The sequence below is a fragment of the Anguilla anguilla genome, chromosome 13, assembly GCF_013347855.1.
Source record: "Anguilla anguilla isolate fAngAng1 chromosome 13, fAngAng1.pri, whole genome shotgun sequence".
NCBI lineage: Eukaryota > Metazoa > Chordata > Actinopteri > Anguilliformes > Anguillidae > Anguilla > Anguilla anguilla.
Window position 1 is genome coordinate 32,431,672 of NC_049213.1, and position 56,470 is coordinate 32,488,141.

At 46.6% G+C, this 56,470-nt stretch overlaps 2 protein-coding genes across 5 annotated transcripts; both read right to left on the minus strand.

The window, feature by feature from the left end:
• Positions 1-775: 775 nt before the first annotated feature.
• On the minus strand, positions 776-17,489 carry LOC118210538 (protein FAM131C-like). Of its 4 annotated transcripts, XM_035386803.1 has the most exons (8): positions 17,335-17,488; positions 8,384-8,511; positions 8,215-8,282; positions 7,357-7,412; positions 6,665-6,755; positions 4,156-4,380; positions 3,853-3,951; positions 776-2,783 (listed from the first exon to the last, which is right to left on the minus strand). In XM_035386803.1, exons 3-8 carry the CDS (start codon positions 8,243-8,245, stop codon positions 2,527-2,529), a joined length of 759 nt encoding a protein of 252 aa, XP_035242694.1. In that variant the 5' UTR covers positions 8,246-8,282; positions 8,384-8,511; positions 17,335-17,488; the 3' UTR covers positions 776-2,526. The 4 variants fall into 4 exon arrangements, with proteins under 4 accessions (XP_035242694.1, XP_035242695.1, XP_035242693.1 ...); XM_035386804.1 differs by lacking the exon at positions 8,384-8,511 and having other exon boundaries at positions 17,335-17,489; XM_035386802.1 differs by lacking the exon at positions 8,384-8,511 and having other exon boundaries at positions 8,215-8,340.
• Positions 17,490-23,037: 5,548 nt separating this feature from the next.
• LOC118210531 (ephrin type-A receptor 2-like) lies at positions 23,038-52,708 on the minus strand. The gene is made up of 17 exons (XM_035386788.1): positions 52,505-52,708; positions 49,706-49,773; positions 45,705-46,353; positions 34,263-34,418; positions 33,810-34,145; positions 33,568-33,695; positions 33,116-33,293; positions 32,225-32,321; positions 31,169-31,224; positions 30,954-31,079; positions 30,061-30,246; positions 29,810-29,871; positions 29,003-29,212; positions 28,547-28,696; positions 27,659-27,852; positions 26,651-26,806; positions 23,038-24,851 (listed from the first exon to the last, which is right to left on the minus strand). The coding sequence occupies exons 1-17, from the start codon at positions 52,581-52,583 to the stop codon at positions 24,743-24,745; spliced, it is 2,940 nt and encodes a 979-aa protein (XP_035242679.1). The 5' UTR covers positions 52,584-52,708; the 3' UTR covers positions 23,038-24,742.
• Between the last annotated feature and the right edge of the window lie 3,762 nt (positions 52,709-56,470).

Genomic DNA, 56,470 nt, shown 5'->3' on the forward strand with positions numbered 1-56,470 from the left:
ATTCCTAATTGCTTTCATAACATTATTACCAACATTCTGACGTACAGAATGGAGAACAGGACTGCATGCAATTGATATTGTATTCTTTCCTAATTAGCTGTGTCTCCCCTGTCTCTCTCCCTCTCCCTGGCTCTCTCTCTCTCTCTCACCCTCCCTCTCCCTCTCCTTCCCTCTCTTTCTCTCCCTCCTCCTCCCTTTCCCTCTCTCTTACCCCCTCTCTCTCTCTCTCTCTTTCACAATCAGCAGGGTGTGAATAAAGGCTATTTTCAGGCAGGAAACAGACATGTAATTGTGCGGGCTTGATATCTTCGTCGCACGGCAGTCCGCTTCCCAACAGGCTAAGTTATTATGGAGCCCTGAGTGGAAACCTACGGCCTCCATTCCTACCTCACCAGGAGATGAAACTGCTTCATTACTTCAAGCGGTAATCGATAAGCAGTAATCAGTAAAGCAGACCTGTTTCCTGTTTCCCAATGTCACGTCTTTTCCCGTTCCTAATTTGTAGGTTTATTAAGTACACACATGAAGAGATGGGAATAGCTGTGAATCTGATTCGTACAGCATTATGGTACTTATGACAGCCATGTGCAATTGCAAAGCTATATCTCAGGTTATGTGGGTGTGGTTAGTGACAATCTGTAAAAGTGGAATTATGTCCACTGTTTTCTGGGTGAATGTATGCATATGTATCCATATGTGTGTGTGTGTGTGTGTGTGTGGTCAGTATTTTGATATCAAATGCAAACTGGTTCTATGAATGACACAACACCATAAATATTTTTGTTCTTATGAACTGAACCACTTGTAAACATTTATATGCTACAGTTAACTGAATATAGAAACATTAAACAAACGTAGAAGAATATCAGATTAACAATAATATACAAATACTTGACTTTGAGTCTCTGTGTCTCACAAGCTTTGTTCAAAATTATATTCAGCTTGACAATTTATGCAATCATATAATTTCTGCATCCAAAAAACAGCACGCTACAAAATTCTGTTTTCATGTTATACAGTGTTCTCCTGTCCTCACTGTAGAATATTCTGACAAACACACATCCTAGTTGCTAGTAATTATCAGTCAGTAATTCTGTCTGTTGAAGGCTCTGGGTTGAAAATGGCACCCATTTTCTGTTTTTGACGGTCATCAATCAAACATTTTCATGTCTCATATTTTGTATGATGTTGATTAATAGCTGCCGTTTCACTGAAAACATCTAAAACATAAATACAATATTTGTCATAAACCCACACAATGTGTTATATGGCATCAAACTCCTATCAGCCAAGATGAGATATTTATGCAATATTTTGTCTGTTCTTGATTTATTATTCATTCATAAATTATTTCCTTTCATTTTCACTTTTTCATAATAAGGGCAAGGCTATATTAAAAGGTTTCGGCATTCTACTTTCATGGGCAATGTAATTCTTTTAGCTGCCTTATTATACCATATTCAAATAGGTTACCACATTCATGCAAGTTAATTAGGGAATTACGTCCAACCAGATCAGCCTTGGAATAGGTTGAAAAAAAAGTTATTATTTCTGGTATCAAATACAAAAAAATGATGCAAATATCGTGCTGTAGAAATGGACTGTGATCCGCATAGATGTATTCAAACCCATCCAAACATCTAAAATGAGTAAGTAAAACTATATACATATATCCAACTTTGTACAAATTTCCAGTGGCCAGTGTTCTTCCAATGCAAGCTTTGTCTGCTGAGATGGCCATAGCTGGTCGGTCCTTTATGGTTGCCACTAGAATTGCTTCAGATGATGAAGTTTCATTTACGGGTCAGCAACAGGACTGAATCATTAAATGCCTGAATCTATCCCATGTTTTCAAACTACAAGCGTGATTTTGATGTCCCTCTTTAGTGGAAATTAGCAAAAATGATAGGCAACACCGAGTAAGAATTAGTTCACAGTCACAGGACACAAGAGGACGGTGCATGGATTGTGCTTGAGATCCACTCTTTATGCTGGTCCATCTGTTTGATTTTTCAATGTCTATAAATTATTGTCCCAATAAGAAAATAACCAATGTTCAGTGGTAGCTGATGACGTCACACCTACTTTAGTTCACACCTTAGGGCAACAAACAACACAAAGGCCTTATTCAGACTGACCCCCACGTACAGCAATTGGACAAAGAGACCAGCAGTCAGTCACTGAAGCGACATCGAGAGGAAGCGGACGTTCCGTCAGCACAACCCGAATCTTTTGTCCAGTGTTTCTCAATCGATTCCTATTGAAGTTAGCAGAGTGCCTTACATCATCCATCGTAGCTGTTCAAGTGGGTCGAAATGTGAATCAGTTCTCCAAGCTGAGTCACTAGATCAATATGGGAGGGAAAGAGAGACGACGGCTTTCCAGTGGAACAGCTTTCCCAACCTGACCCCTTCTTATGAAAAATATGGTTCTTGGCGGCCATTTGCACTCTTGTGAGCTAATGCCTATAATGGGTACAAGAAGAGGAAGAAAAACAACGAAGTTAAAAAAAGAGAGTTTTTAAATCTAATTGTAAAAAACTTCATCTTCAGAGAGGGAGCCACTGTCTGTTTGCCGAATGGCGTCGGGGGGGAAGGTCCTCCTCTCCTGCAGGGGGTGCTGTGCGTCTGGCTGCCAGGGGGAACTGGCCGAGCAAGATGGCGTTGTGGGTGGCAAGGGAAGGGGGCTTGAGTCCTGGCTAACATCCTGGCTGATGCTATAGAGGCGCTGAGGCGCGCCTACATCGTCCAGCAGGATTCGAGAGAAAAAGAGGCCATCAGGGTCTGAGAGAGAAGAAGAAGAAAAGAAAACAGCCCAGAAAATAAACCGTCGAAAAATAACGGCAAAATGATGACAAACAAACAAAAAAGAGGACATGGCAGAGAAGAAGGGATGAGACAGAGAGGAAGAAGGGGTCTGGTTACAAAATATAAGCTCTAACCACCTCAAGCATTCCCAGTCACAAGTCCTTTATCCCTAGGGCTTCTTTGCTGTGATAGAAAGTACAGGACAGTGACACACCATGCACACGTAAGTCCTATCAACTATGTGACGGTGAGGGCATTGCATCTGTCCAGGCAGTTCACCTTTTGATTAATTCTCATTTCCCTGGTGACTCCCCTGGGGAATCCGTATGAGCTGCTGTCACATTGCATTGTCCGGGGCAGGCATTACGAGGAGATTCATGCTCATGCAGACATATATGGGCACAGAGTGAGCGGCAGGCATTATTAATGGATTGCAGCAGTCTGGACTGAGCGGGAAGCACCTTAATGTCCATGGCTGGACCCTGTCTTTCCCATCTCTCTCTCTCAAATTAATAGCTGTTTGACCTATTTTTTCAATTTTTACATAGAAAAGTACATTATTGCATTGCTCGATGGATCAGTGTGTATTTAGCAGAAAGTAGTTTGACTCAATATTTTAATATATTTGTAATATGTCAATATATTCAAGCGTGGAAGGAATACTGAAACAGTCTGATGAATAGAGTTCAGCTGCATATGGTATCAATGGGAAGTAGACGATGGATTAATATCAGGAGGTCATTGGTTCTTTATGGGGATCAGTAACAGGAGGGGTTTGGTCAAGTGTTGGGGTTAGTATCAGGGGTTGAGTCAGTGTTGGGTTTAGTATCAGGGGTTGAGTCAGAGTTGGGTTTAGTATCAGGGGGTTGAGTCAGAGTTGGGTTTAGTATCAGGGGGTTGAGTCAGTGTTGGGGTTAGTATTAGGGGGTCAAGTCAGTGTTGGGGTTAGTATCAGGGAGTTGAGTGAGTGCTGGTGTTAGTATCAGGGAGTTGAGTCAGTGTTGGTGTTAGTATCAGAGGGTTGAGTCAGCGTTGAGGTTAGTACCTTGCAGAGGGGCGTAGGTTCCATTGGGCTCATTGTGTTGTTGCTGGGGTGACCAGGCGCACATGGAGGCCTCAGCAAGGGCGAACTGTTCCGCTACTCCTGAGAAATAGAGAGAGAGAGAGAGAGAGAGAGAGAGAGAGAGAGAGAGAGAGAGAGAGAGAGTCAGTGCCTCTGGGGAAGTTGCAGAATGGCACAATAAATGTCAATACATGCACATGCACATTTAGAGTACAATCAGTTCAATTAGCAGTTTGGCTAACTAAAGCGTCTTTCCGTGCCTAAGCGGCACCGCTAAAGGCTGACCTGCCGCAAAGCGAGCCGCTTTGATCTCCTCAGCCAGGTGAGAGTAGAGCTGCTCATCCTCCGCAAGCTCCGCCCCAGCCCCGCCCCAGCCACGCCCCTCCCTCCGCCAGTCACCCCCGGCTCCGCCCCCAGCGCTCCACCCCTTCCACTCGATGAGGTGTGCGACGCGACCCTGCGCCATGGCGGTGGGCTTGGTGATGTGCTCCTTTATGGTGGCCACCAGACCTGCGACGGAGAGAGGGAGGGAGGCACAGTAAGAAAGGAAGGAAGAAAGGAGTTAGGCAAAAGAAAGGGTAGGAGTAATGGAGGAATAATGGCAGCAACAACAACAAAAAAATCAGAGGGACAGAAACATTGCTTGGTTGTAAATGTGAAGGAGCTAGCCACAGACGCAGGCTGTCTTGAGCATTGCATGGCAAGCATGGTTCAAGCCTGGTCTTTGCCATTTTCCAGTTATTGGATTGGGAATCCGGTGGCTTTGTGCTGTTGGAGACGGGGTAGCCAGAGACCTCCATGGTCTTTATGTCTGCATAAACGTCTGAAAACAGTGCGGCGGCTACCAGCTGTCATCAGTGTGAGCTATCGCTCGCTCCCAACAGCTGCTCATTCTCCTCTGGTGCTCTGCGAGCGGCATTGTGGGAAAATAGCCAATGGGTCGCAGGTGAGAGGATCGGCAGAGTGCATACACTGCAGCTTGTTTTAGAAAAAAAGCAACAACAAAAAAAATAATAATACTTCAATCAAACCACCATTACAGTTAGCCATGATTTCAATACCACTGACTGGCCACTGGGAGGCAGCCAACAGAATTCTAATATAAATTCTTCTTCCCCAGCCTCCATTTCCCCAAGAAATTCACCCACATTTGCTCCACTTATGTACTGAGATAGAACTCTTTTTGACTGACTATGTAATTACACTGCCAGGATTAAAAGAGCTTTCATTGGCACTGACTGAAAAAGTGATAATGGCTTCAGAAACAACTTTCTGAACAGAGACACAGAGCTGGAGTGTGTGTGTGTGTGTGTGTGTGTGTGTGTGTGTGTATGCGTGTGTATGCGTGTGTGTGCTTGTGTGGTGTCTGTGTGTATGCGTATGTGTGTGTGTGTGTCATTTTTCTACATTTGAAAAACTGAAAGAAAAACTGCTTGAAAAAAATGTATTCAATTTCTATTTAGAAACATCTATTCAATACTTAACATCCCTACTCAGAAAATAGCTATCTAATTTTGTACGGAACAACATGTACGGAAAATAAAAACCTGTCTTTTGAACCATCTGCAGAATAAAGGGGAAAAGAAAAGCACAGCCAGTCCAAAGCTGTAATATAACCGATCCCCCTCCCACGCAGTCCCAATCTGAGGACCACCCAAGGACCTAGATCTCATTTCAACTTTGGGGCGGGGGGGGGGGGGCAACAAACAAATGTTCTTTAAAAAATTTGGGGGGGGGGTGGATGTGGGGGCAGGCATTAACGGTTAACAGTACCACCCAATCAAAAATGATTACATTGGGGGAGTTGTAGGTGGGGGAGACATTTCCCCCATCACCCCCTGGGATCTATGTCCACAGGACCTCTACGGGACTATAGCCCACAAACACCCCACTTCTCAATTACAGTTTTAAAGTAGTTCTGTGAAGATGTCTTTGAATGTTCCTATTTGTCCATATTGGTTTCTTAGTCCAAGTTCATAGTTCTTTTTTTAATTTACTTTTTACTTTTGGGCCGAAAGTCATATTCATATTTCATTATTAGTGAGTGGGTAACATTCATTTGACCCATTGGTGATGCTCTGGCTTAGAGAAATGCAATTCCAGTGGGTACACTGTGGGATTCAGATTTAAATTGCAACAGAGAGAGCAGGGGCGAGAACTCGGTAGAGCATGGAGAATTGCGGAGTGACAGAATTATAATAGAAAGAACTAATATTATGCAGGCGTGGTCTTCAGTCCAAATTAATGGGGGAATGGAAAAACATGGGATGCAGAGAGGTGAGAGGGAGGAGAGGGAGGCACAGAGAGAGCAGGAGCGAGAGAGAGAGTCTATCAGAACGAGAATGCCTGATTACATCAGCAACCACTGCTAAAAAAAAACAACCACTTTCTTTTATTACTGATTTCCGATGAAAACTAAACTAAGGATATCAATGTCAGGCATTCCGTGTGGGTGCGTGTGTGTTTGTGTGCACATGAGCTTGCATGTTTTTGTATGCATGCGTAACGCTATTGATTATGCATAGAGGTATTTTTGGCTAAGATGTGCCTTTATTGTCAATGGTCCAGGAAAAATGAAAACGAAAGTTGCACAATCAATCTAGTTACCAATAACGGATAGCTAGGCCGCCATATACTCTCCTGCTTCCGGGGGCCCCTCGCCCCCCCCCACCTCACCCCCCAAAAAAACTGAATTCCCCCCACACAACTGAAATACGTCCCATAGAGGGCCACCAGCCATTACACATGTGTGAATACATGAGCACATGTACATATATGGGCATGGAAGTCTCACCTATGAGGGAGGAAGTAGCCAGCTCGCCGATGCCATAGCCGCTGTCCCGCCTTTTTCCCGAAAACGTCGTGCCTGATGACTGGTAGCCACCCTGGACACACAGACAGATATGTAGGGACAGCAGAACAGACACACATGTCTGAAGGATGAATGAATTCGCGCACACACACACACACACACATACATACACACATGTACACACACACAACTGCACAAACACAGACACACACACACACACGCACGCACACATGCACGCACACACAAATGCACAAACCCCTGCACACACATACAGACGCACACACTCAAACAACAGTTCTCAACTGCCTACCACCTGTTAAAAATCTGAATTAGCACACTATAGAAGCTGTGAGAAATAAAATGGAAAAGTGATAATTAATGAATGTTTGAGATTAATGACTCATTCCTGCCTCTATTTATACAACATCTTGCACGTACATTGCTGTTCACATAAATGTATGAATTGAAAACATTGTGCATGCAATACTTCCATATGATATTTTACACTAGCATACTGTACATATCCTACAAGCTGAGAAACTGGAGAACATCAACGACGCTCAAATGTAACTATATTTTCCGACTGCCCTTACACATCTGAGCTCCCCAAGCTTTCTTCCCTCCTGTCCTTTCCCTCCCTCAGACACCTCCCTCTTTCCACGCAGGCCACAAACCTCGGCAGAGGACTGCAGTACTGGCGCTGACAGGTTGGGGGTGCTCTGGAGATATTCTGGGAAACAGGCAAGCAACAATTTTGCGGGGGTTACTTTGGACACCTGTGGCTCGTTTAGCATTCCAGCAAAAATTTTACGCAAAACGCACAATGACAGAAAAAAGATTTTAAAAGTAAAATCTATATATTCCATGGCTGAAAACATTTACACATTAAACAGTACCAGTGTGAGTACAATGGTAAGTGTGGACATGTGCTATTCTTAGTACCTCTATCAATGTGAGGTTATAATTGATCAAAGAAGGCAGTTCTATTTTTAAAGCACAGCCCTCGTGCTATAATTGCTTTTCCGGTCTATTTTCACGCTGCACTCTGACATTTAATTTTACTTACATTACCTCCAAATGAGCATGCAAATTGGTGCTTCTTGTCAGCTTGAAGACAGACACTCCAGAGAAAATGAACCTGACTGAAACCACGTTGCGTGCCATTCAAAATAACGGAACACGTATTTTTTTAATGATTAGCAATACCTCAGGAGAGGCAGTTTTCTTGCTTGCTCAGCGACAATACAGCTTGCAGCATTAGGAAAAAATAACTGACACATACGATCAGGTGTTCAATAATGATAAATGCTCTCCATCAGCCTGATTGTGTCATATTACATTTACCTGTATTATGCTATATTATGTCTGTTAGCTTGCATAAATAAAATCTTGGAAATGAATACACAATGAACATCTTTTATTGTACTGTAGTGAACCTTCATAATAGCCTCTCAACTCCTAAAACAAGGACTAAGACTAGATGGGCTGGTGACATCACATACAGACAGACAGACAGACAGACAGACACTGACCTTTATGACCTTTGCAGAGGCAGGTTCCCATGGTGAAGAGGCGGTGCCTGGGCAGGGTGGCAGCAGGGCTGGGACGGAGGGAGGGGGGGGGGGGGCGGTGGAAGTTATCTGTTGGTCGTCACCATGCTGTTGGAAAGTGGGAATGAGAGAGCGCGAAAGAGGGACTCACAAAGAGGGACTGGCGGAGAGAGAGAAAGAGAGAGAGAGAGTGGAGACAGGGAGGGCTGGTTCACGCGTGTGGCAGTCCCTTCTGTGCGCTCACTGGCTTTGTTTGCCGAATCTGGGGCTGCCGCTGAACTACGAGACAGAAAGAGAGAGAGACAGAGAGAGAGGGAGGAGGAGGGGAGGGGGAGAAAGAGGGAAGAAGAGAGAGGGAGGGGGACGACTTGGCATGTTGGAGAGACAGAAAGTACCAGGCAGACTGGTGTCTCCATCTCCCACCTCCTAGCACCTCTCCTCGTCTCCTCCTCTTCCCCGTGGGGACCCAAACCCTTCGAGTGCCAGAAGGCTTTTAAATCCTTTCATTAGAACCATTCCAAATAGACTTGATGTCAGCAAGCACACAAAGGTTTATGCATACTGCATACCTACTGAATTGTGCGGGTATGCACACACACACACACACACACACGCGCACAAACACATACACAGATATATGCACATACTCACACACACACACATACACACACACACACACACACACTTACATATACAGATAAATTTTAAAAAACAGACACAGAAACATGCACACACACACACACGTATGCGCACACACACACCCAAACACACACACACACAAACGCACATACACATAAGTATTTAAATACATTAAAATTCAGAGAAACTGAACATCATCACAATTAATGAATCTGAATTCCTTGCAAAATGTGTTTGCACAGCTTCACACGTTTCCTCATTTCTCACCTCTGTTCTACTGTATGCACATTGAGACCCAGCAACAGCACCTCAGTGCCCCTCATAGCCTGTAAATGCAATGCAAGCATAAGGTGCTCTGCTTATCTATAGCATGCAATGCTCATTGTAAATCCTCAAAGGCCCACAGATTTACAGAAACAATGAGCATGCCCTATACCGCCTTGAACTGGAACAAAGCACATGCACCAGGGTACATCTTATCAGAATAAGATGGCCAGGGTGGCCATTCAAAAGTACAAGTTAACTGCTAAAACATCGGTTGAACATGGTCTTTACATTCCCTTTACATCCATGTTAGCCTGGATCTCACTTGGAACATTTTCAACAAAAAAAGTATTTATTTTCTGTTTGCTGGTATACATGTGCCACCAAGAGATTTTCTGCTTCTGTCTAGTGTGTGTGCGTGCATGTGTATGTGTTGCTCATTCCGTTGTTAATTGATTATAAAAGTTAAAGGAAATAATTTATCGCGTATTTTTCGTATTACGCACAGGTGCATATTCACCCTTGATGGCATTTCTCTCTTAACGTGTACAAACAGAATTGAATAATAATAGAACAGATTCTGGATAGATTCGTTTATGTATTCGCTAAGAGTATCCACATCGCAACAGGGATGCAAACAGAACAAGCGCACAGGCACGACACTCCATTGACGTCATCTACGAACAATCGGGGATTCCTGTTTCCATGTCAACAGCATGTTCCTCTCCCTCACTTTTCCCTGCACCTCCGTTAAGGACACTGGAAAGTGTGACTGGAAATAAAAAGAGTAGTTGGGGTTTCCCCACATATTTTATCTCAAATTTAACCCAAATTATTGAAAATGATGAAGGGCATAATTGGCCTAATTCCAGTTTCTGTGCGCAAACGTTATTTTGTCTCGTAAAATTGCAGAATAAATTCAGCCGATGTAGCGATATGAAATGCAACAGGCTCTGTTAAATAAAGCTATCTCACTCAATGAATTTTTATAAAAGGTATTTGGGGACAGAGATTTCATAACCAGCTCTGGAAGAAGGGATCGTGCGCTTAGAAAAGCGAGCCAGTTATGAACCTAAATCCGGACAGCATACGAATGGAAGAAGCCTGACACCTTGTGGCTCTTAGATGAAATGACAGGCTTCTGTATTTGTGGAGGCAGACTTGCATGAGATACTGTACACTGAAGCACTGTAGTATTGCTATGTAACAAGGACAGGAATGTTTAGTGTGTGTGTGTGTGTGTGTGTGTGTTTTAAGGTAGTTTTGTCTTTTCAATTGCTTATAGGCTACTAATGGCACAAATTAGACCTGTTGTAAAGTAGAGCTTGTCTTTTTCTTAACTGCTACTTACAAATGAAATAAAATAAGATCCAAATTTTAGGCAATTATTCTTTCTCCTTCTCTTCTAAAAAATACAGTAATTCTGAAAAATACCTTGAAAGCTTTTGAAGCCCTTTGCGTCAGAAACCCCCCCCCCCCCCCCCCCCCAAAGAGCAAATTCGCGACACTTGAACAGACGAGAAATATAAAGACTTTGTGTACAACAAACGTAAGAATACATCTAGAACCAACTTTGTAAACCTCAACTAGAGGTTCAGATGATGGTTATTAAGTGGAGCAAAGTCTCGCTCCTTTGTGAGTCATGTGGGGATAGTCTTAATGTTTCATTAACTGGCCCAGATGTGCTTTGATGGTCACAGCTTATGTGAGAAAAGTGGAAAAAAGAGAGAAACTCATTTAATCTGTAGAACCTTCCACTTGCTTCTCATGACCTACTGATGAAGCTCACTGGGGAAAGATGTCCTTTGCAAACCATGTGCAGAATTAAACTATTTGAAAATATATCAACCGTACAGTGAAAAGCAGAACATTCCTTTATTTTTGTTCAAATGCTAACACTTTTATTTAAAATATTCCCATTTGAATTTTGTCGTATGTTTTCTCACTATATGGTGTGCTGGATGTCTGCAAAGAAATAAGAAAAAAACAATAATAATGAGCAAGGTTTGGCACCAGATAGAAAGAGGCGGACAGAAATAGTTTGCTTATTAAAAATGGATGACGGGTGTTGAATATTTATGAGCGCGCGGACGTACGGATTCTTCTCAGTTCAGCCTGACTGGCTCTTCCTCTCCGGTTCAGCGGGGAGGCCCCGGCGTTATGACACGGTCGTTTGTCGGTCCGCGTGGTTCCTCTCCGGCCTGCTCACACGCACGGGTCGATGAGACCGCCCCCCGGAGGACGGTTACGGTTCTCCTGCTCACTGGCCGAGCGTGCGGCCGAGCCTAACGGCGAAACGCTGAGAAACACAGCCCCAAATCACAGGGCGGCAGTGTAGCATAATGGGTAAGGAGCTGGTCTTGTAACCTAAAGGTCGCTGGTTTAAGTCCCAGGTAGGACACTGCCGTTGTACCCTTGAGCAAGGTACTTAACCTGCATTGCTTCAGTATATATCCAGCTGTACGAATGGATGCAGTGTAAATGCTAAGTAAAAAGTTGTGTAAGTCGCTCTGGATAAGAGTGTCTGCTAAATGCCTGTAATGTAATGTAATGTAATGTAATGTAAATCAAGGATACACACAAGTCATATTTTCAGGATTTAACCAAATATTAAATTTAGCACCAAGGACTTGGTTGAAAACCGAACAAAATAACAGTGCTATTCATTTTGTAAATGCAAATGGAGAAGGGGGGATCTAAAATTATGCATATGGCTTCTTGTTCACTGAAATCCTCCTGAAATGTTGCCGCACGCTGACTTTTAAAAAATGCTTTTCCCCCAATGGCAGAATGCACTGCATCAGGCAACAGGCAAAACAGCCTACGGGGCTCACACACAAGCTTGTGGGAAACACAAACCCCACACCAGCGCAGGATGCGTCACCCAAAGGATCAGCCGAAAGACGCCCAAGACATTCACCTGAAACTGAGTCCCTCTCAAAGCTGGAGCATTCGGCCCAAAAAACCGAAACCAACCCGCCCCCCCCCCCGCGTACACGGCCTCCTGAGAAAAAGGTAACGTGTCACCACCGCTAATGAAGGGTTTCGATTCGCCGGGCGCATTCCAGCAGAGAGAGAGAGCGGCGAGGCCCACGCGGGCCTGCAGTTGCTGCTCCTGCTGCTCCTGCTGCCAGAGTTTCCCTGACCCCGTTGACACGGCGACGGAGGAAGGAATCCGCCTTCAAAAAAAAAAAGAAAAAAGAGGGGGCCGAAAGGCTCCGGGCTGATTTAGCGCCCCTGTCCTGACACCTGTCATTAGCGGAGGAAGCCGCGCATTCCGCTCGGCCTCGAACCGGCGGCCGGGCCCCCCCCCGCGTCCCTCCACCGCACCCCAGGCCCGGCCTCGGCCTCCCAGGGCCCCACACTCAGCGCTGAACCCCGAGTGACCCCTCTCTCTCCGGCACCGTACGCGTCTGCGGGAATCCCCGCTCCGCCCCGAACCCCCCCCCTGCCCCCCCCCCCCCTCCAGGCCCCCATGAGCACCGCGCTCCCCCCTCCCCCCCCCCCCAGCGGCACGCCTCTATTAAGGCACGCTCGCCCTGGGGGTGCGTGCAGGTCTGAAATAAACCTGGAGACACTCGTCTGTTACTCTAGCTTCCCTTGTGCTCTCAGCGGGGGGGGGTTTGGGGTCCGAGGACAGGACACAGCACAGCAGCTGAGCTTCACAGTGGGCCGAACCGGTTCACCAGCTCACAGCCCAAATTGGACCCAGGCCAGGCTCGTCCTGAGAGTTAAACACCTTGTGCAGCACCTTGTGGATGGACTCAGGTCAGGTATTATTTAACAGAGTGAGAGGCACTTAATTCACACAAAACCCTGATGAAAAGGGATGGAGTCAGTCACAGACCCACTGAAAATCTTCACAGGAGCAAGCTGCAATCACCCATGAGTCTTACAGGCCAGAACACTGTGCATTTTCACCAATGCGTGCAAGAACAATGTGCAAATGTAATTAAAAAGGAACAGAAAGAAAGAAAGACGCTCTACAAGGCAGAGAGAGAGGAATATGGCAGCATTATATTACCATTATAGATGATTTTTTTCCAGAGCTCTCACAGTGACTTCCTCTCGGGGAATCGTGCAGGCTGTTCGTGCGACCTCGATAAAGCCAGGGCCCCCGAATCGAGGCTCGTATTTGGGGCCTGGCCTTCTGGGGACCGCGGCCTTCCGGGACCCGGACCCGGAAGGCCGAGACGCGGACGAGGGCGCGAGGGCTCAACCGGTCTCGACGCGAGCCGCTATTTACATTCCAACCGCGGCCATAAAAAGACTGCAGACGGCACTCGCGCTCTCCAAAAACCGCCTGGCGGGTCTGAGTCACTTAAGCGAGACTAAACGCGGCGCGGGAGGGCGGGAGGAGACCCCCTCCCTCCGGGGCACTGCCCGTCGGGCGCAGTACAGAAGACTAAATGTCTGTTGAAAGTGTAGCGAGACTGAGGCCGTGTCGCGGCACGCACGCGTCCGTTGTTAAGTGCCATTGCCACAGAGGCGAAACAATGGGCTTAAAAACTCTGAAATAATACCTGTTATTCGACTGCTACTTGAAGAGCTGAGCCGAACAGCATAAGGCACATTCAGTGTTCCTGCTTCCAGTGACACCCAATGCAAATCTCCTCTCAGCTGACATTTCAGGAAATGTGAAAACAAACTTAATATTAAACAATACATACTATAAAAAAAATAAGACGATACTCACAAAATTATTAGTTTTATAAATTTGTAGAAGCAAGCTGAAGGGAATGGTTAAATAGAATCCAGTGCTTGAAGGTTTTTATGTTTATTTTTTACTATGCTGAATATTCACAATTGCTCTGTTACAAAATTCCAGCTGCCTGAAGCATCCCATAATTACCTGTAAAATCCCACTGAGCTCTCCTGACTGCATATTACTGTTATGGGCTTTCCAGCTCCGGATTCTTTTGTTTGCATGATTTAGCCACAGTCATATATTACCCTCCATTGCACCAGGTCATGGAGTTTCCAGTCTGAGTCCACTATCCAAGCTCATGACTGCTCATTCTCTTCCCTTCATTTGTGTGGCAGGCCTTAGGTGAACTTTAACAAAAACAATTCAGTATAAAACCAAGATTTACTCATAATTTGAAATGTTAATGTTATGTGATAATATTTTTTTTCATTTTGATCTCTCCTTGTCAGTCTCTCTGGCCACACACCACTCCTGTTAGAAATGAGTTCCTGATCACACACAATTCCTTTCTACACATTATGCGTTAAAAAACACCACACCTGTCGAAATTCCATTTATTTGCCAAAGATTCAGCACCTCTCCATAGAACAGAATCAAAGCATTCAAATTCCTGGCCTGCACCAGTGGATTTGGAGAACCAAAAAAAAAGAAGAGCCACCAGGAGAGATGATTCAGCCTCTTGCCAACGTTGGTTCTACGGAAACCATTTCAAATTCAAGAAGTCGGGACAGCCCAACCCTGGCCAGACGACCAACTGAAAAACTGACGAGCAGGTTGCACGATAAAGGCTGTAATTCCAGCCACCGCGGATCTCTGTGAGTAGGACTGAAAGCCTGAGTCAGGCTGCAGGAATGTAAAGGAGGGGTTTTTTTTTTTTTTTTTTTTTTTTGTAGGAGTAAGGTGTAGCCGGGTAGGAAACCCAGGGTCATAATTATGGTCTGTTCTTTCATTCTTCCCTGCAGAGAGTTCCGCCACACAGTTTACACAACACCGGGCCCTGCGCGACTGATCCCCTGCGCTCCACCCAGGCGCATGCACCAGGCCCATTATCTCCCGGCGGCAGGGATCAGACTCCAGCGCTACGCCGCTGTCGCCGCGCCTGCTTCCTGTTTATCGCTGTTTGCGGTCCAGGCCAGGTGGACGGACATCGGCCTGCCCCCCCCCCCATCCCCCCCGTCGTTTTGTCTCCCTCCGTCCGTCTCTGGCATTAAGCCACTGTAGGAAGGCAGGGTGGAAGTGGAGATTAAAGTACTAAATGTCTCTCTTTCTTTCTTTCTCTCTCTCTCTCTCTCTCTGTCTCCCTCTCATTCTCTCTCTCGCTCTCTCACTCCCTCTGTTTATATCTTTCTTGCCTCCTCCTCCCACTCTCTCATTGTCAGGACAGGTTTTATTACTCCACTGAAAGGAGACTGTTGGCAGGAATCTACAGTTTGTCTTCTCTTGACCGCCACCATCTCTATACAGTTTACATATTTCTATACCCATAAATAATGCTACCAATAACAATAGCGCTATTAAACTCAGGCTATAGCCCGGGAGGGAAATACAAGGCATGAAACTATGCGGGCTGTTAATGTGTCAGACATTTAAGTTCCTGAATGAGCAGGACATAAAGTTTACAGATGATGTGTGAAAGAGCATACTTGTCAGAATGAGGTCTTGTTCACGTTGCCCTGACATAGCAAAACCATGGGCCAAATAGCTGGGTTACTTCACTGATGAGCTTTATTCCCAAAATGCAGGTGTTGAATTTCCAGTAAATATTTTTTAAGGAGACGTTAAGAGGAAGCCATGTTTGATTACTTAAAGAAGAGCACTAACAAGCTGCTTTTTAAAAATTTTAACAATTTAATTTAATGTATTGTAGCTTTTTTTTTCAATATTTAAGCCTTCAATCAAAATTTAGTCAGCAAAAAGTACATTTAGTTTTGGAATGTGAGAGATGACACAAAACAACTGCCAGAGGGATTCACAGTGTGTAATTTTAGAGTGTAATCACTTTCAGTAATTTATCCCCTGAAAGTTCATACATCTGAGAGCTAGAAGCTCATTGTGCATCTTGGGTTGACAAGGAAGTGCTGATAATTCCGATTACCGCAAACATCAAAGTCAATGTTGTAATCACCCCTCCCCCCGCTCATTACTTCCCTGGAAACATATCAAAGCAATGCTTCACAAATGCTTCACACCACACACCGCCCTTTACACAGGCACGCAAATAACCGCACAGACACACTGGCTGGGAAAGAGACTACCGCGTAAATCAGATCACCCGTTTCTCTGACAGCCCTGCGAGAGTGAGTGTGTGTCAGGTGTGTGTGTGTGTGTGTCACGATTCTCGCGTTCCCTCCAGGGGTTCCCCGACCTGAAACGAGGTGTGAGGGCCCGGAGCAGGAGAGGGTTCGGGAAGCGGGGGGGAACTGGCGAAGGGCATTAAATCTATAAATACGCTCTTTGAAGAAAATTACACGGACGAGGAGGAGAAAACCCGCACGGAGGTGGAGAAACTGTGCCGAGGAAGTGACTAGGGGAGGACTGAAACGACCTGGCACTGTGGTCCGGAAACATGCGAGCAAGAGGTTGCAGGTTCAAGTTCTGGGCGAGGCACTGCTGTTGTACCCTTGAGCAATGCACTTAAGTCTTAATACCCACCCGTGTAAATCAGAAACGTGTTAAGAGTAAGCCATGTAACCTTCCCTGTACAAGGGTGCCTGTCAATCAAATAAACTATTTGTCTGTCAGCCTAAATCCTAAGAAAAACACATTCATTATATTTGAATGCTTAAATAAAATAATGATCGTCATTGTGACAGCCACAAAGGAAAAAGAAAAAAAATCAAATACAGATTTCAATGGCAGCAGAGATATTTTCTTGGAAAGAGCAAAGTTCAAGAGGAAGTCCAACAAAGAGTTTGTTGTCCCCCCTCACAGGCTGCCCAGAGGTTCAGAGGCACTGTTGACTTAGGCTGGACACTGTGAGCTCTCTTTGCCAGCACTTTGCCAGAGTCAACTCACTGGAAAAATGAGGACAGGAAGTGGTTATTTGCAAACATTGTTATTGCAACCCTTTAAAGTCTGTTCAGCTCATATGTTTTAGGGACTTGCTGGAGTCCTGGAGACGATAATAATAATAATAATAATAATAATACATGTGAAACTATTCTTCTGCCTGCAAGGGTAGAAATACAGGGAAACTGGACTCTTATTAAGCCACGCCTCCTTCATAATGGATTTTTTCTACATCTAGGCCAGTGACGTGGCCTAAGGGACTCCTTGCTCAAACTAACCAAGTAGCATTTATAGAAAACTAGTAGTCAGCTTGCAACAAATATAGCAATGCAGGAAAATAAAAGGAAATACAATGCAATAAGAAAACTTGATTGGTGAAGTAGCCTCCCCTGTAGCGCTGATGAGAGACAGCTAACGTTTGGTAGCATCACAGCTGCGGTGCTCTACTACCATTCACCAAGGTAGTTAGCTGTCCAACTCACCACAAGTTCTCAAATCACGTCTCAATTCGCATCACCTGTTCCCGGTCACTTGAGCCCACAGCAGGCTGAAAATCATCGTAAAACTGTAATTCTTCGTCATTCAAATCATTATGTTCGATCTGGTTTGTCCCCAGTAATTTCTCTAGTTTGAATGTTGTCTCTCGTGTCAGGGATTCCCTTACGTTACGTTACTTCCGGGATTTTTACCGCAATCACGGTTGTAACATGGGCGTGGCTAATGAAATAACGAGATCGAGTCGCGCTGCAATTATATCATTTTTAATACATCAAATCCAATTCCGACATAATTTCCTCACACATCGTTCGTTGGGGTGCTAAGTAAAAGTTACACTTTAAAATGTGCCTCAGGCCAACTAGAAACCCTCTTGTTTTGTAACAGGTGTTGGATCCACTGAACTGTTCTTATGTTGTTCATTGGTTGGATCAAAACAAACGGTAGAGGGTACATCCCACATTGTCTCTTGACTATTAATGATCGTGATATTTGAAAATTAAGCCTGGTCTATGGTATGGTATGGTATTGTAGAATTTCCCAGCAATGCCAAGAGAATATCATAATTTTTGTAGCTAGATTAAGATATCGTTAACAAACAGTTTTACATGCATTTTACATGTTCTTAGATCACCAGCGATATTTCAGTCAAATCAAAAATGTTGCAGATTCTCTCATTTACACAGCGGTTCAGTGGAAAATTTAGCTTGATTAAATGGTTCGCTGACTGTCTAAACTTTTTTGCAAGTTCAGTAATCCTACCAACTTTTCAAGCAAAACATAATTGTGGTCAAATGTATATAATCTACCAAAGCACCACCAGAGAATGTCCCTGGTGGAAATTCCAGCTACCAGCCTAAGATCGCATCTTCAGCTCCAGCTGGATACCATCTGGAATTTGGTGGTGGTCTGTTGTCTGTAGCAAGCTGGCCTACTAGCTGGACATGGCCTTGCTAGGATACTTGCTATCTCAACCATGATGTTGCCAACCTGACCAGATTATACGCAGCTGGACCAATTGGCTGGAGCCAAGCTGGAAATTCCACCAGGGGTTTACTGGCTGCAGTTAGAATCCCCCTAAATGAGATTGTGATTAATCAGAAATAGTAACTGACAGTTGGTTTATTACCAAAGCACATTCTCTAAACTGGCGGGGTTATACCACATCGTATAAATAAGATTGTCTGGATATTATGTGGGTCGTTACCTCACCTTCCAAAATACACGCAGAAAATAAAAAAATCAGCAAACTGCTACTGCACATTTGATGCTGTCAAATATGTAATGTTTTCTTATGTTTATTTCGCTCTTTAAATACTATTTCAGTGTTTTTATAGTCTGGTGGGAGCAGTGTATGATCTACTGTTTACTTTAATTCTATTTTAACAGGTGAACCCCATGACTCAGCTCCCTCCTCCATGCCCCCCCCCCCCTCAAAAAAAACTCTTTCAGTCCAAGAGCAGCAACCGTATGTTTGTGTTGCAGTCTGTCTTTCAGATGAGAAGTTCTGTCGAGGTCCTGTCTAATTTATGTCATGAAAATGAAAGAGGGAAGTGTTCCCAGGTGTTCGGGGCAATTCATATCCCTGAAATTGACTGTGTAATCACCATTTTGTTTAATTGGTTGACTAGTTCTGGCACCACAAGATGGAGTATGGCAAGTCCTCTGGTGCAAAATGGTTGCCGTGCGACATGTAGGTGGATAGCTGGCGAAGCTTGGTGGTGACTGAAGCAGGAAACTGCAGGGCATCATTCATTTGTGACTTTTTCTTTGTAGGTAAAATTATTTTAATAGGTGGTTTTCAGTATTTATATGCAATAAGAATTGACCACACAGATTCCATAGAGCAACCAGATGGCCAGCTCATTCCTTCTTTTCTTCTTTCCTCCCTTCCTTCTTGTCTTCTTGCTGAAAACAGGAGGTTGTATTTGGTAAAATAAGTTTCCTCCTTTACAATTTATGAATATATCATGAAGAGGCAAAAAAAAAAACGAAATATCCATGGGCACATATTTTCCTACGCCAATTAAGTTCATGAATATTAATAAAGCACATCAAATTAGAGCATTTCAGCTTCAGGGGTAGAGTAACATAACTTGCAATGTCACAACAGAGCAGTTCATGTGGTTCATTCACACAGCTTGCAGTGACAGTCAAAGAACCACAGTTCTGAATGTTCCAGTCGAAGAACTTTAGACAGCACACCAGATGATCAAGGAACTCTCCGTCTGAATTTCGCAAAGTTCTCTGGACTTGTAGGGATGTCACAAAGAATTCCGCTATATTTCAGAACTTCTCAGAGAACGCTTATTTACATTTAACATTTGTTTCGCTTGTCAGGCATAATTGAAGCAGAGGAGTTCAACTTGGAAATGATGTTTCTCATTACAGTAGATCTAGGTATAATTTAATTTCAAGCCCTTGCACATGAAGCTCGCTGTATGTTTCGTATAATTTATTCCTCTCATTTCTTGAATTTTATTTAGTTTATTTTTCTGAAGGAAACAACAAAAGAAACATTTTTACAAACAGCAATAATCATTACCCTCAGGTTACCTATAAATTTTAAAAAATTTGAAAGTGCACTTTCAAAAAACAGTATTTATGCTAAGATTACTTCAGAATGACTATACTTGACTCTGTTTATGTTTCTCTTTTCCTTCCACAGAGAAAATGAAATCAAGCTGTAACTGTGCTGTAATCCATGGGACATATCCTACAACCATTCCATTTTTTAAAGATCTTTCTTCAGCATGTTTTTATTTCATTGAAGATAATCATTTTCAGTCATACTACCTATAAAGATTTTGTACAATTGAGGCATAGACACACACAAAGACGCACGTAAGCAAGCACACGCACAAACAGCACGGGAGCTTTGGTCTTTCAATTAGTCTATGAGAACGGGAGGAATATATATGTGTGCGTGTGTGCGTGTGTGTGTGTGTGAGAGAGAGAGAGAGAAAGAGAGAGAGAGAGAAGGAAAGAGAGAGAGAGAGAGAGAGAGAGAGAGAGAGCAATATTGGGTGTTTGGTCAGGAACCCACCTCTAAAATTAACAGGAATGTGAATTCCAACGGTCGCTGGCTTTCATGCTACGTATAAAAATAGAAAAACAAGAAAGACAAGAGGAGGAAGAAAGGGAATAGAGAATGAGGAAGAGGTAGAAAAGAGTAAGGGGAACAGAGCTGGAGATCTGGGAAGGGCAGCCACAGGCCCCGCACAGAAGAATCCACAGCCCCACGCAGAACGCACAACCACGTGGAAAACTGCACCACTGCAGCCTTCAACTGAGCTGGCCGTCTCTCACGCACACACACACACACACACACACACACACACACACGCACGCACGCACCCTACACACACGAGTCCACTGCCCCATGCGGAAAGCACAACCATGTGTAAAACTGCATCACTGCAGCCTTTTCCTGAGCTGACCGTCTCACACACACACACACGCACACACGCACACACACGCACGCACGCACACTACACACGCGAGTCCACTGCCCCATGCGGAAAGCACAACCATGTGTAAAACTGCATCACTGCAGCCTTTTCCTGAGCTGACCGTCTCTCACACACACCCACACACACACACACACACACACACACATACACACACACGCATTACACACACACACACACGCACGCACACACACGCATTACACACACACGCACACACACACACTACACATTACACACACACACACACGCACACATTACACAGACAGACACACATGTACATGCAGAAACAGGACAATGCACATGTTAACAAATGCAAACACAAATATATATCAACATATGTAAAGCTGGACACATAGTATGCACCTGGACATGTTCAGGAACACACACATACAGAAGCACTGTCATATCCACAGCCAAGCACACAAGAACAAACACAGCTGCACTTTGTAAATGTGCACTACATACAGACACTCCTGAATTCTTAGTTTATACCATTTTTCAAAGATAAATACCATTACATCTCATTTACATTACAGCCACACAGCAGATGTTCTTATCCAGAGCGACGTACAGATGTGGAGATCATTGTAACTCAAAAATGCATAAATGCATAATGAAATACCATAAAATATACACATATATACAGTATATATATGTCTATATATATCTATGTTACACAATATTGCACACTTCATAACCATATTTAGTTTAAAAATAGATGGTTACAATTTATCTAACGTTTTGTTAAGCTTACATATTTGCTTAAACATGACTCAATTATCTCCTGTTTTGTTTTCCATTCCAAATAAACCCATAAAAATTCTTCAGTCATCTTTATAAAAATAAAAACTGACATTATCTGTGCATATATAGACTTACATCCATAAACACAGAGGCAGAATACTATACAGAGGTTTGCAAAAACATACAAGCTAAAAGATAAATGACCCCAGAGCGCTACATGAAATGTCATTTGCTGAAATGAATGCGACCAGATTCATACCCAGCTAAACACCCACCTGTGGATGCCTGCAGTCAACCAAAAACAGCGGGGGCAGCCCGCTGAAGCTCACAGGACCTGCTGCTCCCTCACTTAATTTGCCATTTACAAGAAACGTCCATTTGGTCTACTTCTACTTTAGCATCCCGTCCTCCCCCCACCCACACCCCCCACCATTAGGCCCCGCTAGAAAGAAAATTCTTTTTTTTTTTTTAAAGTGCATTTAACAGTACGAAAACTAAAAAGCTTTGAAGGGCTACTGCTCTAGCAGCAGTACGAACACTTGTGTTTTTCCACACACACAGACCCACGGCTATTTCGAGAAATTTCATTTCCTGCCGATGAAACGGCTTTTAACCAAAGTTAAAAGAGCTGACATACATTAAAAAGCAGAAAGGCAGCCAAAGAATCGTGACTCCAAACTTTGTTATCAAGAAACAGAACTTAGATGCTTTCAATTTTTTTAAATGAGGTTCCACGTTATGCTTTTTGAATTACCATAACTTTATTTTAATCTATTCATTAAATCAATATTTACATTTCCTTTTAGTGTGTTTTTTTTCTCTTCTTTGAACTGATAATGATATACTTATGACAATGGTATCTGCATTATTCAACTTCAATTCTGAATATAAACAATAAAACCACAAGTGTGGTTCCATTCTTCGTTAAGTTCCATTTATCTGAGATTAGAAGGTGTATACCCAAGACAGAGTCCCAAACATGTGCCTATTGTAGCACCAACAGGTAAATAAAGTAATTTCTTACTCCTGCAGTTTGAATGGGTTGATTAACAACGTTACGGTGTGATATGAAATTTCTTTAGGCTCATGCTCCCTGTTTAATTATCAAGGTAAGCAATTGTAACATTCTGTTCAATAAAATGTTTTTAATTTTTACAAATGTTACATTTTTTCTTCCAAATGATCCCAAATGTGTTGGATGGGGTTGAGGTCAGGGCTCAGTGCAGGCCAGTCAAGTTCATCCACACCGTTCTCAATTGTAATGCTGAAACAGAAAAGGGTCTTCCCCAAACTGCAGGGGAAGCACAGACTCATGGAGAATGTGATTGTATGCTGTAATACTAATATTTGCCTTCACTGGATCCAAGGGGCCTAGCCCAAAACCCCAGACCAAGGGGTGTCCAGATACTTTTGGTCATATAGTGTACATTTATAAAATACGTGTTCAAAGGGGCAAAAATCCAAAGACAATGAGTACAAAGTTTAGACAAAAGATTTTATTGGAACAGAAAAATAAATTTCATTACAAAACAAGTCCCAACTTAAGTGTTTTTTAAACAATAAATAAAAAAAGAAATAAATATTAAATAAAGTTAACACAAAAAAATGGGCTACTCTCTTTCAGTTTGGAATATTGATTTAAATCTTGTATATATGGAAGGAGCAACCACACCATCCTGTCAAGAAAGATAATGTGTTATTACATCATATTACAACTGCAAAATTTTCAGAGGGGAAGCCACCGATGATTTTTTAAAGTGAATTTCTCATACAAAGTAACAAATGTAACTGCCCTTCAGTAAAAATCACAAAAATGTCCTCTGGCAGAGGACATTCGGACTGATACTGGGGAACAATGGGAAGTAATGAGAAACACCAAAAATCGAGATTCGCTTCTTCAAGTCCTAAAAGCTTCCAGCCATTCGCCGCGAGACAAATTTTGGGCGAACACCGGTAATTTTCAGATGGAAGGACGTAGTTTCTCAGCTCCAGGTAAGTCGCCAGATGTCTTGAACGTCAGGGCAAATAAATTATGTTTTCTGAGAGGACGTGAGCCAACAGGGTAAGTGCTTACAGAGCTTCAAGAAACCTGCAGTCTGGCTCTGATCGCATTGCATTACTTTAGACGTGGAGACCATGTAAACGTTTGCCCTCCCAAGTTTTCTAAATTAAAATATCAGAAAACTGCTTTTTTTTCCCCCTGCTCCCACAAACACAGCGGGATACAGAGGAGTGAAAGAATTCATGATCACCCCGTCAGGAAGCAGCACAGCAGGGAGCCAATGAGGACAGCCCACACCAGGGGTCTGAAGCCCACAGAAGCTCCGTTGAAGCTGAAGGTGCTCAGCTGTACACAAACACACAAACGCGGTTCGTGTTCAACACGGGCGGTCTCGTGCAGCTGAGCACCTTCGACAGCTAAGGAAGAAGGAAGAGTTTACATTTTATGATTGTAGGTAAACGTCTGTGCTGGGTTTCTTTTTTTAAGTCTCAGGTTAACAGTCCATCAGGGCTAAAAAAAAAAAAACAAAAAAAAAACAAAAACAACTGAATCTCCTCGCAACTAGCCTTACTGCCTGGTGAGTCATTGTTTAAATGATCTGCAGAATTACGAACAAACAGCTCTCGGCATAAATCAGCAAATCCCTTCAAGGCTGCAGCTTCCCAGTCTAAAAAAATAAATAAATACACAAACATGGCAAGCTCCCCAAGGCATCTGAAATCACTCCACATTCAAACTTCATCTTCCTGGGCTGCCAGAATAATAACCTATGTAGCATTTACAATCTACTCATCTTTCGCAAATCATGCTTAAAAATAAAAAGAAAACCGCGCAAGGAGAAAAGAACTGTACAACAGCTACAAAAAGGTATGTATAGCAAATATAGTCAGTTAATATTTTTAAAAAGTCTGATATATAAAAGCTTATTTTGTCCTTTTTGAGGCATTTTAATCTCCCTTTGCCATTTTATAAGTACAGTGAGTCGGGCTGAGGTCGCTAGTCGGAGTCCATAGTAGCGGGCTTCGCGGGGCCTCTTCAGTCAGTTTTCACAGGGGCGATGTTTTCGTTTCCAGTTAAGAGAACTGGACCCCGTAGCTCCGTTCCTCCCCTGCCCGGCCGGTCCACGGCCCCAGTTCAGTGCAAGAGCTGCAGCTCCGGAGAGTGCCGTCGGATTTCGGCTCACACTGCGAAGACGCTGAGCGTGCTGGTCTGGTCCTTCAGGCCCAGAATGCTGTAGGCTATTCTCTTCAGGTGTCCCGGCAACCGAACCCCGATGTTCCGAATGTCCCTGCGAGACACAGAGGGGGAGCAGAGATTTTGAGTCGCTGCCGCCGTTCGTCGAGCTCGTTACAATACACAAAACGGCAGTCAGATGTCGGACGCCACATGCGCAGTTAAAACAGACGATTTCAATTAAGGCCTTAATTGCCTAATGAGCGTTCTCCAGCCTAACCATGAATCTCAGCTGTCTGGCAAGCAAGCTCACGTTTGGGAGAACCCTAAATATTTTCTGTGTTTTTTAGGAGCGCTCCCACGCGGCCACGGACGCGGGACAGGAATTATAAAAAGGGCCCTAAAAATGACAAACGTCCCAAAGACGTTTCATGGCATTTTGGGCCATTTCTCTTGTTTGTTTCCTTATGTCTTCTACAACCCCCGGTCCTCCGGGCTTGATTTATGGGCAGTGCCATATAAAAACATTTAAATGGAAGCGAATGGGCTTTTTGCCAGAGGCAGCCGTGATCCTGCGGACCCTTTCACCTCTCCCATTTCACTTCCTCTTCAGCCTCCAGCACACGGGCCCAAAATCTCTGCACCGGGACAGGCCCGCATTGTGTCCCCTCGCCAGCCATCATTCACTCCTGTCCCATCATTCCCTGCCCAAAATCTGCTCTGCCTCTCCTAACACTTTTTAATATTGCCCCCCTCTACCCCCTTCCCCCTCCCCCCCTTTGACGTCCTGATAGCAGCAACATTGGAGAACAGGGCCCAGGGCAAGGAGGGAGGGCAGAGGGGAAGAGATGGTGGGATGGGGGGGGGGGGGGGGGGGCGACAAAAGGACAGAAGTCAGGGTGGGAAAGAGTGAAGACAGGAAGGAGGAAGGAAGAGAGACACGTGGGAAGCAGGAGGGAAAGAGTGGAGGAGGACAAATGAGGTGAGAGAGAGAGGACGCAGGAGGGAGGTGGAGAAAGACAAAAGACCTTCCTACACATTGCCCTTTAAAAGTTCATTGTATCTATTCATAATGCTGCGCTCAAATACAACTCTTCAGCTTGTCTGGCCTCCATTTTGTCTGAGCAGCAATGAGGTGGTTTGAAAAAACAATTAGTTTTTTTTTTTTTTAAATCACATCACCGAGGCAATGTTACCCTCCTCGGGGGAATCTAATCCTTGTCCAGTGAAATTAGACAGGGAAGAAAAGCGTTTTAACGCCACCCAATTCATTTAACATGAACTGGTGTGCTAACAGCATTTGACACATTTACACTCACACACACACTCACACACACACACACGCACACACACTCACAGACACACACTCACAGACACACACACGCACACACACTCACAGACACACACTCACAGAGACACACACTCAATCTAATAGGAGCAAACAGCATGAATTCGCCGACCCAGTGAAAATCTAATCGGAAAACTAATGTAAAACAAATTATTCTATTTTCTCCGTTTTCCTAAAGAAATGCAGTTGAGCCATTTAAAACAGCGCACCTGTTCTGCCTGAGTATGTGATGCAAAACAAAGTAGATACACACAAGCCTCATAAATCTGGGCCTGGTCCAGTTCACTAATCATTTTCTCCCTTAACAGCTTTATTTAGGAGGAAACAATAAAAAATATTCACTAGAACTAACTTCAGCTCTTTGAAGAGGCCAGGTGTTTCCAGTCATATTTCATGACTCGTGTGTATACTAAACAGGATGTGAGCAGGGGTGGGTTTTTAAGTCACTTTTTTGTGGCCTCTGGTTCTAGCTGGGGCCATTCCTGAGGAATGCGGTACGAGGTCAGGCGGCTCTGGCAGCGACGCCTCTGAGGAAGAGCGCGGGGGGCGTTCCTGGCTGTACTCACTCGTTCTTCATCTGCAGAACCTGCTCCATGGAGGTGACGCCCGCCCGGGCGAAGTTCTCGCTGTACTGGCTCATCTTGATGGACTCCAGCCATTCCGACACCGACCTGAAGGGGGAGCCGTCAGAGCCGCTGGTGCTGGGCAGGCGGATGGACACGCTGAGGAGCAGGAGAGCGAAATCACAGTCAGCCCCGTCACTGAATTCTCTCCTGACTTTGTGTACATAAAAACCAGTCATCTGCTCTCTCTCTCCCTCGATATATGCACACTCATGCACGCAAACACACACAAATGCACAAAAGCACACTCATACATGCAGGCAAGCGCTCACACGCGAGCACACACACACACACACACCCACCCACAGCTGGTCGAAAAAACACTGCAGTGCTCCTGGGGCACTGGCCACAGCCTTGGCTGGCATCACACGGAATCACATTTTCACAGAAATAAATGGTTCTCAGGGCTCTGGAAACACAAATAAACTTGGCACGCTGGCTTGGCCATTTTTTATTTTTGCTCTGTCCTCTGGCGTAGTTACTAATGGCAGGAAAGTCATATTTCCAGTAATCCTGTCAGAGCAAACGCAGGACCCAAAGAACCAGAGAGTGACAGCTCACACGTAAACACACGTTCACCCTTTCCACCTCCAGGTTAACCCTTTCATAGCCAAGTCAGCGGAGACTGCCGGGCACTGAAAGAGCAAGCGTGCCCCTTATCCTGGCTCTGGAAACTTCTGCTGTTCACTCCAGAGGACGACCAACCCTCAGCGGCCAGAGGACTATTTGAAATTTGGACTGACTGAGACCCACCAAGTGACCCGTTAGCAAGAGCGTAATAGGCTCAGGTGTGGAAATATCAAACGGCGCCTTGGAGCGCTACCACAGAGCACCGCCCTGTGTACACACATCTACGCCCGCGCCTTCGTTTCCGCTCCTCGCCCCCCTGCCCCATCCACCCCCCCCCACCTTCCCCCCCCACCCGAGAGGCCTCGCGGGAGCGTCCCTTACCGGGGGTCGAAGTCGGCGATGGTCTTGAGCGACTCGGGGCTCCGCAGCAGCTTGTCCAGCAGGCTGACGATGTCGGCGAAGCGCGGCCGCTTGGACCGGTCCTGGAGCCAGCACTGCAGCATCAGCTGGTACACCGTCGACGGGCAGTCCATGGGCGCCGGCAGCCGGAAGGCCTCGTTGATGGCCTTCATCACCTGGGAGGGAGACGAGGGAGGGAGCGTCACGCCTCGCGTCACGTGGCCAAGCTCTAGTCCCACCTCTTCCCACTTTCTCGCTACGTCGGCGCTACCGTGGCGACGGCTGATCAAAAGGACCCCGGCGGACAGGAGTGGGGGCATGTTGCGCGCCTGGTACTACTTTTTTGCTGAGTCGCACCTGCCCGCGTGATAACAGGCTTTGTGTCTCACGGGCCGGGGGTGGGGGGGGGTCGGCGGGGGGCAGGCAGTCTGGCTGCGAGCGAGCTGGTAATGGCGCCAGGCCCGTTAATGTGTTTACATAACATGTGGACACAGCCAGTGACCGCTGGACACAAAAGGCCCCAGCCCAGCAGCTGGGAGACTGGGAGCAGAGGAATGCTGGGCGCCAGCGGACCTGTTTGCCCGCCGCCTTCACTTCATTTTATTTTTTATTTCACCTTCATTTCATCAGGCAAGCCATTAAGAACAAATTCTTATTTGCAATGGCGGCCTGGCAAGCGACAGAAGCCACTTAAGGGAAGGGGGTTCACTCTGGTGGCCCTTCACACGCTCAGAGAGGTGACGGGAAGTGGGTCTAATTTCGGGCCTTTTCGGCACCCCGCGAGGCTAAGCTAAGTGCACAGCCCAGACGTACTGGCCTCTGCGCAGGCAGCCCAAACTGGGCCGTGTGGTTTCGGGACCCGGGCCTCACCTCGTGGTTGCTCATGTCCCAGTAGGGCCTCTCGCCGAAGGCCATGACCTCCCACATGACGATGCCGAAGCTCCAGACGTCGCTGGCCGAGGTGAACTTCCTGTACGCGATGGCCTCCGGAGCCGTCCAGCGGATGGGGATCTTTCCTCCCTGGGGGGGGGGGGGGGGGGGGACACAAAAATTTCAGATAAACAGACATGGACGCTTTGAAAAGGCTGCCAGGAAGAGCAACCTTCTGGCAAAAGGCATTTTGTCCCGATTTTACAAACAAATTTAAGGCCTCTGTTCTTGTCTCACAACCTCTTTAGCTTCAGTGGCTTTCAAATCGACACGTTATGATCATTTCAAGAAATAAAAAAACAACTACTTCATTCATTTTTTCCACAAGTTATATGACAACTGAACCCCAAAAACCTATGACCTATGACAGTTCCCCTTGCCCTACGGCAGACTCACGCTGGTGGTGTAGGTTCCCTCGGGGTCGTCCTCCAGCACGCGGGACAGCCCGAAATCGGACACCTTGCACTCCATGTTGCTGTTGACCAGGATGTTGCGGGCGGCCAGGTCGCGGTGCACGTAGCTCATGTCGGAGAGGTACTTCATGCCCGCAGCGATGCCACGCAGCATGCCCACCAGCTGGTACGAGGTCAACTCCCCGTCGTGATCCTACGCAGAGGGACACACACGAGATCACGTCGGTGAATCAAAACGCACTGGTGTCCGATACCGTCCGAGAGATCCACAGTGTTTTAGAGAGTGCTGGGGTTCTACGCCAGAGCCATTCAACTAACAGTGACTGATTAGTGAACAACAATCTGCCATTAAAGGGTCCGCTTGAGTGACTAAGACAACTATGAGTGAGGATGAGGAGCCCATAGACCTCTAGTCTGAACTAGAGGTGGGCAGCAGTGTAGTATAATTGGGTAAGGAACTGGTCTTGTAACCTAAAGGTCGCAGGTTCGATTCCCGGGTAGGACACTGCCGGTGTACCCTTGAGCAAGGTACTTAACCTGCATTGCTTCAGTACATATCCAGCTGTATAAATGGATGCAATGTGAAAGCTATGTAAAAGTTGTGTAAGTCGCTCTGGATAAGAGGGTCTGCTAAATGCCTGTAATGTAGTGTAACAACTGATCCAATGCGTACAGGCTTCCCCTTCTCATGGCTTTTCCCCATTATCAGATTCCTCACTCATCCCCGCCATCTTATGCACCACATTCACAGCCGTTTCCTGTATCAGGGGCACGCGGGCATGGTACCTACCTTCAGGTAGTTGTCCAGAGCCCCGTTTTCCATGTACTCCGTGATGATCATGGCGTGCTTGACTGAAAGGGGAAAGAAAGACGTAGTTTAGCCCACCAATCACCAGCAGGCGCCTGAGCAACTGACCAGAAATCAACCAATGAACAGATGACAAGCTGAATGCGAGAGGATAGACGGGAGAGGATTGACGGTCGCCGGTGCACGGGGGGGTGTGGGGCGGGCGGAACGGACGTCAAAAAGGGGGCGCTTACACTTGGTGACGACGCCCTCCAGGCGGATGATGTTCTGGTGGGAGAACTGTCCCATGATGCTCGCCTCGCTCAGGAAGTCCTGCCGCTGCTTCTCCGTGTAGCCCGGCTTCAGCGTCTTAACGGCCACCGCCACCTCCTTGCGCCCCGGGGCCTTCAGCACCCCGCGGTAGACCTCCCCAAACTCGCCTGCAGGGCGGCGACACCAAGGACATGCAAGGTCAAGCAAGCGTTCATGAAATCAACTTGTTTAAAAAATGTAGTCACAAGTAGTTATGGATGGATCTGCTATTAGGGGTTAATAATTAGAGAGACTTTGGGATGTGAAAAACACTAGTCTTGGTCTTTGTTTTTTTTTTGTTGTTTTTTTTCGGAGGGTGCATGGGAATTATTAGCCAAACCGTCTGGTCTGAAAGATGTTTATATGTAAATTAAATCTCCCCTCCTGAAAAGCTCCATCGTTTTCCTAAAAATAACAAATATTGGTAACTGAAACAAAGACAAACAGTGAATGTCTGTCTGAAACACAAATAACCCGCATAGCAGAGCATGACCAGACAGGACAGCATGGAATTATAGGTATATAAATCCCAGTTTTGACTAGCAGCGTTTGATCCTTGAATTTTTTTACTCTAAAAAAATGTACTACCATGCTAATACAAGTTTAAATGGGTTTTGGAAAGAATCTAATCAGCTTGACCAGAACAGCGCTTTGGAATATTGCCCTGAGCTAAGCATGTCAGATAATACTGTACTTCAAGACTTGAAGGCAACAAGTAAAAAAAAAAATTTTTTTAAAAGAGGGAACAAATATTTCTCCCCTCCAATCAGAATTGGACGGGTGTAACAGAGTCAGAAGTTAAACACTCTACTCCTTAAACGCCCCTAAAACTCACCAGCTCCGATGACCTTTTGCTTGACCACATGACTCGGGTGAATCTCGCTGGCAAACTTGAGGACGGCCGTGTTGGGGTCCTCGTACGTGTGGGGGTCAACGTAGGTCTTCAGGGGCTTCAGTTGCTCTGGAGGTGCGAGGGAGGGCAGGGAGAATCATTAACGGCTGCTCAGAGAGAAGGCGAGACGCATCGTCACGGACCGAACGCCGGCTCACCTGAGCTGGAGAAGTAGGTGTCCTCCGGACCCTGACGGGCGTGAGGGTTCCTCCTCCTGTCAGGGCGAAGAAAAAAAAAATGGTTTTATTCATAAGTCATTCATTCTCCACTCTGCGTTCACAAGCGCCATTTTACAGTACGATTATCACAATCCTATTCATGTGTTTAAAACAAAAAAGAAGAGTATTCTGAGTAGCCTCGGAACACTTAAACCTTTCCTTGTGTGACTATAATTGGAAATCGGGTTTAAGCGATATATAGAAACTGAAAGCTTTTATTGTCCCCCCCCCCTCCTCTGAAGAGTCAGAGAGCTGGGCGAGCTCGCTGGGTTCTGGGGCGGGCTGATAAAAAGGGGTGGCCGCGCCCCCCCCCCCCCCCCCCCCCCAGCCGTGACCACGGCGGCACTATCGCGGACAGACGGCGATAACGGAGGGCAGGGTCACCTTTGCAGCAACTCGAGGGGGTGGGGGGAGTGGGGGGGGGGGGGGAACGAGCTGCCGCCTTTCATCTACAAACAATGCGTCCTACTGATTCATTTCCCCTTAGCCGCGCCGCTTGCTAAAGTATAGTTATTGGGCAATGACAGGTTGCATTAAAACACCCACTCTTCTTCCTGAGGCTGAGGAAATGTGTACCGATAAAGGGGGAAAAAATGGGGCGGGGGGGGGGGCATTTAAGACAGGACAATGGAAAGAAATAAGGAAAGAAAAAGAGAAAAGGGGGGAAAGAGAGGAGGGGGTCAGCAAAGGGAAGAGGGGATGCATAAATTAGACGTGAGAGAGAGAGAGAGGGTAAGAGAGGTAGAGAAAAAAATGAAAAAAAAGCTCCCATCGCAGTCAAGAATTTTCAACATTACTATACAGTATGGTGTGTAATGGATACTGTATATTAACAGAGGAAAATTTGTTACCTAGTGTCATTGTCCGTGTATGTAGTATCTGGTTTGCATTTCCAATATATTTACGTGGAATACTGCTTAATTTAAATTCCAATCACTGAGTGCAGGAGAAAGACGCAAAGGACAGAAAAGGAGAGGAGACAAAGTGGCAACTGACCGTCTGTGAAGCAGCAGGATCACCACGACAACCAGCAGCATGACTCCTCCCCCCCCCACGGCCCCCATGATGATGGGCGTTGACGTTTGGGCCTCCACTGTAACACATGAGCAACAGAGTCAGGCGTCTCCGACACAGCGGTGCACGCACACGCACACGCACACGCACACGCACACGCACACGCACACGCACACGCACACGCACACGCACACGCACACACACACACACACACACGCGCACACGCACATGCACGCACACGCACACACGCACACGCACACGCACACACGCACACGCACACGCACACACACGCACACACGCACGCACACGCACCAAAGTGCACGCTATAGGAATTTCAAGTACAGTCTTCAAAAATATAAAGTCCAATACACAAGTTTATATAGTTTTCAGAGACAAAGAACTGCTCTTCCAGCCTATGAGATTCATTTAACTACCATATGTCAAGATTCCATTTAGCCAATCATAAGCTAGGATCAGGGAGTCCATACCAAGACTGATCATGCAGGCCTAGAGGTCCCCTAAAGCACTTGATATATACCACAGCTGGAGTCTATCTCCTCTAGCTTCCATTCCAGCAGGAACATGGCATGGGGTGACACAGCGGACACTTAGATATATAGACTTCTAAAAGTACACTTTCAGAAGTACTTTTATCAAGTTACAGTACCCATAAGATCTATACGATATTTTATATAATTGCTTATGTAATTGCTTTAGAAACATTTTCTGTAAGTCAACTTTTTAACCATAACCCATCAGCATGCACACGCTGCGCAGCACCAGGCCAGCACCAGGTCAGAACCAGGCCAGAACTGGGCTGGCACCGGGCCATTACCGGGCCGGCAGCGGGCCACCCTCCTCCTCCTCACTCACTCTCGGGCAGGGTCTGGAACTCGCGCTCCATGCTGCTGCTCCCCGGGTTCCCCTCCGGACTCAGCGCCTGCACCCGGAACACGTAGGTGGTGCCCGGCGCCAGGTCGTCGATCTGGACCGAGCTCTTCTCCAGAACCAGCACTGTGTACGTGGTCACGTCCTTCTCACCGTCGTTCTCCTGCAGGGGTAGCGTGGGGGGGGGGGGGATTACTGACCATGGTGCCCTCCTGATACACACAACTGGCCAAAACTAAGCCCTACATACGTCTTTAACAGATATCTGAACATATTTATTTATTTATAAGTTCATCCTTTATTTTATACAGGTGAGCCTTCTGAGATTCTAAATTTGTTTTTCAAGATGACCTGAAGACCCGGCTGTAAGTTAGTTTTCATGAATGCGTTCCTTTCAAAGCGTTTGAACTCGGCCTCTCTCTCGCCCTCTCGCTCACCTTCTTGCGGTACATGAGCTCGTAGCGAGGGCCGTTCTGGGGCTGGGCTCGGCGGGACACGGCCCAGGACAGCGACAGGCTGGTGGCGCTCCGCTCGTCCAGCCGCATCGACATCACCTTGGGCGGATCTGACGGGGGGGGGCAGAATGTCAAAAACACGAACTCACAACCTCCCCCACCCACACGAGGCCCGTTTTGAAAGTGAGGCCGAACCCCGGACAGAGGCGGGAGGGGGGGCTGACCTGTGTAGCGCAGGGCGGTGGTGAGGGCGGAGGTGGCCCGCTGGCTGCTGTAGTGGGACACGCCGCTGCGCGCCTCCACGGTGAAGGTGTAGTTGAGGTGCGGCTCCAGCCCGCCGACGGTCACCCAGGCCTCCCGCAGGCCGGCGGGGCGGGGCTCGAAGCGCACGCCCTCGCCGCAGGGCAGGCAGGCGCCGCCGTCGCAGCGCTCGCACGTCACGCCGTACTCCAGGTCGCTCCGCCCCCCCGTCTCCGCCGGCGGGCTCCACGACAGCTCCAGCTTCCCCGCCGCGTTCAGCGCCGTCGTGGCGACCAGGTCCAGAGGGGCAGAGGGCGGAGCTGGAAGGAAGGGATCGGGTTTATTACGCACAGACGTGAAATGAAGACCTGACCAATCCCCTGCATTCGTGCCGGCATAAATCTGAACCTTCGCAGATTTCGGGAAATGGGCCTCACCGGAACAGCTCGTGGTGACGGGGTCGGTGGAGGCGCGGTAGAACCCCTCCTGGCAGAGGCAGGACAGGCTGCCGGAGGGCGACTCCTCGGTGTTTTTGGGGCACGGCTCACACCGCTTGCCGGCCTCGGACTCCTTGAAGTACCCGGGACGACACGCTGAAAGGAAGGAGCATTACCCATAAGGCACTGCGTCGGGATCACACTGGACACACACATATGCAGGGTAGCAAAGGATCACAAGACTATGACACGGCACTGAATCTGGAATGGACGCAAAAATGAAGGATAATAAATGATCATAAGACTGTCATAAGCCACTGGATCAGGAATTCACTGGGCACACACAAATGCAGTGTAATAAAGGATCATAGGACCATAAAGAACCATCAGCGCACAACACAAAAAGCACCCAGCCCAGCTAGAATTACTCACAGCATCATTTTCGATGTATAATTACATCTCCAAAACGTCTTTTTTTTTTTTTTTTTTTACATCCTGCTGGTGTCTCCCAATAAAACACTAACACATGCGAGAGGATATTTCTGCATGCACCATTATTTGTGGTGTCAACCCCCTTCTTCCACACATGACTGAGCGTGCGCAAAGTGTTATTATGGTAATCTGGCCCCTTTAAACTCAGAAGCCACACACACACACGCACGCAGGGTGGGCGGGCGAGCGTGCTCCTCCTCTCTCTCCTTTTACACAAGCACTCTTCACACAAGACCAGCCATCCAACATTCCAGAACAGTGGTGACTACCATGAGTAAAGGCTAAATGGATCTCCAAAAGCCATTACTTTATACTAAAAGCCATTAGTTCATAACTTCTCATTTCAAATAGTTGATACTCATCGACCCCACCCCTACACCCCCCCCCCCACCCCAACCATTATCAGTCTGTTAAAACGATGTATAATTTTTTTGGAAAGCAAGTCTTGGGTTAGCTTTCGTTACCATTCATATGATTATCCATACCATGTCATTACCATAACACAGTGACTAAACTTCTCTTTTAAGTTGAACTGTCCACTTTTTTCCAGGAAAACACACCTCAAATATGTCATCTGTAAACAGATTTTGATCATGGAGGCATAGACGAAACCAGACATGAAAACATAATCCTAGAATAGGCTTTCTGAAGCTTATATCCCTGGCTAGTTTGGCAATAATTAGCCATGGTCCTCTTTCCAGCAAGGGTTTGTGGGAAAGGTCTGGGTACCAAGAGTGGTTTGTTGGGGAGGGACACTGAAGGGGTAGGGGGTATTTTGTTTCGCGTGAAACCTCTTCACCCTTGTCAAAAAGGGATTAGGAGTTTGGTAAACAATACTCCACAATGGCGATGAAAGAAAAGAAGAAAAGAGAAGACGTCCCCTCTTCAGCTCCCAAAAGCCTTCCCCCAGCATGCGACCGCGTGGCCCAGGAGCTCTCCTCTCTCCTGCCGCGGCGTCTCTCCTTCTGTTCTCCTCTCTCCGCATGACCCCTCGCTCTTTCGCTCTCTCTCTCTTTCTCTCTCTCTCTCTCTCTCGCTCGCACGATCTCCTCTTTTTCCCGCTCTCTCGCTCTCTCCCATAGCTCACCCCGGGACCCCTCGCTCTCCGGCTCAAACTCGCCCGCCTCCGGTGTTCCGAGTCCATTCCCCATTCAAATGCTTATACCCCCCCCCCCCGCCCCCCCACCCCCTGCCCCCTCCAACAGGGCCCAAAGAATGGATCACCCTGAGCCTGAGCTTCACAATGCGGCCCAATTAGCATAGCGGCACGGCCCACTCCACTGTATTTTTCCTTTTTTCGGAGGGGGGTGGGGGGGGGGGGGGTGAGGGGGGGGGATAGGGGAGGAGGAGTGAGGTTGGGGAATGTATACCTGAGATCTGTAGGCATAAAAACTCAGCGTTCTGTAACCTGAAGAGATAAGCAGCCCTTTTTCTTTGGGCAATGTTACAACATACTTTGAGTTCCAGGCAGCCATATTTTTTTGTTTGTTTCCATGGCGAAGCAGCTGCAGGTGTGGCTGCGGACCAGATGACAAACTCTGCCCACATATCTCTGAGCAGTAGGCCAGCTGTAGATTACCACAGGACAATCCTAATTATTACTCAGCAATTTGTTCGGTTAATTTATTAATAAGCCTTTCAGCTGTGCTTTCTGTTAACGATTATCGAGTTTAAACTCGTCTCTTTTTTACTGGAACAGGTGAAATGAGGGGAAATGTGAGGGAGGTAAAGACTAGAGAAACGAGATAGAGAGCAATGAAGGAGAATGAGGAACAGAGAATCACAGGTCGTGATTTTGACCTGAGCTCTTCTGAGCAGCCACATTCAGTTTCATATTTAGCTGCGTCTCATGAATAAACAACATTACTCCATATTTCCAAATATTTTTTTTCTTTTTTTTAGGGAACCCCCTACATTACACATTTAGGCACAGGAATGCACCCAGCACTGCAAACCCATTTTCATTTTCATTCCCTCTCTCTCTCTCCACCAGCTGTTCCCTTGAACATTTACAGCAACTAATTAACAGTCGGTATGACAGGAAAGAAGGGAGCGAGAGATTGAGAGGGAGAGAGAGATCCCTGCTGGGAGGCAGAAAAGAGGAGAGAGAATTGCCCCATTCATATGGGGGCGAAGGGGGGGGGGGGTGGACGAGGGTGGCACACAGCTGCTGTACTGTACCCCTACCCCTAATCCTGCTACCCCACTATCCACCCCCCCCCCACCACCCACACCCCGCCCCCACCCCCCTCAAACCAGCCCCATTCCCGTCCCCGCTCCGCACCACCTGTGAGTGTGCGGGCTCTTCGGAGAGCGGACAGCAGTGCTGGGAATGCCTCTGCATTCAGGGCCCGGGAGGAGAGACACTTGGCGCTCGCAGCAGAGATGTCACTCTGAATGGCCACTCAGGCACTCGAGCGAGCGAGCGAGAATATGCCCCCGCCCCGCCCCCCTCGCCCCCCTCACCCCCCTCATCCCCCCCCCCAGGGCTCGGCGGGGCCCCGAAGATCAACAGCACTGCCGCCTCGGCCCTTCAGCCCCCAGCGCACGGGTACCCCCAACGCCACCGTCTCTTTGTTTATTTAACTGCCGCTTTTAATCATCGTGAACGTTTGAGTTTTAGGGGGTTTTTTTTTTTTTTTTTTTTACATCTGCAAATATAGAATGTTTGACCAAAAAAAAAATACATTCGTGTCCTCTTTACTGTGTAATGCAGCAGTTTTTGAAAGCCTGCAATTTAGTTGCGTTTATTTGTGCATTATAGATTTTTTTATTTTTTTTTTTAAAATCAGATTCAGGGGTTTCGTCCTGTCAGCCTAATGGAACAGGAAGCAGAAGCACAAGACCGGAGCTGTGCTTCCTTTCTTTTTTAAGGGGCCAATCAAAACACAGAAGAGGAGGAGATTGGGGGGAGGCAGAGAAAGAGAGAAAGACTAGGAAAATCAGAGGCTGTTGAAGAGCACAAGTCTGGCTGACCAGGAGAAAGGGGGAGAGAGAGTGAGAAAGTGAGAGAGAGAGAGAGAGAAAGAGGAAGCGAGAAAGAGAAATATAAGGTGACAGAACGGTTTTGGGAAATGGGTGTGATCTGGCAGGCAGATGAAGACCTGACGCGAGTTTCGGAGAAGAGGAGAGACAGATGTGTTTACGCTCGCAGCGTGTGAAAAATGATTCTTTTTTAAAGTTCTCCCCTTTTCCCCTTTCTCATGTCCCTCCGGGGGCCTTTCTTATTTGGCGCCGGTTGTTTACCATGTTAGCTGTGGGACTTCTGTGCTACTGTGACCTGTCAGGGGTGGGGGGTCCCCAACGGTGGGGGGGGGAATGAGTTTGGTGAGGGGGCGGAAATGAGGGAGTGAGAGATCGAGAGGGAGAGAGAGATCTGGTGGTGGTGGGGGGGGGGGGGGGACTCTTGTAGAGGCAACACAAACTCCCCCTGGAGTTAGACTGGGGGTGGGGTGGGGGGGTAGCGCGGGCATTAGGACAAGGGCAGGGAACAAACTAAGTAATTTTACCCTGAGCAGAAGCAGGCAGGAACCCCCCCTCACCCCCCTACCCCTCCTAACCCCGCTCTCCTCCAGGGCAGAGCAGGGATTGGTGGGGACGACAGTAAAAACAAACAGAAGGATGGGGGCAGAGAGAGAGAGAGAGAGAGAGGCAGCGAGGGACTACATCAGGGCCAGAAACTCATGTAAGGCCAAGGGGTTTCAGCTGAGGCCACACAGTAAAAAAAACAAACATGAGGAAAACCAGAAAGTTCATCGTCAGCATAAACGCATTAGAGGAGGGAACCGAGAAACCGACTTTCACCCTCATTCCCTTCTCCGCGCTCTTTCTTCTCCTCCTTCTCCCGCTTCCTTTCTACCCATTTTTTCCTGACCACCCAGCTTTCTGCCCACGCCCCGACTCCTGCCCATGTGCCCCAGGTGTGCACAGTTTAAGGCCTAGCCTCTGAAACGGGGGGGGGGGGGGGAGGGGGGCGGAGAGAGAGAGAGAGAGAGAGAGAGAGAGCCGTCCGGCCACATGTTGCTAACCTCTGCCACTCTGAGCAGGACGGGGCAGTTGTAGCAGGAAACCGGGAGGTCACAGGGGGGAGGGGAGGTGGGATGTGGGGGAATGTGGTGGGGTGAGGGGGGGGTTGGGGAAGGTGTGTGGAGGACGGAGGACATCAGTCAAAAGGATTACCAGACCAATAGAACAGCTGTGAGGGAATTACGTGCTCACTATACACTTCCGCTCACTCTTTCATCTGGTCGTTCATGCGCACAATAACCTCTGTAATCCCCACTGCCCCCCCCCTCACCCCCCCCCCCCATTCTAGTGTTATGTGGAGAGAGGAAGAGACAGAGAGGAACAGAGTAAAAGCAATTAGCTCATTTGCATCATTCCTTTCAATTCTGTTTTTTTTGTCAGAAAGTACTGTCAGTAATATTTTTGAACAAATGATACATTGTTGCACAAATGTCAATCATCAAACTCGGAACTGAACTGAGGAAGCGAGCAGAACGGAGAGAAAAAAAGAAAACATAACAGAAGGGGGTACAGTGTCTGCTGTAGCAGTACGTCACCACAGCAGACTTTGCAGTTAAGTTTCAAGGTGACTATCAACCTTCCAACTCCAGACAGCGAGTCCGACGAGACTCGTTCCAGAGACTTTGGACAAAGAACCGCGGCCTTCCTGTATTTACATTCCCCGGGGCAAGCCCTCGCCCAGCTCTCCCAGCGCCAGCCGAGGCGCTACCGCGCCGCGCTCGCGCTTATCGACAGGCTAACGTTCGTTCAGACCGCTACATCTGCGCTGGATACCCTGCTCATTAGCTGCGGGGGTATCTCCCCCCTGCTGAACAAACACAAGTCCCCAGTCGCCGTAGATTCTGAAGAACTTTTTTTTTGTTTTGTTTTTCCCGCTTCAGGGCCGGGCTTATCGACGGGCGCAGGGATTCCGGGGCCACGAGCTGAACCGGCGGCGCGTTAGCGCGCGGCGCGAAATCGACAGAGAGGGAGCGAGGGAGCGAGTAAATAAATCAATGGACGAAGATGGGAGGACAATGGAAATCCCTGAGTAGACAGGATGGAGGCTTGGGGGGGGCGGGGGGGGGGGGGGGGGTTGTATGTGGGCCGGGGTCATGCGGGCCGGTCAGGATTAGCCACCGTCCGGTGTCCGCTGAAGTTTTCCTGCTCAGGGGGAGGTGGGGGGAGGGGGGGGCAGTGACCAGACCACAATGCAATGCAAGCACAGCACACGAAGGCCTTGAGGCGTAAAATAGCAAAAACCCATGATTTTGTGCTGAACGTTATCTCCATAAACAATAACAGAAGTAAAGCTCAATTTAAATACTTCAACATCTAGATGTGAGAGAACGTACTATGTCTGGAAAAAAGTATGCCTAAAATGTAAAAAAAAAAAAAACTGCATTCAGAATCAGCATTCCCCCTTTATCTTTGTCACACAGAAAGAAGCTGTCGTAGAGATAAGTAGCCAAACGCAAACATTTCTCTCCTCGCTGGAGAGAGCGGAGGGTTGGGATTCAGACACATTCTTCAGCCGTGACGACAGACCGCTTCCGGATCCAGTTTGGTTTCCGCTTCAGGTGCGGAATTCTCCGCCCCACCCCCTCCCCCCCCCCCCCCCCCCCCCCCGGTCAGGAAAGCCACTCGGGTTCCTGGCCCCTCCTGGGCTCCCGGACTCCCCCCCCCCACTTTGAAGCGCTCCTCCTGGGGTGAGGATGTGGTGTTGCTGGATGTCGACAGCAGTTGCGTCCGCAGACAGATTTACAGCTGGGGTGTCAGGACAAAGCCCAGGCCCTGTGTTTTGGCTCATCTTCAGACCCCCCCCCCCCCTCCTCTCCCATTTAATTACACACTTCTTTTCCTCAGTTCCTCCATTTTCTCTGCAAATCACTGATATTTCAATGATATTTCCGCTCCCTTCAGCACGGGACCAGTGTTTGTTTGGATTTCTTTGAAACGAAGCACTCGATGGATAAATATACCATCACCATCACAGCTGAGCACCAAGCGGAATCGCTACGGTAATGACTCTCTTGGGTTTTAACCCCACAAACATCCGGGTTGAGGCCAGAAAATGTCCACAAGGCCACTGAACCGGCCGGTTTGGGCAATGTGGGGAGGTCTATATATACACAGCCAATTAAATAGCTGGTCAAATGAGGCCGCGGGAGCTAGCCAAGGGACCAAAACCAGAAAAGCAGTCCACCCCAAAATGTGTTTGACATTCCTGGAGTATCGGCCAATCAGGGTAGAGGCCAGCCAGCCTACGGGCCAATCAGCAGCTGGTCAAATTCAGTGGCCCAAAGCAGCAGACAGTAGGGGGTTTCAGTAAAGCAGCAGGGCACTGTTCAGCCCTAAACTGACCCCCTGCGCTCAGAAACGGGGCCCGTGTGTGTACAGCATGCCTGTGGTCTGAGGTTAGCTTTGACCTACTGCCAGAGGAGCATCGTCACGGTTACAAAAAAGCGCCTCTGAGAACTCGAAATGGGCAGGTGGCTGCCAGGTGAAGTCAGAGCTAGTCACCGCGTTCACGAGCGCACTGTCGATACTCGCCTTCCCGGGCCCAGCGGCGGGAATCAGCTGCGGCGGAGAAACGCGCGACAGGACGGGGGGGATCTCCGAGCGCTAAGTCACCGCTCTGACCCTCCTTCCTTTCCCCCCCCTCCCCTCCCCTCCCTCCCGCTCACTTCCTCCTCCGGCGCATTCCTCCACCCCGCTCCGGCATAACCAGGGGCTGCCGCCTGGCAACGGCACAGCAGGCCTCTCAAAGAACACGCCTCTCCCCCCCCCCCCCCCTCCCAGTGCGCGTTCGCTACCAACTCTTCATCGTTCTTTTACACTGAAAAGTACACCATTTCAGTTTGGCAGCTGAGTGATTTATGTGATTTATCTGCGTGCTCCAACACCACCCCCCCCCCCCCCCCCCCCCCCCCCCCCCCCCCCCCCCCCCCGCAATAGAAATGCCCCCCCTACATTTTTCTTTTGGACAAAAGGCTCTTCTTAATTTTTTTTGTCTTTCAGTATCATCAGTTTTTTTAACACAAGGCTACCTTATGGAGCAACCAATGTACTGTAGTGGCTGTTGTTACTTTTAAAAAAGTGTTTAAATGTGTCAGTTGTGTGCGTGTGTGTCATTTTTACAGCTCTGAATGCTCGTTTATGTCATCTCTCCCTTTTACCACCCTTTCTCCATTTCTCTGTACCTCTCACACACACCCCCCTCCCACACACACACACACACACACACACACACACGGCATTCCTGAACCCTGAGAGAGTGCGCATTTGTGGAAAGAATGTGCCGGCAGGTACAGTAAGATGGCGAAACATTAACCAAATGTGCACCTACATCACCCAGTTTCTCACGAGCGAGCCGTTCTCACACGCACACAGGCACACACTCATGCAAATCACACTTCTGTTCAGTCACACAAATCACATGTATGCTTAGTCACACACACACACGCAAATCATATGTATGCTTAGTCACACACACATACACGCACACAGGCATACAGGCACGCAAATCGCACGCACACACGTACACATACACACACACACACACGCACGCACGCACGGATACAGAAATTGCCACAGAGTGAGAAAATTATGGGCTTAAGGTATTATGGCATTTAAGCCTGCACATCATTTCTTATAAGCACTTATGACTCCCCCTGCCCCCCCCCCCCCCCCCACTCCTCTTTCACCCACACCCCACGCTCAGACCTTTTCCTCACACAGCGTCTCACTCCACCTGAAGACAATAATGCACTCTGTGGGCTGCTGAATCCCTCCTAATTACAAAGTGAGGAGAGTCGTGTAATTACCCCAGGGGAGTGGGATCATTTTCCAATCTGTCAGACCTTCCCTTCATCCTTAAGTGGAGCCGGGCCAAGGACCCGGGTTTCGAATGACTGCAGATACACACACACGCACACACACACACACACACACACACACACACACACCAGATCACGGAACTCAGATTAATTACACAATCACATTACAGGAATTAATGGGGCCGGGTGCGTCTGTCTGGAACTGGGGAGGCAACAGCCCAGGGGCATAAGATGTCTTCACATCGAATTACCCCAACCAGATGACTGGTGTTCAAAGAGATGTGAGGTGCGTACGTTTTACACACACACACACACACACACACACACACACACACACACACAAAAACAGGCAAGCACATGTGTACACACATATATATATATATATATATCCCTTAAGTACATTCAAGTTATGTGCATGGGGCAAAGATACAAAACAGATTCACTCCAGTCAAGATACAAAACTACAAGCTTCTGGTTTTGCCCATTTCCACTAACTGTCAGCTGTACTAGTTCACGCACATCCTGCAGCCAGGTGCATTACAAAAGGGAAGGAGCTGGGACCTGCCAGATACAGCATCTCACACAGAACTGAAACAACAGCCAGCACTAGCATCACACAGAGAGGTGTAGGGCACAATCTTAAAACCGGTCCGAAGGTTCGACTCCAGGGAAAAGGCGGGTGTTCTCCTCTCCACTTTATCAGGCGCTCTGTTCTCTAGTGCTGCTCTGACTCCACCGTCACCCTTTGGATCCGCCCCTCAGAGTAATTCACCCCCCCCCCCCCCCCCCCGACAGTCACGGTCTCTGGCTTAATCTCGCCACATTACGCCAATTACACGGTGATCAGCGTCAGACACCACGCGTCTCCACAAACAAACGCCACACTTACTTACTGCCTACCCCCCCCCCCTTCCTTTCCTTTCCTTTCCGCACCACTTACCTATTTTTTCCAAGACCTCTTATTTACGCCCCTTTAAATCTCACTGTCTCGCTCCTGAACTAATAAAAATAAACCGTTCCAGTAAACGGAACTTATGGGATTTTTTTAAATGACGTTGTTATGCCCCTGTGTTTTTTTGTTCCAGTGTTTGCGTTTGTATCTTATTTTTTTTTTTTTGTCAGATTGATGGTGCCTCAGAGAAAATCTATTTATTTACCGAGAATAAACAGCATTTTTGAAGCGGCACCGAAATGGTTCTAATGGCGGCCCTGTGAAACGGGATGTCCAAACTCCCGAAAAGTGTCACCGTGGCAGCCAGCGGACAGAGGCAATAAGCGTACGCATTCCCAACGGTCCAGACGACCGCACACAAACAAACAGGGGGGTGGGGGGTTGGGGGGGGGGGACGCTTCCTGGTTTCATTCACTTTTGAGCGCCGCGATAGGCACGTCTCCCTCATCAGAACGGGGGGGGGGGAAAGGTGAGAGCAGGAGCAGCGAGGTTCTCCCTCAGCCCCCCGCGATTCTGGCCACCCACAAAGAAGCAACGGAACAGCCGCACTCTTAAGAGAGCCCCCTTTTGGGGGGGTGGGCGGGGGGGAGGAGGGGAAAGTATAATTAAACATTAAACATTCTGCTACACCGAGCACTTTAGCAATACATGTGATACACATTTACAGTCACTGTACCCTCCTGGCCTTCCCTCCCCTTCTCCCTCTTTCCCTCTATTTCCTCTTCTCTCCGTCTCTTTCTCCCTCTCTCTCCTCCTTCTTCCTCTCCCTCTCCCACTTCTGTGTAAATGTGTCAGTTGCTTTCCCGTTCAGAAGGTGTATTGGGGTCAGTTGTGAAACAGGCTGCTGGTGACTGGGGCAGGCCTCAGGTCAGGAGAACTGTGTCACAGGAACGGTGTCAGGAGTGAGTCACCTGCAGTAACCGCCACACCTCAATGTCAGCGCAAGAGAATGAGCCACACGCAGTCCCCACCAAACGCACACATGCAGTCCCCATACCGCACACACACACACATACAGTCCCCATACCGCGCACACACACACACATAGTCCCCGTCCCACACACACACACACACACACAGTCCCCATACCGCACACACACACATAGTCCCCGTCCCACACAAACGCAGTCCCCATAAAGCACACATATACACACACACACACACAGTCCCTGGTCCCACACACACACACACAGTCCCCATAAAGCACACACACACACACACACACGGTCCCCATACCACACACACAAACACACCCGGTCCCCTCTTCCTGTTCTTCCGCTTCCCTCCCCCTCGCCCAAACCTTGTCATTCTCTCCCATCCGGCACTGACTGAGCCGCTGACCCAGACCGCTCCCTAGAGAATTCCTCAGTCCTGTGGTAATCTGGGAGGATCCTCGATAAATCCAGCAGGAATGCACGGAGAGAGAGGACAGCACGTCCACGAGCACAGCGGCTCATTGTTCCGTCCTCCGCGCCGTCCTTTCCCAACCTTTCTCCCTCCCTCCTTCTCCTTCTCTCCCTCACTCCCTCCTTCTCTACCTCTCTCACACACAGTCAAGGGAGGACCGGTGAGAATTAAGCCTCCAACTTTACGTGTGTGTCAATAAACCTGTGGTATGTGCCATTTTCCAGTGGTACGTGCCTGTGATATTACACCTGGGTGTGTGCGTGTGTGTGTGTGCGTGTACCCTAGTCAAAACAGGTGGCAGCCTCCACAGCAGGTACTCCCCTCAGGCTCCAACATGCCAACACCCTCACACTGATTCATTCACTCTCTCACATACACACACACACACACGCACACGCACACGCACACACACATACACATACACACGCACACTTCACACAAAAGCACACAGCTAGAATATCACACAGTCCAGAGAAGGCTGGGGGCCAAATCCTATCATTTCAACACCGAGCCCTTTTCATCGTGCCGGCCGCAGTGAATGAACACATTAGCCATTTCCTCTTGTGTCACGGAGCTCTGAGCCAAACCTCCGAAAATAGAACAAGGGCCTTTCCGACAGTACAGCAGGAGTTCTGAGACATTACGAAAACGCCTCGTACAAAAACCTGACCTCCACCGAAGGGGTGACACGAGTCACGGCAGCAAAGCATCATGGGGGGGGGGGGGGGGGGAGGGGCAAGACCTTACCTCGGCAGGAGTCTCCGACGGCCTCGTAGCCGGCCCGGCACTGGCACTGGCCCACGGGCACCACCCACTCGCCGTCGGCGGTGCAGTAGATGCGCGGCGGCTCCAGGCTGACAGCGTTCTCCACGCACGCGCCCGCCACCTCCTGCAGCGCCTGGCTCTCCGCGCCCGCCACCGTCTCGGGGAAGGCGGCCAGGCTCTGCACGGTGGCCGAGCAGGTCTTGTAGTACACCCTGACGGACAGGAGCGCCACGCAGGCGCCGATGTCCTGGAAGGCCAGGTAGAAGCCCTTGCGGGAGAGCGGCCCCACCGTCCGCGTCTCGGTGTTGACGTTGACCTCGCCGCGCACCGTGATCTCGTCGGGCGCGATGGTGGCCACCTTGCGGAACTGCGTCTTGCGGAAGCTGGTGCCCACGTCGGCGTCCGACTCGGCGTAGAACAGGTTGAAGGTCTCCTTGCAGGTGAGCGAGGCGCCGTCGAAGGTGTTGCAGTCCCGCGCCACGAACTGCAGCTCCACGAAGACGCGGGAGGCCGCCGGCCGCCGCTGGATGAAGGTGGTGCGCAGCCAGTTGTCCTGCTCGCCCTCCGCCACGTTGCACACCGAGTAGGTGTACAGCAGCGAGCCGTTCACCACGGTCTGGACGATCTCCCACTGCCAAACAGAGGAGGAGCAAGTCAGCGCGAATCTTACCGGCCACAGACCTGGCGCGCGCGCGAGAGAGAGAGAAGCGTTCATAAAAACTGACAAACGCGCTCGGGGTAATGACGGCAAAAGGAAACCCACAGAATTCCGCGGTTCGTGCCAAACCGGGTGTTGATTCTGTAAGTGGAAGCCACCGATTGGCCGGAATCTCCAGTAGTTCCAGATGTCAATCAACTGCTAGCTGATAGGCGACGCTCAGACCCGAAGTCTTACTGAATTTCAGGGGCCGGGACCACTCGCCACCGCCTCACAGCGCTCTTTGTTCGCATAATTGCTTAATGGCTACCACACACTGCACCATTTTTACTGCGATTTAGCTGTCACAGACACATGCTCAATTTTCGGAGAGAAGTCATTACAGTTTAAGCTTGATTGGGGCGCTGAAAGACCGGTTATTTAGCAAAGACCGTCGTTAAACGTGAGAAGGGTGTCCAAATTTCGTGGTCTGAAACTCGCCTAACGCACGGGGAGGCTTAGGCGACTTTGAGCTGAAGAGTCTGAGCGGCACTGCCGGCCTAACTCCTGCTGCTTTCACACGGAAAAGACCGGTTTCTGGACGCACGCTGGGTTTCGGTGTGTTTGGCAGACATTTTTTTTTTTTTTTTTTTTAAAGGCACAGTCGGTTCTCCGTGTGCGGTGGGGTTCACCGCCTGGCGGTGAACGGATGGGACTCCCGAGCAGTAAGTGGCACGCAACGGGGGAACGAACTCCACCGTGAAAACCGTTCAAATTCGTCAGCCTGTTAAATCGGGTTTATAAGCCAATTAAAGAGACGCCAATAAATCTGGATGCAATTAAGTGCGTGCGAAAGAAAAAGAAAGGAAAAAAACCCACTGCTAACAGTGACTTTTTCCGCTCTTAAAAGCACCAATTAAACAGGAGCCTGTTTTGGAAACGCAATTACTCGTTCCAATACTCATCAGTTTAATCTGCATAAAAGTAATTTCCATTGAGAGTACTACATTAAACAGTTGGCTTTACATACGGTTTTGAAAAATATTAGTATGGAATCTGCAATGCAATATGTATAAATTAGTCTGATTAAGCGTGCTGGGCAAAAATGTTAATTGCAATCTCACAAGAACAACTTGAGGTTCAGTGTGGATATCTTTCTGTTTAATTCCATTTTGTTTTAGAACTACGTGTTTCTTAAATGCATTTGCAACGCTCGCTTAATATTTGCCACAGTCGTTTTTGTTCAATTTGTTTAAAAGTAAAAAAAAACATTTTTCTTTAATCTCTGAGAGCAATTTAAAATATCATCAATGCTTTTGTTCTCCCACTCTTTTCCCTTCTGAAATACAAGGCCTGAAACATTCAGAAAGACCATCTGAGAGACACGGGGGCAGCAGAACGTTCAGTATGCACAAACCCGCTTTGTCATGATGATAGCCTACTCATTTTTTATGAAGCATAATTATAGTGGGGTTCAATTATGTAATAAAACAGAATTTTGTTCCCCTTTTATTATTCTTTCACCAAGCCTTTAGAAATCTTTAAGTCTTGAAAGTCACATTGCATGCTTAGGCAACCAAACTTATTCTTTCTGACATACTTTTTTTTTTTTTAAATAAACCTGCAGACCTAGGTGTTCCGCAAGAAGTAAAAAAGAATAAAAACTTCACCAGTTCATCTATGAAAACACCAGTAATCCAGCGCACAATATAATACACAATCCAAGTCACAAAGGAGGCAAACAAGCATTCCTGTCCACCACTCCCCAAACGCAGTTAAAATCACACACTCTCCTGCTCTACTCCTCTTTTCCTCTCAGCAGTGGAGAATGCACTCCATTAAGATCAAGTCTCCTGTGACAACACGGGGGAGGGGGACGTTTGAAGTGCTTGAAATCTGCACCACTGTTCAGAGCACAGCCAAAGAGAGAGAGAGAGAGAGAGAGAGAGAGAGAGAGCATATTCCTAAATTGTCAGTATTACCCTCACGGTTGCATAGAAAACGGGGAACCCTGGTGGATTCTTAAGTGTAACCTCAATTCCCCTCTAAATCAGCAGCACTCAATGAACAATAACCGAATTATCTGTAACATCACTGACTGCAACGCTGGGGGGCAATTACCTGTTTGTTTGGGCGGAGCCAAGGGGGGAACGCTCGACTGCTTTATTGTGCCAGCTATTATCCTTCTGCGAATTCACACGGGAATATGCGCTCCAACATCGGTGGTGTGGAGTTTATGGGGTTTTCCCGAATGTGTGCGACTGAACAGTTGGACAGCGTAGTGTAGAATTTGGAGCTCCAAGCGCGCAACAAGTGGGTGTGAGCCCCTGCATGTCCGAAAACACACACCTCTGAAAACAGTAACCAAGTGACAAACTCCCTTCCCGCATTATGACAGGAAGAAACGGCCCACTTCACCCCTGTTTACCACACCCGGAAAACTTCTGGAGAAACGCTCTTTAAAGAGCAGAAAAACACACAAAAAAGTACAGACTTGAGCAACAGCATTGTGCCACATACCCACCGTCAACCCCTTTTCAGGTGAAGAATCTTTCTGTTCAACATGCCCTGACTTGCATACAGACTCTGACCCCTCGAAAAGTCACATGACTCCCTGCTCCAATTAACATGGCCCTCACACTTTGGAACCCACCCTCCAGACTCAAATGGAAATGAACTAGTTCTTATGCCACTGCTAAATGCTAAGTATGCAAACACAAATGCATTAGGCCGACTACTCACAGAAAAAGCACATCAACGAATGAAATAAGAGACCCTTTATCTTTTTCCATCAAGACACTTAAGCCCCTTTTTGAGATAAGAAAAAAAAAATTAACCACCTTTTTAAAAAATAACATTTCACAGAGACGTGTAACACAGCTCTTGACGTGACACGTTAATTGCAATTTTGGTTGTACCATTTTAAAGGCAGGGCTTCAAAACCCACACCAAGCCACAAGTATTCCTTCTCTGAGCTCACTGCAGCTCACTGCAACTTTCCCTTACGGCAGACCAGAGGCAGAAAGACAGCACAAATCTGCTAGTCTAGATGGGCATTGTAGTCTCTAGCATTGTAGTCTCTACCATTAATATTCACTTATCATTATTACATTTATTACAATCAATATCATTGTCTACATACATGTCTGCCAGTGAAACCTCACATTTTAGAAACAGCCTAAAACTACCTGCTTGCTTCATACAAAACTGAACATTTACAAATACATAATTTTACATTAGTGTCTGATTGTAGTTTTATATTGTACATATATATGAATTTCAAAACATAGGATGGTCTAGTTGAAACTCTCCGACATCTCACTTTAAAACTTTAGGCAATACTCACCCCTTCCTCATAAGGTGAGGTCAACCAGCCAAGCTCACCCCCAGACGACTTCATGTCCAATAGTACTTCTGCAGGGAAAAAGAGGTATTCATTTTATTTATTATTATTTAAGACCAAAATATGCATCGTTGTTATGAAACTCATGACCACAATCCAAATGAGAAACTATTAACAATTGTTTTCCCTGGGCTCTTTATTAGTTATTTTTATTTTATTTTATTTGTTTTATAATTATTTATAAATTGTTTTGCACTTTTTCAAGGGGAACTGTACAAAGGTTCTAAGAGTTTTGAGTTTAATCTGTCCAATCTCCGTGCCCTCCAGAATATTTTACAGTAACTGAAACTTGAATAAACAGCTAGCAAAACTGTTTGTGCGATCATATATTTTTGTTGTTGTCTGTTTAATTAAAGTGTTAGAAACATGCAGATAGGCAACCAGCTTGCAAACAGCACTAGTATGGAGAGGAAGCTATTTTTTCCATCTTTATGCAAACCAGAGGCCCCTTTCGCCGGAGCCCTGCACGTTCGCGAACGCACGAGCCACATGGTCTGACCGAGTTAATTTCGCGGACGACAATGGGTTCTTGTGGGTTTACAGAAAGATGAGTGGTAAAAGGCAAATTGATCAGATTTTATTTTAATGTAGGACTGTCCTCAAAGGTCGAAGTCGTCTTGTGCCATTTTCATTTTGAAATATGGGACAGATTTGAAATTAAACGTGGGACTAATTATCCTCACAATCAGAAATCGCATTGGCTATTATTTTCTATTTCGATTTAGCCAAATTAAAATCAAACTAATTCGTGAATTCGTAATTCGTGAGAATTCATTAAAATCGGCAACGTTTTTGCTTAAAAAAAAGAGAGTCACCACATCGCCATTACTTGTGTCCTGGTTTAGAGATTAAGTTGTTAGCCACAGAATTAGAGCATATAAATCATTCTAGACATTTTGTCCACTGCAGTCTCAGCTCTTGGGAACGCACGCTTCGACTCTCCAGAGACTGACTGGAACTGACGGAATTAAATCAGGCGTGAATGTTTAAATCGCTCATTGTCAGTTCACGCGCTGAGAAATGACAAAACATTCGTCGATGCGCCTTATCAATCTACAAGGACGGCATGGAGGATGTGATTACAAGTTAAATACTGTATTGAGACGGTCAGAGGCAATGAATCGGCTGTGCGTAATAGCTTCTTAAATCAAACTGAAGTTCTTTAAAGCACAATATAAATTACCTTTTAGAATCATTGTAAGTTATCTAGGGAAATATGAGCGAGACTTCACTTTTTGTTTCCCTTGTGAAATGACAAAATTACCACGCCGAGGTGCCTTGATAATTGCGAACGTTGGCCATTCACAATGTAGCCTAAACTGGGCTACTATTAAGTAAACGAGTGTGGTTACAGACTATATTCTTGTTTTATAGCGCAACTAGCGACCTAAATCAGATTAAATGTGCCACAACCTTTTGGTTACAAAATAAAACTCTGTTTTTAACTAATTAAAATGTGATTTTATTTGATTTTCTCCAATTATAAATGTCACATCTTTGTTTTAAATGCTATGATGTGAAGCTTGACATGAAAATGAATCGGCTACAATTGTATACATGCGGTCATTAAATAAGAATCATAATATAGTTATAAGTAGGCAAAATGTGCTTTTTAAACATGTGCTCGAATTTTTATCGACCCATTTGAACTATGGGCTATAGTCAAGTCCAGAAAAATCTTTGAGAAGTTGGGTAGATATATGGGTCGGCTAGACATATAACGGACTATTTAATCCTACGTGAAAACCCCTTATACTTAATAGTAAATTGCCGAAGTTAGGTTACTTAAAGGTTACTTATTTTGTATAAAGATATAGTCTACAACATGTAGAATGTACAGATTGCGACGGGTCGGTCCCTCCTGAACACGTAGTTTAATATACGATTGTGAATGTATGAACGGAGCAGATATGTGATTCTGTTATTTTAAGTGATAGCCAAAACGTTCGAGGCAATGAGTGTCAAAACTGCCGGTATTAGTAAAAAGTATGACAGATGTTGGGCGTGTGTTGAACATTAACTCTCAACTTTAGTAATGTTGCGACACGGGAGCAGAAAAGTTCCAGAAGCCACCGTCATTACCACCGCACTTGTATTGGAACTGCAATTTCTTTCGATTCACTGATTGGTAAACCTTAAAGACCCCACATATTCACACCGACTGGAATAGGCTAAATGAACTTGAAGCCGAATTCAAAAATGTGCCTCAATCCGTTTTAAAATGCAAATAACATCAGTACAAAAATCCCAATGCCCAAAAATAACTAGATCGAGCGTAGGCTATTGCTTCAGCAAGGCAAAGGTGACTGACAACTATTTCGGAGTCATGTCTTAACGACAGAATTCGGCTGCAGTAGTTTAATGTACAATTTGGCATTTAGCAGACAAACTATGTAGCCCTACATATTTACACGTTATAATAATAGAAAATATGTATATGGACGAGGCACATTGTTCGTGTTAAATGAGAGAATAGGTGATGTCTCGTCAATCTTCACTCTTGTTTGCCATAGCCACGTTAAAGGAAAATATAGGCAACCATTTTAAACATTAAATAATAATAACGAAAGACAAAGAAACACTGTCATTTAGGCTACATCAAAGATCAAAACCCACTGCATAAAACGTAGGCAATCTAAACGTATTCCTCCACACACCATGTGGTTTAGTCTATGTAGCTAGCGAACGTAATTGATTTGCTGGCATGTTCAAACTATCCGAATGGTAGAAAATTTCGCTTACCTTTAGACTGCTGAGTAATAAATACAAGGTTAATAAATACAAAGAATAGTAAAGAGCGTTTAATCCCACACGAATCCATTTCTTAACGATTATTATTATTATTCTCTAAATAGGTATTAATTTGAAGAGTAGCTAACTCAAACGTGTACGGAGCTGCATTGAAGAGTACTCGAAGAGTCCCTCTCGGAACTCTCATTCAGGAATAAGTGGCGTCATGAATCCCGCCCGCTGGAATGCCTTCGAATATCCATATATGGTGTTGAGGCGGGGCGGCCGCGGGATTGCGCTAATTGCATGAGTGCCACTACCTGTACGACTGTCACTCCACAGGAAGTTTGTATTTGTCTATAAAAGTCACCTTGGTTACGGCTGTCTTTGGAACCGGTCTTATTTATAGGGGTGAAACCAAATGAGTAATTTTTCTCTCAAAATAGCTCTTCTGCAAGACGGTTACAGAGCTACGAGAATGGCTTTCTATTTGTTTTGTAAGCCAGGCTGTGTTAATGCAGGCCAGACAAGAAACTGGCAATAAATAAATAAATAAATAAATAAATAAATTTTCACTACAAACCAAGAAGTATTTTTGGTGTGGACAAGGAAATTGACTGACTTGCTATAATAAGGTGCCCTCAAAAAATATGACTGTCAAAAATTTTAAATTTATTAACTTCTTTTCTACCTTCTGTTTCACACGGCTGACAAAATATAAAACTAGGATACACAAATAGAAGAAACAGAAACGCATATAGCACCTTTCCATCTGAGCACCTGCACTCAAATGGAAAATACATTTAATTTTCACAAAAGCATTGTTGCATTAGGGCATAAAAATAAACCATCATTTGAACTGAATAGGCTGCTGAATTATCTTTCCTTGTTAACAAAGTCAGTTAGACTATTCCCCTGTCTAACAACTCAGTACCTATTCCCACGGGGGGGTGGGACGGGGGGGTCAAGTGGGAGGGCGTGCTGGTATGAATGTATGACTACTAATGAGAGAGCTTTAAAAGGGGTCTCCAGCGTGCGTATAAATATATGGATAAAAAAGAAATAAACAATAGCATCGCCTAGCAACTCCTGATGGAAGGAATTCCGGAGTCAAGTTGCCTTTGTGCTGTGGCTCCCTCTTCTCTCGCTCAGCCTCTTGAGCTGAGAACCAAACACATCAAGTCATCTTCACAAAGCCACGGAGAGAGATTTGAAAGGGATTTATTCTCTGGTCAGAAATGACCCGTGTGGAGACACACACGCACAAGCACAGATGCGCACACGCAACACACACACCCACGCACACACACACACACACACACCCAGACGCACGCACACAAACACACTCACACATGCACACACACACACACACACACACATGCTTGTGAAGCCGACTGTTGATCTTACTTGTTGACAGAGCTTAGAGAGAAAGGGTCAGAGTCCAGTTTCAATGGTGTCATTTGGTTTTAATTTCCTTTTTACTTTGCTGCCGGTTTGGATTATGCTGAGATACGGAGACCCAAAAAGCTCCTTGCTCTTTCACTCTCTCTCTCACTAGTCAGGAATCATAAGAGATCTCCATCCAGTTGATGTATTGATGTACTCTCTCTCTCTTTCTATCTCTCTCTCTCTCTCTCTCTCAAAAAAGCTCACAGCCACCTATCTGTTGTTCTCTCATCGTCCTGCTGCACTTGTAAAAATGTTTTAAAGCAATGCTGGAAGTAACAGAGGGTGAGATCAGTCTGTATTGTGTCCAGTGGAATTAGAGAATCTCGTATGAGGCCTTTCAAATGGCACACACAACAGCGTGAGGAGCCCGTGAACAAGGGTCAGCGGTGGCTTCTCACCCCAGAAGAAGCCTTCTGTTCTTCCCGTGCCTGCGTGGTGCACCGACGTTTGGAGAGCCCTAAATCTTTCCTCAAATTGTGTTTGACCTAGAGACCCCATCTCACCGACTTCTTTATAAATTTCCCAAAGCACCAAGGGTCCATTTAAATGCTAAGTTCCCAGTGTAGGTGTGTTTTCTGTGAGCAGGGTACTATGAGGTTTACACTGCTCTTCTACTACTCATTGTCTGGTACCACAAAACACCTATTACCTGTAATTTGAGGTAATATTGCATTTAATAAATCAGTGTTAGACTTTCTGTTCTCTTTAGCATGATTTGAGTCTGCCTTGGCAGTACTTGTTTGCTGTGGTGTTTTAACATTGGCATTGTTTTTGATGGGTAAGCTATGGGTACTTAGTGTAATATTGTAGCTATTATTGTTCTGGATGCCTCTTGAAGATACATTTATCCCTTTATGGCGTTAAAATTTTCTTAACTCAACATTCTAATGCTGATGTAACAATCACTACTGGTGATTGAAAGCAATGGAATTCCAGAACACTGACTTAGAATTTAGAAAAAAAACATTCCTAAAAACCTTCTCTTCAAAGCGTTAATAATATATCACACAGTAACTACCTTGAAACTTGCTCCAGATAAGAGCATCTGCAAAGTAAACAGATGAAGTATGCTGTGATCAGTTTGAAAATGACAGATGAATGTAGCATGCTGACATGTCTGTGTGATTTATAGTCCATGTTAATTTATCTGGGGAGAATGTAATCCTGGCATTGTCTGAGACTCTGGCACACAGCAGTATAAAAATTAAATTCAGGAGTATATCTGAAACTCTGCAGTATATTTGAAACTTGGGTATGCAGTGATTCATGAAGGTATTCTGTCAAAAAAAATATGATTATAACTTAAATACATTATATTCCTTGTGCTGGGAGGAATTTTTAACTAAGAAAGTTGACGCCAACCTCGCATATGTCAAGATGCAGCTTTACATGTATAACCATTACAGCACAGCATGTAATCCAGCTCGCGCCCGGTCACACCTGAGTGACAGACAGCACTGCTGAAGTGGCGAGTCCCTCTCCCTGCCCGCAGGATTCCCAGCCGGAACGACACCTCCTCTCGTCAGGCTTCCTGCTGCCCACGGATCCAGCCCCACAAAGCACTTCACGCCAGGGGCCAGCCTCTGAGTTTCGGGGGTCATTGAACACCATAATGGCCACTAACGTCTCTTGTAATGCCCCTCCCCCCCCCAACCCTCCTCCCCCCTTACTCCAACGGCAGCAGTCTCCTTTCTTTCTTTCTTTCTTTCTTTTAAAACTTTTCAGCGTAGGAGCGTGTGCTGCACCTAAACAAACAAAGCAAAAACTTTTTTTTTTTAAACGTATAAATCAGTTGTTGTGGCTTAAGCTCTCCATTCTGCGACGATGCCGTCGGACAGAGCAGAAATGCAGCGTGTTTGTGTTGGAAGATGCAGGTGGGGTTTTTGTGGATTTGGGATCAACACAGTAGCTGCCTTTGCAAATAGGTTTGTGGCTGCGTCCCACGGCCCACGGCCTCCGGCTGTTTACTCAGTAACTCAGAGCCGTGTCCCTCGTCCCCGAGTCCAGGTACTGCTGTGCACGCTGGGCTTCCATTCCAGCTTAATTCACTCTGACTGAGCTGCTAACTGATTATTGATCTTGAATTGACGTCACTTAAATAGCGATTTACTTAAGGCCCCTTTGTGACAGAACTGATTGTTGGCAGCACGTTTGTGCTAACAAAAAAGATATAAGTAAAGATATTTCTTTAACTTACTGATCTACTGAAATAAAGGAAGAATTCAGGACACATGTTCAAGTTGACTGAAAAAGAGTAGTTAGTTTCTCAGCAGAGTGTTCAACAATAAATGTATCTACTAACTGAGGTAAATTAAATAAACCAGCCTGAATTTTTGTTAATTCTAGTACTATCTAGTAAAGTACTATTGTATAATAGTAAGAAATGGTAGAAGCAAAAACGACTCAAAAAACAATTTCAAAATTTCACATATTTCCTCAGATAAGTACTTAAAAACTTCCGCTCTGCTGCATGCTCCTGTATTTAATTAAATAATAAATACTTTTTAAATAGCAGTTATGACATTTATT

Excerpts from the sequence above, each read along its gene's own strand:
- LOC118210538 (XM_035386804.1), bottom strand. The coding sequence starts at position 8,245 with ATGGGAACCTGCCTCTGCAAAGGTCATAAAG. Across the intron at positions 7,413-8,214 it reads CCTCTGCAAAGGTCATAAAG|AATATCTCCAGAGCACCCCC; the intron begins GTCAGTGTCTGT and ends CCTGTTTCCCAG. Across the intron at positions 2,784-3,852 it reads AACCTACGCCCCTCTGCAAG|ACCCTGATGGCCTCTTTTTC; the intron begins GTACTAACCTCA and ends CTTCTCTCTCAG.
- LOC118210531 (XM_035386788.1), bottom strand. The coding sequence starts at position 52,583 with ATGGATTCGTGTGGGATTAAACGCTCTTTACTATTCTTTGTATTTATT. Across the intron at positions 32,322-33,115 it reads GTTCCAGACCCTGCCCGAGA|TGGAGGCCCAAACGTCAACG; the intron begins GTGAGTGAGGAG and ends CATGTGTTACAG. Across the intron at positions 31,225-32,224 it reads ATCCTGCTGCTTCACAGACG|GAGGAGGAACCCTCACGCCC; the intron begins GTCAGTTGCCAC and ends TCGCCCTGACAG.